The sequence below is a fragment of the Alosa pseudoharengus genome, unplaced genomic scaffold (genome assembly GCF_046254945.1).
Source record: "Alosa pseudoharengus isolate Yale_2024_CS ecotype anadromous, Long Island Sound unplaced genomic scaffold, YU_APseudo_1.1 YU_APseudo_1.1_scf_15, whole genome shotgun sequence".
NCBI classification, from domain to species: Eukaryota; Metazoa; Chordata; class Actinopteri; order Clupeiformes; family Clupeidae; genus Alosa; species Alosa pseudoharengus.
In genome coordinates, this window is record NW_027468620.1 from 30,164,600 (window position 1) to 30,222,337 (window position 57,738).

The 57,738-nt window shown below is 40.5% G+C and overlaps 1 protein-coding gene across 1 annotated transcript; it reads left to right on the plus strand.

Annotated features, from left to right (window-relative positions):
- Positions 1-33,794: 33,794 nt before the first annotated feature.
- On the plus strand, positions 33,795-35,471 carry LOC143123954 (interferon-induced protein with tetratricopeptide repeats 2-like). The gene is made up of 2 exons (XM_076285214.1): positions 33,795-33,849; positions 34,175-35,471. The coding sequence occupies exons 1-2, from the start codon at positions 33,845-33,847 to the stop codon at positions 35,469-35,471; spliced, it is 1,302 nt and encodes a 433-aa protein (XP_076141329.1). The 5' UTR covers positions 33,795-33,844.
- Positions 35,472-57,738: the final 22,267 nt, after the last annotated feature.

A 57,738-nucleotide genomic window follows, 5' to 3' on the forward strand; every position in this document is an offset into this window, starting at 1 on the left:
GGCACGAAACTTGGGCGTTGTAATTGATGACCGACTTAACTTCTCTGAGCATATAGCTTCTATTGCAAAATCATGTCGGTTTATGCTTTACAACATTAGGAAGATCAGACCTTATCTGACACAAGATTCCACACAACTTCTTGTTCAGACCATGGTCATCTCTAAGCTGGACTATTGTAATTCACTATTAGCTGGCTTACCCGCTTGTGTAACAAGATCATTACAGCTGATTCAGAATGCTGAAGCACGCCTGGTCTTCAATCAGCCAAAGAGGACACATGTAACACCTCTCCTAGTTACTCTCCATTGGCTCCCTATAGTAGCCAGAATTAAATTGAAATCTCTCACTTTGGCCTATATGACACTAACTAGATCTGCTCCTAGTTATTTTAATTCAATAATCAAGCCTTACATCCCCAACCGCCCACTGCGGTCTTCTGGTGAGCGCATGTTGTGTCGACCAGTCATGAAAACTGGGTCTAATTCCAGACTCTTTTCTTCAGTGGTTCCATGTTGGTGGAATGAATTGCCCAGTGCTCTCCGTTCCTGTGGTAGTTTTGGGTCGTTTAAGAGGGGTCTAAAGACATTCCTATTCAACATATACTTAGTTGTTTAAGCGCTTATGTGTTATGGTTTGTATAATGTTGTTTTATTTTAATTGGGCTGTTAATTAATTTGACATTATTGTTTATTATTGATATTCTCCTTAATGTAGTCTTAGCATGTCATTGTTTTTATAATTATTGATTGAATGGACATTATTGTTTATTATTGCCTTTCCCCTCTTTTTTCCATTGCTTTTTTATTAGGCTATTGATTGAATTGATATTATTGTGTACTATAACTATTTTCCTTACTATATTTGACCTACATTCTAATCTGTTCCCTGTTCAATTTTAAATATTATTATGTTGTTTTGTATTTATGTGTCGCTTTGGACAAATGCGTCTGCTAAATCCATAACCATAACATAAAGAGTATATTAATGCCTCATTTTTTGCAATTCCTATGGTATCTGATGGATAAACCAAAAAGTATGTGAATTATGCTAATTATGCTAATTAGCAAGCTTAAAACTCAAAATTGAGCTTGGTAAACAAAATATTTGAATTCAGCACCCTCAAATTGTGTGAAATAGCCCCTTTACCGACTTTTCCTCAAATTTGCCAACAGGACTTTTTCTGAACGTTTGTTAGCTATCTGCTCTCCCTCTATATAGGTTTAGTCAGATTTTAATTTTTTTTTATTTTTCGCATGCCCAAATTTCCGTCAATGATTCCCGGGACACTGAAAGACCGAGGTACACGAAACTTGGTGGGCATGTAACCCCACATGGATAGCATGGAACCATCGTTTTGATCTGTAGCCCCCCCGCTGGACTGGACACCCCGAAAGGAGGGTAGGGCAGACACAGTTTTCTGTGAATATCTCGAGAACCGTAGGGTTTAGGAGGACCATTTTTTTTTTGTATGTTGATCTCAAAGGGCCATGTCAACCCATTCCATAACCACTCATTTCATGTATAGCGCCACCTAGTTAAACACAAAAAAGTAAAAATGAGGTGTTGTAATCACAGGTATCTGTGACCTAACATAGTCAAAACTGCACGAAATTGGAAGTGTAGGATCATTATGACCAAGGGCGTAGGTTTGGTCTCAGCTTTGGTGGGGACACATCCACAACTCCTGTTGTCACGATACCAACATTATTGTTTCAATACCAATAGCAAGTGAAGAATCTCGATTTCGATACTATTGCGATTTTTTTTAAATTTTATTTGGTTTTGCAAGTGCAAGGATATGTGGATTAAATGAATCATGTTTGCTATGTCATTAGATAAAAAAAATGTTCAAAAAACTAACAAGTCAAAGAAAATCTTTCTGGGATGAGATCATAGAACAGATAGTGTTTTGCAATGTTCATTTCTATGAGTATGGAAATGCACCAGTTTATCTTTTATTTCTTTGCATTGTGCAGGCTACATTCACAAATACATTAGCCTACATAAACAGAATATAGGAACAGGAAAATGTCTCGGATCCATTGTTTATTCCGACTGCAGGATTGGTAGCCCAATTAGCCTAACAGTCAGTGATGGTGACTTACAGCCTATGTGACTGTCCGTGGGGCGCACCCTTATTCAACATGACTCCTAACTTTGGTTGAAAGATTACAAAAGCTAGGTTAGCTGTGACAATATCCTGGGTAATATCCTAACGGCTAATGCTATTTTACTCAGTAAAATCCGCATTTGAAAGCCTGGTCACCAGTTGCCAATTTGTATGGCTAATTATTTTGCCTAGACTGCAATGAAAAAGCTTCGTATTTTTGGGTGGCAGCTGATCTACAAACCACAAAAAGGGGGAAACATGTACATGCTGAAGGGCAAAGGGAATATCACAATGTTTTACTCTGACCTTTTTGAGATAGGCTACGTCTGTATGTATTGACAGACAGCCCTAACTTACCGTTGTCGTTGACACACCCGCTTGTTGACTGCCGGTGCAAACAAGCAGCCTACAGTAGCCTGTGCTTTGACACTCTCCGTGCGTGTAGGCCTACTGTAGCGTGCATGTCAGATAACCCTTCCTTCCCTCTCCCCCTGTTTTTCAGCAAATCATATGACGACGTTTCTTGTAGGCCTACTGTTGTGCTGGCTGTCGGAATGATCAGCAGCACAAATAAGTTCGCTAAAATATTGGTGGGGACAATTTTTTCATCTTAAAATATTGATTAGAACTAGTCCTTAGCGTCCCACCTTAAATCTACGCCCATGATTATGACATCCTCTGTATGCACGGCAAGTTTCGTGGAATTCCGTTCATGGGGGGCCACACAATAAATTAATTTATGTTACTATACACCAACTGGCCTGTAGGTGGCCGGAGACAGTTTTCTGTGAATATCTCGAGAACCGTAGGGCCTAGGAGGTCCACCTTTTTTATGTATGTTGGTCTTAAGGGGGCATGTCAACCCATCCCATTACCACTTATTTCATGTATAGCGCCACCTAGTTAAAAATTAAAAAGCAAAACATTCACAATATCTCTGGCTGACAAGGTCAAAACTGCACGAAATTAAAAGTGTAGGATCATTATGACACCCTCCGAATGCATGCCAAGTTTTGTGTACTTTCGTTCATGGGGGGCCTTACAATAAATAATGTATGTGTACATTTAGTGACGTACACTAACAAGGATTCCCGGGACACTGAAAGACCGGGGTACACAAAACTTGGTGGGCATGTAACCCCACATGGATAGCATGGAACCGTCGTTTTTCGTTTTGATCTGTTGCCCCCCCGCTGGACTGGACCCCCCGAAAGGAGGGTAGGGCAGACACAGTTCTCTGTGAATATCTTGAGAACTGTAGGGACTAGGATGACCATTTTTTTCTGTATGTTTGCCTCCAGGGGTCATGTTAACCCATTTCATGTGCACACATGTACACAAACAGATACACACACACACACACATACACTCACAGTAATCATACGTATGACACATACTCACACAGTAGACATATGTACGCTTGCATGCACAGGCACATACGCAGGCACACACACAAGCACGCACACACACACACACACACCCACACACATAACATAAACATGTACATGCACACATGCACACAATTCAAGAATTTCTCAGAATTATGAAAAGGCAAGATGGAGGTGGGGTTGTATAAAATTAATTGTACATGTGAAATCTATGAACTAATCATGTTTTGGTACTTGTTGTCTAGCAGATATCAGTGAGAATTGAGTGTGGATAATGCAATTTAGTGAGACAGAATCATATAGGCCTTTCAGCGTGATTTATTTTTGTGGAAAAAATTTGCTGGACTGGGCGGCGGTCATATTTTGTACCGCTCTGCGGTACATCTAGTTTTACTTTGAGCCATGCTCTTCCTTACTTGAATCACCTTTGAAAATAGAGGATTGAAGTAGCCTAGTGGGTGTTTGGGAATGAACGTCAGCTCAGATGCTTTTTGAGACTTATGGTCTTAATGCAGTGGTCTCAAACTCAAATGAGCTGGGGGCCACTTCTGCCAACATCATCTTATTGGAGTGCCACGTCAGTGTTAAAGAATATTACAAAAAAGAACAGCTATTTCTTAAAATGCAATGTTTACAGAAAGTGCAAGTCTTTTTTTATCTCTTTTTAGACCAGGGGTCTCAAACTCCCGGCCCGCGTCTGGCCCACGACCTATTGTCAAAATAATAATGTAATTCGGCCCTTGAGGGTATTTTTAGTTGCGACAAACAACAACACTGATTAAAATAGACGATAGATCCAAGTACGGTGACATCCCATTTGTGCTCTCATCCACTAGTTGCTAGATATCCAGAGCTTCGATTCAAGCCCAAATTCGCTGCACAAAGTTTTCAGGAAATACTTGTATCACACGCGAGAAACATGAAGACGTGCATTTGTTTGTAATGACGCGGAAGCGATGCAGGCCATAGTTTTGCACAAATTGAAGCAAAAATAGTCCTACATCAAATGTTGAAAAAACGTTCACGTGTGATGAAGTCTTGGGTAGGCTATGTTATTCACCTATTCTGATTCTGAAGGAGGATATCTGCCAAGTTGCTTGTGTTTTGTCGATTTGCATGTGTTTTGTCGATTTGCATGTGTTCAAATGACATGTCAAAACAATAGCTTCTCACTACAAATACATACATAATCAGAAGCACATTGATTACAAAGGCTTTTGTTGACATAAGAATTTTTCCACTGCTTTAGGTCTGCAAGGGCCAGCCTTGAAGTTCCTGTATGTGACAAACTTGATGTGCCTAAATATCTTCAACCTCAGGTATGCTATTAATGAGGAAATATTATTGTTATTTAGACAAGGTGAACTTCTTCCCACTGTGGAATGTAGATGGGGATGCTAAAAGGAAGGGTTTTCAAACATACAACACCTGCCCATCAATTGATGTCATTGTGGTTCATTGAGATATCTGTCATTTTTTCTGTTAAGGATTGGCATAGAGACAACAAGTCGGTGCTCTTTGCTCTGTGAACTTGCACAGGTAAACTTGATCGTCTTTAACTGCAGAAACTGTCCTTCCTTCATCACCATGGCACAAGTTCAGATTTCCCTTTATGGGTGTGGCCTTTGCAATGACAAAAACACCCTACATTATAAAGGTCTCAAATTCTATATACCTGGTACAGCTCGGAAGAGACACCAGATAGAGCCACTACGGACCAAAAACTCTTCTATCTTTGTCAACATGGCGTAAGTTATAAGATCTTTGTACAGTAATGTCTTGTCACAGGACTCAACTTTAATAATTTTAATGCAAATGAGAGCATTTTCAGGTGTTTTAAATGCACATGGTTTTGTTGCAATCTTCAAATATATTTTGATAACATATATCCCAGCAAACATGCAATTTTATGGTAACATTCCCTAAAGGTTACAACAAACAAACCTTTAAAAGATGTTCTGGGAACGGAAGGTATTGTGTTGTGTAGCCCTCAGAGAACGTTCCCAGAACGTCCCCTGACAGCTGTTTTTTGTGCAACTGTCAGGGAACCTTTATGGAACGTTCCCTGATGGTTATATTAAGGATACATTTTTTATTCTTAAACTGACGTTACCAGAATGTTCCCTAAAGGTATAGTTTTGTACAACTGTCAGGGATCCTTTTGGAAACATTCCCTGATGGTTATATTAAGGATACAATTTTTATCCTTCAAAAACGAGTTGATAAGCAGTAGATTGGACTAGTTAAGTTGGTTATTATTACTTAACATAAATAACATAGTTAACGTCGGGAGGAGCAGGATATAGAAGCAAGTATCCGCTTAGTTTATGATTGTTGTTGACTTAACAACCATCATTAACTAAATTTAACATTAACAACCATCATAAACTAAGCAGCTACTTGCTTCTATATCCTGCTGCTCCCAGACGTTACACAATGCAAATAAATAAAAGATAACTATGGTGCATTTCCATAGGCCTACTAATAGAAATTAACATTGCAAGACACTTATCTCTTCTATGATCCCAGAAAGATGTTCTTTGACTTGTTAGTTATTTATTTTATCTAATGACATAGAAAACATGATTAATTAATTGCACTATGGACAACTAGGCCTAGTAATTTAATACCGTGAGACTGAAAGCTAATTACGGTCACGTTCTTCTTAAAGTGACAGGCAGTCAATTAGACACAGCACAATGTGATGACAATAAAGACAAATGCAGTCTAATAATTTAAATGTCAATATGATGTATTCAAATAACTAAATGTGTTTAGCATTAGTATTTATGCAGATCATAAAATACTATAAATTATTAAAAATGTATATATAAAGTTTATATGAATTCCAAAATATGAAATAGAAACCCTATATAACCACCTTTACCTTTACACACGTTACACGTTAACCTTCTATGTATGTGTGTGTGTGTGTGTGGAGGGTCAATCAAAGTCTAGGATCACCACTGATGTGAATGATCACACAGCATTCAATTATATATGGTGTCAAGGTGGTGGGGTCCCCCAAATCAGATCAATTAAAAAAACCGCAAACGTATCAAAATCGACTTTCTTCACTTGGTATCAGTATCGAAACAGTAATTTTGGCCGTGCATCGTGACAACAGGAGCTGGGGATGCCACCAAAGCTGAGACCAAACCTATGCCCTTGAGTGGGCCAGAAGTGGTGGTCCGATATCTGGAAGTCGGATTGCACTACATGGGTTTTTGCTTACAACTTGGTCCCCCTCACTTTGAAAATATCTCCTGCGCCCCTGGTAAAATTACTTCAACTTACTAGGGGTGTGAATCTCTCATGTAAAAGACGATACGATTCGCATCTAGATACATGGGCACGATTCGATACAAGAAAAGATACATGTTTATAAAAAACGATTCAGTACGATTCGATGCGATGCGATTCGATGCAATTCGATGCAGTTCAAGAATGGAAAGCATTCTGAAAGATTTTTTATCATTTGCTCATGGCGCACATTAATTTTATATTATCAATTATCATGGTCATGGTTGTCAATTAGGCAAAAAAATGTGTGAATATGATTATCTAAACTGAGGTTTGTTTCATATACTGTATTGAAATGAAAAAAGATTAGTCTACATTTCAGTCAAACACAGCAGCTAAATACAACATAAAAATAAATTTTTATAGACTTTATAGATCTTTCACAGATTTTATAGAGTTATATCTGATTGTTTTCATGGAGCTGTAGCCTTGTTGAGGTAAGACAATACCGAAATAAAAGTGCTTAAGAAACTCTTGGCCTTTTCTCATATAGCCTAGCCTACCCTACAAGCATAAAATAGGCCTACAAATCAATGAACTCTCTGGGCTTATTTTGTTCCAACAGTAGACCTAATGCAGAAACCTATAATGCCACAAGTCTGAGTGAATATGAACAAAATCATTGGCTAATAATTTGTGCATCGTTTTAGCAGCAAGAGCCAAATTATTATTTAACATTAAGGAAATCCCTTCATCAAAGGTAAGGCTACTCTACAGACTATCGTTGCTGTTTAGGAATGCTATAAGTGTTTAATTTCGCGCTGGATTTCGAAAAACAAAAGCCGACCGAGTGCAAGTTGTCACATGCTTAAATTGCAGTAGATGTATGGGTAATGAGGTCATTTGACAACTTAAGGCAATGAATGTAACCAAAAACGAACTGCATTACCCACAATTCCGTACCACGTATAGTTTCAAAACCGGAAGTGGGATGAACGCGCTGCTTGGAACGTGAATGAGAGAGCAGAAAAGGTTGTTAACCGATTCATAACAAGTAAATCGATATAACGACCGGTTCATTTCAGTTTTTTTCCGATACGGGGCTTCACGTATTGATGTAGCCGTATCTTACACGTTAAAAACGGATACCGATACGTATCGGTTAATCTTTACACCCCTACAACTTACTGAAGTGAAAGTGCATTTAAAAAAATACATTAAAAGTTAAAAGAAAAACGAATTAATTTGTAGCCTAATTTCAGCGTTCTATTTATTCTTTTATGAGGTAGACTGTAAAAGTAAACTTGCATTTTTTCTGTCAGTCATATATTACATAGAATATCTATATTGAGTGCATAATTGTCAACATTTTGAAACAAATATATGTTGAAGAATAGTCTAGTTGGCCTGCTGAGACTTCACTAATTATTATGTAAAGAAAGGAACTTAGAAGGAAACTTCTTTCTCTCCCCTTAGTGACCCGAAGGAAAACATGGAGTGCCATTTCAACTGGCAGTTAGATTGTAGACGATCAACACTTGAGAACCTCCACCAAGATCTCCAGGATCGCCTTAAGACAGGATGCACCTGGATGTCCCAGTTGAAGAACCTCCTTGGGTACGTCCTTCAGACTCTGGGCTCCAAGGACGAAGCCTTGACATGTCTGGAAGAAGCAGAGAAGATGATCATAGAGCAGGGGGGTGAAGAGAAAGACGGTCTCCTGCTGGTCAACCAGGCAAACCTCGCCTGGGTGCATTACTTTAGGGGTGAGCTGACAAAGAGCCAAGCTTATCTGGAAGAAGTGACTCGACTTCAGGAGGCTTTACCTGCCCCATCTGGTTCCCAAATGCACCCAGAGTTAAGTGGGCAGAAAGGTTGGAGTCTGTTGAAGTTTGAGAGAAGCCACAAACAACAAGCAATAGAGTGCTTCAAAATGGCCTTGGAAGGAAATCCCCAGAAAAGACTCTTCCAGAAAGGTCTTGCTCTTGCCATGGAAAAAAGTTACACAAAATCAGAAGTCACCCCAGATTTTAGTAAGGAAATTATACAACAGCTCAGGATTGCTAAACAGATGGATGAAAATGACATATGTGTTTCAGCATTATATATGATTAATTCACTTTACAACATTCCCCTTAGTGGAAAAGAGAAGGCGCGGGAAGAGGCGAAAAAACTGGCAGAAGAGTTAATTGCGTCTGAGTGTCTTGATGGTCTCAACAATATCCTGTATCTGCTTACATATCACTTCAAAGAATATGACAAAGCCATAGATGTTGCAGAGAAAATGTTGGAATTATTTCCGGATTCAACCCGGGCAAAAAAGAACCTCGCTGTCGGCTTGAAGTGGAAGTTCTATTCATTATGGGAGGAAACAGAGGTGAAAACTACTTTGGCGAGAAGGGCAATTGCCCTTTATGAGGAGGTGAAAACTCCGCATTCCTTCAATATGAATATCACTCTAGCAGAACTGCACAAAAAAATTGGCAATATGGATTCTGCAGATCACATCTACCAAAGCCTTTTAGATCAAGAACACCTCAGTGATGAGGAGAAGCAATCCTTGTACTCACAATATGGTCACTGTCTTTACAAGTTCAAACGTGTCTCTGAGGCACTAGACATGTACAAAAAGGCAGTGCAGATCCAATTGGTCTCTCGCAACAGAGTTCAGTGCATTACAAACCTTTTACACTTTGTCAAATTTGGGAAGCTTAACAGAAGTGATGAAATCTGTGTCTTTCTGCTCGACCTGTTCTGTGATGACTGCAGGCATATTGGAGAATTATTTCTGAAGAAGTGATCAGCATAAGGTGTAGTGCAGTTTTCAAGAATAATTTCTAAATATATTTCAAAAGTACCTCTACAGAGTGTAAAATCGCTTTCTGATATTTAAAATGGGATTCCAAAATCAAACTAGAAATGAATTACATTGTGAAATGTGTTTTAAGTGGAAGTAAAGTTTGAAAACATATTCCTTCAGGCTGTTTTATCACTTCACATTTCCAAAGTGAACTTGCTTCCCATCCTATTGAGCTATTGTGTGAAAGTTCAATTTTCACTTAGGCTATCATAACATATGGATAATTATTTTTCATTTACTTTGAGGGTTTATTTTTGCTGTATATCCTTGTTTGTGAACTCTATTGAAATGTTAATGAATGGGGAAATCCTGGTATGCTGGAAATTTAGTTTATGAGATATTTGTACTTTTTACAGATGGGTTTGAATAAAATATATGTTTGTAAAATGGTTGAGTTTAAGGTGTGAGAAGTGATTCAAGATATCCAGATGTATTGCTTATCATGCTTACTTTACAATTAAAAATGTCCTTCAACAAAATCAGATGCAGTGACCTCCAAAGGGACCATTCCCTTTCCCTGCTTTAACTGTTGAATTGTTGGGGGGGGGGGACTAAAAAAAAGTGAAATAAAAAACATCAACCCGAGGTACAAAATAAATAAATAAAAATGAACTAATGCCACTATTCTGAGTATCTATTCGAAATAGCAGCTCCTCGGATTGGGAGTTGAGCATGCTGACAATTGAGCTAAAAGTCCAGGCTACTAGCTTTCATGCCAGCAGCAGTCATGAGGTGTCGGGGAGTGAGGTTTACCAACATTCCACACGCACAGCTACGCTAGCTGGCATCCATTGGGGACAGCCTATTTCTCCGACACATTGTTCCAACCTCTCAATAACCCGAAAAATTCCCTTTGGTTCTACAGCTCACTAGTCCTACGCCCCTTTGTTTCGAAAAAATAAACCCTCTGCTCCGACATCCCATTGTTCCGACCATATGCTTTTGTGGATCACCTCCCATAATCTAATAATAGCTTATTAACACATTTAAATGTTTAGCCTATCTTTGAAAATTTGAAATATAAATGTAGGCTTAGTCCAAAGTCCAACAGTGGCAAGTGTATTTAAAACATCATGGCTTCCCATAAAAATGAAGTAATGGTTAATTTATCAACCCAGGCAAACACAGTGGCAAACATTACAGATACAGTACACATTAGGCATTAAATAAGCAGAAAGACAGTTCTACCTTTAGACCCATTTTAATTTAACCTGTTTTACCTTATGTTTTAACCTAGATTTCTATACAGATTTTATATATGACATGTATTCCAATCACAATTTTAACCTGAATGAAATCAAGTATTCCAAACAATTTTACTGTAGATTAACATAACCATTACTGAGCAGGAAACCTATACAAAAATGTGACATGGCAATATATGTAAATTACATATAGACCCTTTCAACAATAAAAACAAAAACAATGCTTGAACGTTCTATTTGGGCCCCAATCTACTTCCTCTGCATTAAGATAACATATGGAATGTTAAAACGGAAGTCTTGTGGGGCCAACTATGATGCTGATAATGGAACTCTCTTGAAAGGGTAATGCATATGTCAATGTATGCCTCACACATAAAAGTCACATATATACACATACATGATGTCAAATATATTTCAAAATATATCAAAATAGGCCGTTTTTATATATGTCACATATATTTTCCCAGATATACAAATATATTACAAATATATGTCAGTTGCATATATGTTAATATATGACAAGTTATGTATTTGTACGCATACTAGGGATACCAATATATTGCAAGTATATGTCTATGGCCATATTATTTGCACTAATATTAGGTAAATATATTGCAAAATATATGTAATGTTCTGCTATGTCACATTTATAAAAATATGTCACACAATAGATGTATATTTCAGAAATATAACATTGTTGATGTTCCAAAGAAAACACACAAAATATTTGTTTAACCTTTTATTAAAGTTTGGTTTTTCCACACAAACAGTGAGTAAACTCTCCAGGTAGAAACTTTTTTCCCTGTATGGAAGTGGCACACATTTGGAATATGCAGAATGCACTCAGTGTTCTCAGGGCAGCAGTCCTCACAAATCACCACCTGCAAACAGGGAACAGAGAAGATATATGCTGCAAAACACACAGAACATGAAAAGACCATCACTGAAGCACTACTACCTTCACATGCATCTTTAATAAACACATGCCTTGGCACAAGTGAGCTTAAATAAGGACTATGAGATGAAGAACAAGTAGCCTAATGAGCCATACATCAGAATACTTTGACAAGATTTGTGAATACATTGAGCCAATCATGTGGTGTGATGTGATGTGAATACATTGAGCCAATCATATGATGTGTTGTGAAGACATCGTGCCAATCATGTGTTGTGAACTCGCCGCTGGAGCAAGATTGGTGTCGTGAAGCCTTGCGCACACGCATTTCTGCCGAATAGGATGCCCGATGAGTGTCCAAAAAGCGTTGCAATATGGCCGCCGAGTGGAGGGACTTGCCTAAAAGGACTTTGGTAGTAATAACTAGTCTTGATCCTAGCACTTACCACCTGACTAGAACAGCACTCACTGATGCACTTATTCTTATTGTACTAGACCTTTTTTTAAATTGTCCTAGAATTGTTGAGAGAATTGTTTTAAAAAGCTTAAACTGTTAACCATGTTGTTAGTCGCTCTATGCTTTGAATGAATGGTCTGAAACTTCTCAGGTTAATAGATATTATGATTATGATGATATCCAGACACCCAATGGGCCTGCCTGGCATAGCGCCACCACCTGGTCAAGCAGGAAATGTGCCAGAAATGGACAATGCCTTAAGTGATTGATCTGAAAGTTTACAAAAAATGTGGATATCATTATTGTGATGATATTCACATGTGTAATTTCCATGCCTGACATAGCGCCACCATCTGGCCAACCAAAAAAAAGTATCAGAAATGTTCTTTGCTTAAAATGAATGGTCTGAAATTTCTCAGGTTAATATATATTATGATTATGCATGTACTTGCTTGGCCAGGTGGGGGTGCAATGCAAGGCAGGCCCATTGGGTGTCATCATAATCATAATATATATTAACCTGAGAAATTCTCACAATAATGAATATCATCACAATAATGATATCCACATTTTTTGTAAACTTTCAGATCAATCACTTAAGGCATTGTCCATTTTCTGGCACATTTCCTGCTTGGCCAGGTGGTGGCGCTATGCCAGGCAGGCCCATTGGGTGTCTGGATATCATCATAATTATAATATCTATTAACCTGAGAAGTTTCAGACCATTCATTAAAAGCATAGAGCATTTCTGGCATATTTCCTGTTTGGCCAGATGGTGGCGCTATGCTAGGCATTATATGTGTGAATATCATCACAAGTTTCAGTATGTGAGAGACTTGACGTGCCTTAATATCTCCAACCTCAAGTATGCAGCTAATAAGGAAATAGAATTGTTATTTAATTAAACAAGGTGAACTTCTCCCCACTGTGGAATGCAGAAAAGGATGCTACAAGGAAGGGAATTCAAACACACTCAACACCTTACCATCTATTGATGTCATTGTGGTTGAGATATCTGACATTTTTCTGTTAAAGATTGGCATGGAGACATTGGGACATGGTTGCCTTTGTCAGTGTCCTTATGTGAACTTGCACAGGTCAACTAGCTCATCGTTACTTGCTTACCACTTCACACCAGTGCTTCAGACCAGAGCTGATGCTTCAGCAATAGCCGTCACTGAAAAGGTGTCTCAAGTGTGGTTGAACACAGCTGTTCTCACATTAGCTGATTGCGATAAACATAAACCATTGTTGCCTAATTACCAATTATTCATTACACCTGTGTGTAGTATCTACTTTTTTTGTGTTTTTCACATTTAGTATTTTGCAGTATTTTTAAAATACAAAAATACACACCAATAAAGTATTTTGATACAAAATACAGAGCCATTTCCTTCAACCCAATAAAATACAAATGACAAAATACTATTTTGCATTTGAAACACATAAATGTTTCAGAAATACTACCCATCCCTGGGGACAGGCAGATTACATCTTTATAGTTGGCCATATGATGACATACTTAGGTTAATACTGTATTTAACCAGTTAGGGCACCAAAATGGCCAGTAGCTGCACTGTGTAGCCTATCTTGACATGTCTTTAAGTTTTGGGTTACAATATACAGGTAGTGGGCTCTCTGTTGATTTTAATGAGTAGGCCTAAGCCTAAAGTTACAGCATTTCTATCACAATTGACCAGACTTTGACCTTTTGTCTTCTTTAAACAAAATTCTGGCTATGATTGTTCCTTGTATTGCATCATGAGCCATCACTGCACCTATTGCATTCTACTGTAGCCTTAAGCCTAGCTCAGTCATTATGTTGTACCACATCACCCTCCATTAGAAGTGCAATGAGCTGCATTGAGCATAATAAACTGCATTTAGAATTCCAAATCCATATTTCTAGATATTTTGGTAAAAGTAACTTAAAATTAATACAATAGTAGTGTAATGCCTTACAACTCAGAGACAGTAATATTACTTTGAAATGACAGTAATAAGTAATACATAATATATTACGATTTTAAAGTAACTTGCCCAACACTGATTAAACCACATGTCACTGCTTGACTAAATGAAAAATATAGGCTACTGAACATGCATGGAGATCGTCATAGTTGACAGAAATTACGATTTGTGCCAACATGTTGTAGAAACACAACCACAGCCTTTAGGCCTATTTGGTGCAAATCTTCTACATTGGTTATAGTCAGCGATTCACATTAACTGTAGGCTATCACCACAAGTGTAGGATATACTAAACGTTTTTGCCCAAGTTTGTGTGCCGTCATCACATTTTGCAAAATTAGGCTACCTTCGTTACTAACCTACCAGTTGATACTTTTTTACGTGCATCGACTCGCGATTGATTGTGCATCTAATGTAACACTCGGTGGAGAGACTTCCACTTTCCAAGTTCTACTTTCACTATCGTTGTGAGCTAAAAGGCTACTATATGGGAAATACTTTGAAGTTCCTTTTGAGTCCAAACATGAATAGGTTTTCTTTAACCTGTGCTACACTTTTCCACCAAGTTGTGCGAAAATTGTAGGTATACCGGAGTTTTTTTATGTTGACAGACAAACCGCACTAGCCTACATGGTGCAGTAAATGGAAGCTCTTCGTAGCGCGTGCAACTTACGTCTATAAAAACAATATATTTATGGAATAAAATTATAAATAACTTTAAAAAAAAAATCCAGGAGGTCACCGGCCCACATGTGGACTGGCCCACCGGGCATTTGCCCGGTTGTACAGATTACCAGTCCGAGCCTGCTAGACAGCCTTAAGTGCCACTTCACATGGAACCTCATTAGCAGCAAGCGGGAACGTGTTGAAAGTCTGTGGGAGCAATTGAGTGCTCGTAAAAGTGGTGACTGTCCTTGGGAAGGCCGCCTGTACAACCTGCTAGGTTACCTCACCTACCACATCCAAGACTCCGCAGAGGAGGCACTGATACACCTGCGGCAGGCTGAGGTGGTGCTCAAAGAGCGAGAACAGGAGGGCAGAGGACCCCATCTGCTGGTCAACCAGGCTAACCTGGCCTGGGTGCACTACCATTTAGGAGAGCTGCCGGAGTGCCAGGCTTATCTGGAGGAAGTGACCCGGCTCCAGGAGGATTTCCCTGCACCTCCCAGGTGTGAACTGCATCCAGAGGTATATGGGGAGAAAGGCTGGACTCAGGTGAAGTTTGAGCTTGATTTGAAGAAGCAAGCTGTAGCTAACTTTGAAATGGCTTTGAGAGGAGACCCAGATAGGAAAGAGTGGCACGCAGGCCTCGGAATGGCCAAGTATAAAGTTTATTTTGATTCAGGGAATGATGAGTTGAAAGAAGAAATCATAGAGCAATTGAAACGTGCAAAGACAATGGATCCAGATAATCTTCGCATGTCAACTCTCTACTTGGTTGCTTCGGCAGCGGTTGGCCGGAAGACAGAGGAGACTACAAATGAGGCAGAACATCTACTCCAACAGATAAAACCAGGTTGTGATGGCTTGGGAGACCTTTTCCATTTCTTCCGCAGGTATGAATCACCGGATAAAGCTTTACAATTAGCAGAAGAGGTAGTGAGAAAACACCCATCTGAAAGAGAAGCCAAAAAGCAGCTGGCACTTTGTTATAGAAATAAAATTTTTGATTCACAGAGAAATATAGATCAGGAGTTGATGACGAAAGCCATCGACATTTATGAAGAGGTCATCAGCCTTTACCCATACAGGGAGAACTTCCTTATGCATATTGCAGGATTATACACCCAATCTGGGAACATCAAGAAAGTAGATCAGATATATAAGGATCTTCTCAGTAAGAGGGAAGCCCTTGTACCTAAGTCTCTACAGCTGTTATACTCTAAATATGCGAAGCACCTTTATTTTGTAAAAAAATTGCCTGCGGAATCCAGTGATTACCACAAAAAGGTTGTAGAAATCCAAGTAGATTCTAGGGAGAGGCAGGACAGCATTAGAATTCTCCGGTCAATTTCTAGTCGTCACAGATCAAGATGGTGAAATCTGAGACTTTCTATCACAGCTTGGCCTGAACTGATTTTATGCTGTGTCTTGTGATATAGACAGCTGTAGTGATGTAATATTCAGATACAGATGAAAGTGATGGTTGCTTGATCTAACCATAACAGCCTCCCAGGATCTGAAGAATTCCAAGTCTTTCTCTCCAACCATCTGAACTGATCATGTACAGTTTGTCTACTTATACAGATAGCAATATTCAAATACATTTAACGTTTAGTGAATAAATGTATAATCAAGAAATTGTGCAAACTTGCAGACTACATACTTTTGTACACAGTCAGATAACAGATGATATGCACACAAAAAAAGAAGTCACACAAAGATAATTAAATTAATAAAAAAATTGGGGTATAAACTTTGACAGAGCATCCTGTAATGAATACTGTACAATGTATTCAGTGTTGTAGTCACTGTTTAAATGTGTCAAAAAATCTTTCAGTATCACAGCTCTCTGGTTGGTGCCAGCAGAAAGGCCCAGAGGCCTAATGTCTTCCCCACCCCACCTCTACTCATAGTGGAGAGTTCCTTCAGCACGTCTTTGGAACACAAAAACACAAAGAGGATAAAGTGCATGACAAGTGTGGCAAGTGGTGAGTTAGCTCTCTAATAGAAATGTCGACTACTCCATCTGAGGCCCTGCCCCTCAGAATATTCAATCAATTGGACTATAACTTCATACATGAAGCCCAACCAGGCAACACAGGTTCGTGGTCACAGAAACCAGAGGCGTGGTTCCAAAAAATAATTAACAAATATTAAAACATACAGGGAGTGGGTTCTCTCCAGACAGTCAGAACCTTAGTCACTAAGGCACTGACACAAATGGCCTACAAGGCCTGGACACACATGTACAATATACACAATCACACATGCACAAATACACACACACAGCAGACTGTGTTGAAAAAGATTAGTGGGCTAACAGCTGATGGAGGGTAGGAAGAGCCAGGAACAGGGCTGAAGCTTACCCAGGGCTGGAGAGTATATCAGAGTAGAGTCTAGAGACACACCACACGTGAACATGTCAATACCAGATACTCAAGATTCACCACAGCAGGAAAAGTGAAGGGACACCACCACCGAGATAGCCCGCCACCCAATTGGCCTGCAGCTCCTGTCCAGCAAGAGAGGGAGAGATCAACGAATGAGCACTCACACTCTGGAGACAACTTACAATAAAAAAACAAACGTTCATTCATTTTAGCAACCACAGCTCCTATGGACGCTTAACGCGCAGGGCGTTCGAGGCCACTTTCAGACAGAATAAAACTGGACGAGAGCGTCCGTTGTACAGTTCTCCCGTGTGGAATGTTTAAAATTGATTAACACAACTTGGGCACGGACAAAACAAAACAAAACAAAACAAAACAAAAACAGCAGCGTTCGGAACTTGAACCAAGATGCCTTGATGTTGCCGCTACTTGTGTTACCGCAAGCTCTGCAATCAGCTGAGGTCGGCTATGAGGCCCATGTTCAGCAGCCGACAGCAAATCCAGGAATGTCACTGGATGCATGCACAGTGAGCAGGAGGCCAAAAGAGCACAAGGGATCCCGCGGTGAAGGCAGGAGTCAGGTGGACAACCAACAGTATGCAGCTGTGACGTCAGCCTTCAAATTAAAAGTTACAATTTATGTAGCCACTTCCCTACGCTAATTGGCTCACCTCCGAATGCAAAGAGCCACTCGCAATAGACCTCTGAAGTTCGCCTACAAAAAAGATCCAAAACGGCCATCTTTGCCCATATAAGGAGATCCGGTTGTTAATTGAAGCTAACTACCTATGGCAAATTGCATTGCAAGTTAGCTCTGGGGTAGCAAAAATCTAAGTGTGCCGCCTTCACTTATCGGAGATCACAGTATCCACTCGAAGGCAGAGGACAAAAGTGTGTTCAGGAAAACGTCTGCATTTCAGACTTTTTCATCCCCACGAGACTTTAACAGGTGCGATTATTCAAAATCCCCATGTTATTTTCCCATAGGAAAAATCGCCAGATACCGGATGTCAAAGATGGCAGCTTTTTTGTAGGCGAACTTCAGAGGTCTATGGCACTACTGGGTTAAGCAAGGGGCGTGGACCTTGTCCTGTTACAGACAAGCTAGGAAAATTACCAGGAAAGCTCTGCTGTCAGCCATGGAGTGTTGTGTTTTGCATAGAAAATATTTCAGACTGCCTTAATATGATGTATGGACAGAATGATATGTTATTGATGACATGCAAATGAAGTCAAAACAAAATAAAATGATGTTGGAAAAAAATACATTGTTTTTTTAACACATGCATGACTTATTATGACCGCCGCGCAGCGAAGCGGTGGTCATATAGGTTTAGTCAGATTTTTTTTTTTTTTTTTCGCATGTCCAAATTTCCGTCAAGGATTCCCAGGACACTGTTAGACCGGGGTACACGAAACTTGGTGGGCATGTAACCCCACATGGATAGCATGGAACCTCCTGTTTTCGTTTTGATCTGTAGCCCCCCCGCTGGACTGGACCCCCGAAAAGAGGGTAGGGCAGACACAGTTTTCTGTGAATATCTCGAGAACCGTAGGGTTTAGGAGGACCATTGTTTTTTTGTATGTTGATCTCAAAGGGCCATGTCAACCCATTCCATAACCACTCATTTCATGTATAGCGCCACCTAGTTAAACACAAAAAAGTAAAAATGAGGTGTTGTAATCGCAGGTATCTGTGACCTAACATAGTCAAAACTGCACGAAATTGGAAGTGTAGGATCATTATGACACCCTCTGAATACACGCCAAGTTTCGTGGAATTCCGTTCATGGGGGGCCACACAATAAATTAATTTATGTTACTATACACCAACTGGCCTGTAGGTGGCCGGAGACAGTTTTCTGTGAATATCTCGAGAACCGTAGGGCCTAGGAGGTCCACCTTTTTTTTGTATGTTGGTCTTAAGGGGGCATGTCAACCTATCCCATTACCACTTATTTCATGTATAGCGCCACCTAGTTAAAAATTAAAAAGCAAAACATTAGGTGTTTTCATCACAATATCTCTGGCTGACATGGTCAAAACTGCACGAAATTGAAAGTGTAGGATCATTATTACACCCTCCGAATGCATGCCAAGTTTCATGTTTCAGTTTCGTGGACTTTCGTTCATGGGGGGCCTTACAATAAAATAATTTATGTGTACATTTAGTGACTGTACACCAACAAGGATTCCTGGGACACTGAAAGACCGGGGTACACGAAACTTGGTGGGCATGTAACCCCACATGGATAGCATGGAACCATCGCTTTTCGTTTTGATCTGTAGCCCCCCCGCTGGACTGGACCCCCCGAAAGGAGGGTAGGGCAGACACAGTTTTCTGTGAATATCTTGAGAACCGTAGGGCCTAGGATGACCAATTTTTTGCGTATGTTTGCCTCCAGGGGTCATGTAAACCCATTCCATATGCACACATGTGCATAAACTGATACACACGCACACACATACATTCACAGTAATCCTACGTATGACACATACTCACACAGTAGACATATATACGCATGCATGCACATGCACACACACATGCACATAAACAGGCAAACACACACATGCACGCACACATACCCACCCACACACACATAAACATAAACATGTACACGCACACATGCACACAATTCAAGAATTTCTCAGAATTATGAACAGGCAAGATGGGGGTGGGGTTGTATAAAATGTATATTACATGTGAAATCTATGAACTAATCATGTTTTGGTACTTGTTGTCTAGCAGATACCAGTGAGAATTGAGTGTGCATAATGCAATTCAGTGCGACAGTTAGAATCATATATGCCTTTCAGCGTGACTTATTTTTGTGGAAAACATGTGCTAGACTAGGCGGCGGTCATATTTTGTACCGCTCTGCGGTACATCTAGTTATCCAATAGAAGTTATCATTTTATAATTTGTTTTTAAGAGAAGTATAGTTAATATGTCATCATATCATATGTCCATCAGTCTATGCTGCAGATTAATATTTCATTACAAGGCAAATCTCAATGAGAACAATGAGAATGCCCTCCAAACAATCTCTGTGGAATGCCTGCAAGAGCAGTTCATGTTTGTCATGTTATATTATTATGACCGCCGCGCAGCGAAGCAGATTTTTCAGCGAAGCAGATTTTTTTTTTTTTTTTTTTTTTTTTTCGCATGTCCAAATTTCCGTCAAGGATTCCCGGGACACTGTAAGACCGGGGTACACGAAACTTGGTGGGCATGTAACCCCACATGGATAGCATGGAACCATCGTTTTTCGTTTTGATCTGTAGCCCCCCCGCTGGACTGGACCCCCAGAAAGGAGGATAGGGCAGACACAGTTTTCTGTGAATATCTCGAGAACCGTAGGGTTTAGAAGGACCATTTTTCTTTGTATGTTGATCTCAAAGGGCCATGTCAACCCATTCCATAACCACTCATTTCATGTATAGTGCCACCTAGTTAAACACAAAAAAGTAAAAATGAGGTGTTGTAATCGCAGGTATCTGTGACCTAACATAGTCAAAACTGCACGAAATTGGAAGTGTAGGATCATTATGACACCCTCTGAATGCACGCCAAGTTTCGTGGAATTCACACTTGGAGATAAACAACTCACATCTATGCCAAAATGAAACACTGCAATCAAAACTCAACAATCCTTTCTAAAAAGTATCACAATAAAACCATACACACATGCACCATTTGAATTACTCTTTCAAATCAACAGCAACACACTGATGTGTTCTATATAAAATGCTGCAGTCTTTGTGTTTCTATTTTTATTGTCTTTTTCTCAGACTCAGTCTTCTGAGAAACTCAAAAGCAGAATTTCTGCAGTAATCAAATGAAGTTAGGATGATTCTAAGGGCCCAGCACTGACATGGGGCCCCCAGAGCATTAATTACAGTTTTTCTCAATTGCTAAAACACTATTTCTGAAACCTTTCTCCGTTTTCTTAAAACATTAAACACAAAACCTCAGCTTCAAGCACTATTTACAAAACCTCTGACTCCTCTTGCAAAATCAAACTTTCATCTCAAAACAGTTTTACTTGAGCTCAAAATCAACATAAACAAAGTGATCAAAATTATATACCCAATCAAGCAGCCAGTAAAGAATACACCAGAAAATAGAAAACACATTGTTCAAAACATATAGTTCTCAGGGAGAAGTCCATTTTTACTATAATCTCAAAACAAATTTCATATTTTTCCATCATTGTCTTTTGATGAACAAAAACATCAAGTAGAATTTACTATATTGCTTTCGTCTTTGCATTTTGTTGTTCTTCCTCCTCCTTGTACCCCTATTTTTACAGTACCCTGCATCTCACAAACTTGTCCTTTGATTCTTGTTCTTTGTTGATATGAACTTGCAACCAGTCAAAATCTATTCAAAGTCAAAGTCAAAGTCAAAGTCTGCTTTATTGTCAATTTCTTCACGTCAAGACATACAAAGAGATCGAAATTGCGTTTCCTACTATCCCACGGTGGAGACAAGACATATTTTACCAATTAGGTCCACAGACAGACATAACATTCAAGTAAGCAAAATAAAAAGTAAAAATAAGAAGGCACATACAATGAAGAAATAAGAGCAGCAAAATTTGGTAGAAATTGTGCAATTGTGCATACAGTAGACAGTCAATATAATAGTGCAAAAGTCAGGCCAATAAATGGCTGAGGTAGTTTTGTTTGACCTAAGTATGCAAGTGGCATAGTGGTGCAAGTTATGCAAGAGCAGCAGAAGTGTGTTCAGAAGTGTTCAGAACAACAGGACAACAACAAGTTGCAAGTGTGCAAGTGTACAAGTGGAGTAGTGCAAGTGGAGTAGTGCAAGGCAGCCATTGTGGGTCTAAAAGTCCAGGATGTTATGTAGCTGAGGGTGGAGAGGGGGGAGAGAGTTCAGGATCCTAACAGCTTGGTGTATGAAGCTGTTGGTGAGTCTGGTGGTGCGGGAGCGCAGGCTTCTGTACCTCTTCCCAGAGGGCAGTAGATCAAACAAATTGTGAGCGGGGTGACTTGCATCACTCACAATTGTGGTCGCCTTGCGGGTGAGGTGGGAGGTGTAAATGTCCTTCAGGGAGGGGAGTGAAGCACCAATAATCCTTCCAGCTGTGTTCACTATGCGCTGCAGGGCTTTCCTGTTGTATTCAGTGCAGCTTCCGCTCCACACAGCGATACAGCTGGAGAGGATGCTCTCAATGGTGCCTCGGTAGAATGTGGTCATGATGGCTGGTGGAGCACTTGCTCGCCTGAGTTTCCGCAGGAAGTACAGGCGGCGCTGAGCTTTCTTCGCCAGTGATGCAGTGTTGGTGGTCCAGGAGAGGTCTTCACTGATGTGCACCCCCAGGAATTTGGTGCTGCTCACTCTCTCCACCACAGCACCGTCGATGGTCAGTGGCAGGTGTTGGGTGTGACCTCTCCGGAAGTCAACAACAATCTCCTTGGTCTTGCTGACGTTCAGCAGGAGGTTGTTGTCCCTGCACCACGTGGTCAGAAGGTCGACCTCCAACCTGTATTGAGTCTCGTCGCCCTTGGTGATGAGACCCACCAGAGTTGTGTCGTCAGCAAATTTCACAATGTGGTTGTTGCTGTAGGTTGCAGTGCAGTCATGCGTCAGCAGGGTGAAGAGCAGCGGACTGAGCACGCAGCCTTGGGGGGCCCCTGTGCTCAGTGTGATGCTGCTTGAGATATTGTTGCCAACACGTACTACTTGAGGCCTCTGACAGAGGAAGTCCAGTAGCCAGTTGCAGAGGTAGGTACTGAGTCCCAGTTTGTCAAGTTTGCAGATGAGTTGTTGTGGTATTATGGTGTTGAATGCAGAGCTGAAGTCTATAAACAGCAATCTCACATACGAGTCTCTTTTTTCCAGGTGGGTGAGGGCTGGGTGGAGGGCAGAGCAGATTGCATCCTCTGTGGACCGTTTGGCTCGGTATGCAAACTGGAAGGGGTCCAGGGTGGGGGGGAGAATGGATTTGATGTGTGTCATGGCAAGCCGCTCAAAGCACTTCATGATGATGGGTGTCAGTGCCACGGGGCGGTAGTCATTGAAGCAGGATGGAGCAGTTTTCTTCGGCACGGGTATGATGGTGGCAGCTTTGAAGCATGATGGGACGATGACTTGCTTCAGGGAAGTGTTAAAGATGTCTGTGAAGACATCCTTAAGCTCCTCAGCGCAGTCCTTCATCGCCCGGCCTGGGATGTTGTCTGGGCCTGCTGCCTTACGGGTGTTGATAGCAGCAAGTGTCCTCTTCACGGTGTCGGCAGAGAGGCACAGGGGCTGCTCGTGTGGAGGGGGAGGGGTCTTCTGTGGGCAAGTGCTGTTTTGTGCTTCAAAGCGGGCAAATAAGCGGTTCAGATTGTTGAGCAGAGGGATGTTGCTCTCACAGCTCTGTGGCGCGGGCTTGTAGTCCGTGATGGCCTGAATGCCCTGCCATAGGCTTTGTGCGTTCCTGCTGTCTTTGAAGTGGGTGGTTATCTTGCGAGTGTATTCCTTTTTTGCTTCCTTGATGCCACGGGACAGGTTGGCTCTCGCTGTTCTCATGCCAGCTTCATCCCCAGCTCTGTAGGCTTTGTCTCTGGCCCTCAGCAGCCTGAGGACATCCCCTGTCAGCCATGGCTTCCAGTTAGCCCGAGTGATGATGTCTTTTGTGTGGGTCACATCATCAATGCACTTTGTGATGTAAGAGGTTAGAGTGTCTGTATACTCCTCTATGTCTGTCTGGTTGTTGTAAGTGGCTGCCTGCTTAAACATTTCCCAGTCTGTTGTGTCAAAGCAGTCTTGAAGAGCATCAGTGGCTCCCTCAGGCCACACTTTTACCTGCTTGCGAACTGGTTTGTTTGCTTTCACTCTTTGTCTGTATGCGGGCATTAGCGTAACAGTGATATGGTCAGAAAGTCCAATGTGGGGGAGGGGGGTGGCTTTGTATGCTCCTTTGTGTGTAGTGTAGACCAGGTCCAGGATGTTGTCTCCTCTTGCTGGAAAATCAACATGCTGGTGTAGCTTTGGAAAAACAGTTTTAAGGTCTGCATGGTTAAAATCTCCAGCGAAGATGGTGAAACCGTCTGGGTGTGCCGTCTGTTGTTCACTTACAGCCTGGTACAGTTCACTAAGAGCCGTGTTCCTATCGCTGTTATTGTTGGTAGGCGGGATGTATACTGCGACTAGCAGAATCGCAGTAATTTCCCTTGGCAGGTAAAAAGGACGGCACTTTATTATCATAAACTCCGCCAGTGGTGAGCAGTGTTTGCATACTACTACTACTATTGAGCAGTCAGTACTGTAAACAAATGGAAAGCACAATGTTCAGGGCCATACAATTTGTTTACAGTATTGTACAGTATACAGCCTACAATGCACTGTACTACAGTGTCCAATAAAAATCCTCTTTCTTGCCATCCTACCCTTCCTCCTCGTCCCCCACCTTGCATATGCACTCGTCCTCATCCTCTCACATAGTTTCTTCTAGCCATTCTCATTCCCACCTTCAACAACCTGTTTGCTCTCTGAACTGGCTTGTATTGATTTTGTCACATCAAGTGAAATCAATTTTGAGTGGTTGTGTTTAATCAATGACATGTTATTTCTATTTCATTTTTGCCACTTGTTTACCAGTATGGATGCATGTGCATTAGAGTGCAGAATGTGTTTTGAGAATGAGAATGTGTTCAAAGTTTTGCTAACAATTGTAAGTGAGATCTGCAAAATGTGTTTTACCATGTGAAATGGTTTAAGATATTGACAACAGACTGAACAATTGGCTTAATGAGTTCAAGCAACTGAGAACTTTCTTCAGCCAATGGGTTTTAGTGTTTTAGCAACTGAGAAAAACTGTATTATATACTATATATTATTGGAGGGTGGCCAGAATTATTGTCTGTCATAGGGCCCAAATTTTCTAGCAGCGCCCCTGGCTAATCCTCAGACTGATTGGTGTTCAGTTTTCTCTGTAAGCGTTTTCAGGTATGTGTGTGGGCTTTACCAATCACCAGATGTGCTTGCATTTTGAATAGAAGTGTTTTCACAATGATAAAGACATTTCACTTTTGAACAAAGTGTCTAATGTAAGAAATCCTGTGTAGTGTTTTGCAATAAGTGTTGCAAAATTGCAAACAATGTGCAAAGCAGAAAATGTGTTTGATATGGTTAGTGTATAAAATACGCTACAATAAAAAAGTCACCTGAATGGTAGGTTCCAATCAATGGTTTCAATTTACTTGAATTATGAAATTATTCAATACATTTAATTATTCATGATCGCTTCCTTTAATAGGTGTGGCCTTTACAATGTCAAAAAATTTACATTTTGATGCATGCAAATTAAGTCAAAACAAAATAAAATGATGTTGGGGGAAAAAATACATTGTTCCATAAAACCTATCATTTTATAACATGTTTTAAGATAAATTAATATTTGGCTACTGTGTACTACTGTGTGTGTGTGTGGGGGGGGGGGGGGGGGGGGGGGGGGGATGTTTCCTTGGAATTGGTGTTGTTCCCTTCAGTGTATTCACAACACTATCAGTTCCTTACACATTCACATGAACTTACGCATGACCACACATAGACTAGGCAGTGAGAACTAAAATAAGAAATTTGACATGACATTATACATCATTGGCCATATTATGGGGGTAAAATCAGCATTCTTTGTTTTGCTTAATGCTCAAAACAGGCAAGGCTACATGAATTTTACATGAGTGACATAGCTGCAGTTTCCTGAACGGTAGGTATCTAATCCATGGTTTCAATTTACTTGAATTATTCAATTATTCAATATATTTAATTATTCATGACCGGTTCCTTTAATGGGTGTGGCCCGTACATTGTCAAAAAAGAAACACTTTTTATAAAGGCTATTGATTTGGTTTGACACACACTATCTCTTTCTCTGAAGGGACACCAAGTAATGCCACCACGGACAAGAACTCCCTAACTTTTGTCACCATGGCGTAAGTTCCTTCTTTGTAGTTTCCTTCTTTTTATTTGTTTGCTTTTTTCAGTTGCTCTGGTTCAAAGTGGCAAAGCTTTTGCACAGCTCTTTTTGTGTGTCAGAGATGACCATAGGTCATAGATCACTGGTTTTAGAAAAGATTTTCAGTTGTTTTGGCACATTTCTCAGATCAGTATTGAACATTCTCAAAACTGTTTGTTCAAACTCCATCTTATCACTTGTGCTTATCATTAAAGCAGTATCTTGCCATCTTGATCAAAAAGCAATGCTTCTATGCGACTGATTTTGTATAAATGTCTGCACTATACCCATCCCCTTCTGAATAGTCCTATCCCATAAAATAAAAACATATTTAACCGCTTGTGTCATTGCATGCAAATGTGTTGAATTACAGTACTTGTCATAGCCTGTCTAGCATATGTGACAGGAACATGAGGATGTATAGAAAGATGTATCACACAGTGATGCACAGCTCTGACCAAGGGATGTTTTACTGTATACTTGTAATTTTTCATTTGCACAGTGCTGTAAAAGCCTTTGTTTTCTTTGTTGTCACAACGTCTGTCAACAGTAACAACTTTGAAACATATCCACTCTCCTGCAATCAAGCCCCCTTCCACACACAGTAATGTGTAACTGAAAATAGTGCTGCCCTGTGCACTGCTCATTCGAATTGTTCATTAGAATTGTTCATTAGAAAATCCTTTGGCTGAGAGTGATGTAAGATAAGCTTTAAAAATATGAGAAGTAAAACTAAACTAGATGTACCGCAGAGCAGTACAAAATATGACCGCCGCCCAGTCCAGCACATTTTTTCCACAAAAAGAAATCACGCTGAAAGGCCTATATGATTCTAACTGTCTCACTAAATTGCATTATCCACACTCAATTCTCACTGGTATCTGCTAGACAACAAGTACCAAAACATGATTAGTTCATAGATTTTACATGTAAAATTCATTTTATACAACCCCACCTCCATCTTGCCTGTTCATAATTCTGAGAAATTCTTGATTGTTTGTGTTACAGTATGTTTATGTTATGTGTGTGGGTGTGTGTGTGTGTGTGTGTGTGGGTGTGTGTGTGTGCGTGCTTGTGTGTGTGACTGCGTATGTGCCTGTGCATGCATGCGTACATATGTTTACTGTGTGAGTATGTGTCATACGTATGATTACTGTGAATGTATGTGTGTGTGTGTGTGTATCTGTTTGTGCACATGTGTGCACATGAAATGGGTTAACATGACCCCTGGAGGCAAACATACGGAAAAAAATGGTCATCCTAGGCCCTACAGTTCTCAAGATATTCACAGAGAACTGTGTCTGCCCTACCCTCCTTTCGGGGGGTCCAGTCCAGCGGGGGGGGCTACAGATCAAAATGAAAATTGACGGTTCCATGCTATCCATGTGGGTAGCATGGATAGCACCAAGTTTTGTGTACCCCGGTCTTTCAGTATCCCGGGAATCCTTGTTGGTGTACGTCACTAAATGTACACATAAATTATTTTATTGTAAGGCCCCCCATGAACCAAAGTACACAAAACTTGGCATGCATTCGGAGGGTGTAATAATGATCCTACACCTTTAATTTCGTGCAGTTTTGACCTTGTCTGCCAGAGATATTGTGATGAAAACACCTAATTTTTTGCTTTTTAATTTTTAACTAGGTGGCGCTATACATGAAATAAGTGGTAATGGGATGGGTTGACATGCCCCCTTAAGACCAACATACATAAAAAAGGTGGACCTCCTAGGCCCTACGGTTCTCGAGATATTCACAGAAAACTGTCTCCAGCCACATACAGGCCAGTTGGTGTATAGTAACATAAATTAATTTATTGTGTGGCCCCCCATGAACGGAATTCCACAAAATTTGGCGTGCATACAGAGGGTGTCATAATGATCCTACACTTCCAATTTCGTGCAGTTTTGACTATGTTAGGTCACAGATACCTTCAATTACAACACCTCATTTTTACTTTTTTCTGTTTAACTAGGTGACGCTATACATGAAATGAGTGGTTATGGAATGGGTTGACATGGCCCCTTGAGATCAACATACAAAAAAAAATGGTCCTCCTAAACCCTACAGTTTTCGAGATATTCACAGAAAACTGTGTCTGCCCTACCCTCCTTTCGGGGGGTCCAGTCCAGCGGGGGGGCTACAGATCAAAACGAAAAATGATGGTTCCATGCTATCCATGTGGGGTTACATGCCCACCAAGTTTCGTGTACCCCGGTCTTTCAGTGTCCCGGGACTCATTGACGGAAATTTGGGCATGCGAAAAAGAAAAAAGAAAAAAAAAAAATTCTGACTAAACCTATATGACCGCCGCTTCGCTGCGCGGCGGTCATAATAATATCCCAGAATGGTGTGGGGCATTGATGAAAAAGCCTAATTCAAATTGATAACAAAATGTGAAATCATAGAACATGTCTTGTGGCTCAACTTGTTGATCTTGAATTCACTTCTTGTAAACCAGTGGTTCATATTACCCCCACGGCTCACACACAAGTTTTTAAGGAGGAGCAAGAGGAGGATTAGGAGGGGGAAGAGGAAAGAAGAGAAAAAATAGCCCTTTTACAGGCAAAAAAATCAGTCTACATGTGGGGATATTGTCATGTCAGGCCTAGATAAGGCATTCCAGAATATATTTTCCCCGGTGCCTTGGACTAGGGCATTGCATGTGATGTAGACAAAATTTTGAGAGAGATGACCCGACGTGGACTGATTTGTTTTGTCTCAGTGAAATTGCTATTTTGTGTTTTGACTTGTTTTTTACACTTTGCCACAATTCGTTAATACATCTGACTTTTAAGAGATTAATTACTTTTGACACTGATTATTATACCTAATTAAAAAAGCAAAGCCCCCCACAACAACATGAAAAATGGAGAATACAAATCCATTTAAGGTCACATGACACCAGTGTAGATATATATGGGTGGGGGAGGGCCAACTACCCTACTGGTCTACCTCACACACCTCCACTGCTGCTTTAAGGCAAGAATAATCTGCAGTCTTTCACAAAGAAATAACTTCCTGTGCCTTCCCTTGGTCAATATACTTCATTAGTTCCAGATGATGTTGTTTAATGTTGTTTCTTTGCTAGGTTTTGCATGCCTTTTAGGTAGAACATTTGCCAGTAATCATAATGCATAATCTCAGTCACTCAGAAATGAACTTCTTCCTCTTTCATCAGTGACTTTGATCTGCAAGGTCATTTGGAAAACACGGAGTGCCATTTCAACTGGCAGTTAGACAGCAGCCGATCAACACTTGCTAAACTCTACCAAGATCTCGAGGATCGCCTTCAGCATGGATGCACCTGGAAGTTACACTTGCACAACCTCCTTGGGTACGTCCTTCATGCTCAGGGCTCCAGTGATGAAGCCTTGACCCACCTGAAGGAAGCAGAGAAGATTATCAAAGAACAGGGGGATGAAGAGAAAGACTGCCTCCTGCTGGTCAACCAGGCAAACCTCGCCTGGGTACATTACTCTAGGGGTGATCTAGCAGAGAGCCAAGTGTTTATACAAGAAGTTGCCCGACTTCAGGAGTCTTTTCCTGCCCCAGCTGGTTGTGATCTCCATCCAGAAGTATGTGGGGAGAAAGGCTGGACTCAGATTAAGTTTGATTCAAATTTTAAGGAGCAAGCTGTAGCTAACTTTGAAATGGCTCTGAGAGGAGACCCAGACAGGAAAGAGTGGCATGTAGGCCTCGCAATAGCCAAGTATAAAGTTTATTTCTACAAAGGTAATGAAAGCTTGAGAGGAGAAACCATAGAGACAATCAAACATGCCAAGACAAGGGATCCAGATAACCTATATATATCATCTCTCTACTTCATTGTCTTGGCAAATGTTGGTAAACAAAAAGAGGAAACTCTGAGAGAGGTGCATGCCCTAACTGACCATCTGAACCCAGGTCTTGATGGCCTTGGGAAAATTATTTATTTCCTGCGTGTACATGATTCACTGGATTCAGCCTTACAAGTTGCAGAGGAGATAGTTAGGAGATATCCCTCTAAAAGCAAAGCCAAAAAGCAGTTAGCAACTTGTTATAAATGGAAGATCTTTGAATCAAGGGGGAACCTAGATCAGGAGTTGATGAGAAAAGGCATCGAAATTTACGAAGAGGTCATCAGCCTTTACCCATACTACCTCAAGGAGAAAACTGTTCTTGCAGATATATATGCCGAATCAGGGAACCTGCAGAAAGCAGATCAAATATATATGGAACTTCTCAGTAAGACAGGAGATCTGGGTTCCGAGACTCTGCAGCTGTTATACCATAGCTATGCAAATACCTTTATTGGAAAGCATCCATTTATTACCATAAAAAGGCTGCAGAAATCCCTGTAGAATCTCAGGAGAGAGAGAACAGCATCCGAATTCTCCGGACAATTGCTAGTCGTCCCACCAATCCAAATTGTGGTGAAATCCATGACTTTCTTTCAAATCTTGAACTGAACTGATTTTGTGGTGCTTGTATTATCATATAGATGTTGTAGTGATGTAATATTCAGATACATCCTGAATTTAAGGATCAAGACGCGATGCAAACCTCATAATACATACACATATCAATACAAATTTCTATCAATACCGATTTATTTTCACACTCAAATAATGAATATCCCATAAGCAAATACAATTCTGAATTGAATTCACAATTCAGTCTGTATTTGGAATGTCCTGTGTGTTACAAGGTTCACTGTGATGCTGATCTTGTGTGTATTTGAATGTCCTGTGTGTGTTGCAATGCTCACTGTGATGTTGATCCTGTGTTGTTGTCCATATAGTCTTGTGAAATGCCTTTTACATCTGATAATGAAATGATTCCCAGTGGGCCGCCACATGGGTGGTCCAGTGGATCATCAAAACCAAATGTGTGGTGTGCTGCATGAGTCACCACTGGGAAAGTTGAGGAGAAAAAACCCATAAGAAGTGCATCTGTTTTCAACAATGCAAGTGTCAACGTTGTGGAAACAAAACATTTCACCTGACGCAATACCTTAACACACCTGTTATGGATGGAACTGTGTGGTACTAATGAAAACCAAATAAACTCAGAACAAAGTGAAATTATCTTTGAACCAGAACATTCTTTTACATGCATGACCGAGTATCTCAAACATCAAATATTGTTGGTATGATTATTTTTACCATAGCTTACACTTGGCTATCACTGTTTATACATTTAAAGTTACATTAACTGATTAACAGGCGAAACAACATCTGTTACAAAACAACATCTGTGAAATACTGTACAGCTGTAATTATCGTAACCTTTGCCTCTAATTGACCCCTCTGTAATGCTTACAAGGGCAATTAATATTTGTCATTTCATGTGATAGATAAACAGATAGTTGTCATAATAGGGAAGACACCAGATATAACCACCACAGACAGAAACTGCTGCCCTCATCACTGTGTGCTTGGGCCTGAGTGCTGGAGAGAAGTAGCCTGGCGAGCCAGACCCACATTTACATGTAGGGTCTGGACACTCACCATTCGCAGTGCTCAGTCCGAGGGGCGGGATAATCAGTTGTCTTTCAAATTCCCTCTGCACGCAATAGGACAGCGGCAGCGCTATGAGTCCCATGCGTTTCCCACCAGCGGAGCTGGTTGGCTAGTTCAAACGTTTGCCAACTTAATAAAAGCTTAACTCGTGTCACACTGTTCGCCAACAGGAACATCCATCTTATTTGTTTTCAAGTAGCAGGGAATTCAAGCCAAACCGTTGCAAGTCTGCCATCAATCATTATGTTAAGCCCACCTACCGACTCTATACACGATTTCATTGGCCCGACGAAATCTGGAGATCTGGAGCTCACAAGCCAACGGAGAGTTGCTAGACTAGCCCTAGGGGCGCGTCTAGATTTCTAGGCTAGGAGAGAAGCAGAGGTTATGGAAGAGCAGGAAAAAGAGCAAAAGCGCCACCTGCTGGTGATCCAGGCAAAACTAACCTGGCTTAATTCTTGGCTTCAAGAGTTATTAAGGGGATTCGACTTCATGTAGCCGCCTACAGCCATCTTAAGCTGACTGCATAACGTGATTATTTCTGACTATGACGTATGCACAATGCCGGGTTGAAAACGTATCAGAATCTCAGAAATAATCACGTTATGCAGTCAGCTTAAGACGGCTGCAGACGGCTACATGAAGTCCAATCCCCCTATTATCTGCACCCACATAGCCCCACCTGGTTACCTGCTTCAACCTGACATTTTCATCGGAAACATTTATTAATCTATCAAATATATTGATAGAGCACTGTGAAACAGTGATAGTAAAATATGAACACTCAGCTACTTTATTTGAAAACAAAAACAATCATGATGACATTATCATTACACCATGTATCACTCCACTTTGAAGAATGATATAAGCACTTTTGAGTGATGATGCAGGAGACAGTGTTAAGTTTTTGAAACTATGGGTCATGTTTAGCAAAGTCTTATCAAGATCAAGCCTTACCAAGCCCAGTTTTAGCCACTAACACCACGGTGGAGACATATTAAGATAAGTCATTTAAACACAGTAGACAATTAACAGTTTTTTTTCCGAGAGGAAAATCCCCTGACCCCGTCTCCTCCTAACAGATGGGCCTGTCTGCACTATAGCTCAAAAGTGCTGACATACATAGCAAACAAGCAAGAAGAGTAAAGTGTACAGTGCAATCAGAGGGCACTGATGGTAATTAGCCATAAACCTACTTAATAGTAGTCATTATCCCATGCCTAATCATGTTATGACATCACTGTTGTGGTCTCTCTCTATTTCCAGGGAAATTTTTGTTTCTGTTTCTTCAGCTCTTCTAGTTCCGTTTCTGTAGAAACAGAAAGACATACCAGAGATGTAGCACATGACTTGTTTTATCAGCCAGACAAGGCCAGTTAAAAGTCACAAAACAGCCGGTGTTAATAATATTGTCTTGTAAATAATATTGTAATGTTGTATTATCATTTCTAGGCATATATAGGAAATCATATACAGTAATATAATCATTCATCACCTGATTCTTGAGGTTAATTGATTTTGTTATTTTGGTTTACTGCAGTGGTTCTCAAAGTGTGGGCCGGGCCCTACTAGTGGGGAATAGAGACATGACAGGTGTGTCGCGAGGAACAGGAGGACATTCGTTTTTTCGTCCCTATCTTTAATGATGCCTTTACTTTTTAAGGAAGATCATAAATTCAAAACAAAATAGCCACACACAAACATAACATTCATAAACAGACCAACATACAAATTAAAATAACATCTGATCCAGCTAACCGAGACGGGAAAAATAACCAAAATGCGAAAAAAATATTTTAACATGACCATTTTGTCGGGTTGATAGGATCAGGTGGGGCTTGAAAATCCCCCACCTCCAATAGCCTGGGAAGAACCCACCCATAGTAATGTCTTTCTTCACAAGTGACTAAATCTTTGTCATAAATGTGAAACAAACAGTATTGGTTGTGTAATACTATTCTGGCATATGTATGTTTCAGTTTTACTGAATCGCAACTTAACATCCTGCTCATTTATTGTCTATCACTATGTTAACAAAGTGCCAGCTTTTATTACTTCATAGATAAGGCGAGGGAATGTCTAGGCCTATATATTGGAGGTTGATGGCTCTGAGCTCTTGAGAGAAGCTGCTTGGAGTTCACAGCATATCATCTTCCAGTTCACTACCACACTTTTGCAAGCCATCATGGAGTAAGTATATGAAATGAAACTATATGATTATTACATGTTGTTTACTCATGTGTCCTCTCCTGCTGGAATAAGCTCTGCGATACGGCTGATAGAGTAACATCAGTAAGAGAGAAGTACTTTGGTTTTCAGCACATATACATGTGTGTTTTGTATAAATGTATGAAATGCTTACCTGTCTCTCTGCCTGTTGCTTTATCGCTCTCTCTCGCTCTCTCTCTCTAACTATCTATCTACTTCCCTTATTCTCTCTCTGTCCCCTGCCCCTCTCTCTCTCTCTCTATCTATCACTCTCACCCACTTTCTTTATCCCTCTCTCTCTCTCTAGTTCATTTCAGACTGATCTGAGGAGACGGCTGGAGAGCCTTGAGTGCCACTTCACCTGGAACCTCAGTCGCAACGTTAGCATTCTACACCGGCAGCAGGAGCATTTGGAGGACCGCAGTCAACATGGCTGTGATTGGGAGGGTCACCTGTACAACCTGCTGGGTTGCGTCATCTACCACATCACAGACTCCGCAGAGGAGGCACTGATACACCTGCGACAGGCTGAGGTGGCGCTCAAAGAGCGAGAACAGGAGGGGAGAGGACCCCATCTGCTGGTCAACCAGGCTAACCTGGCCTGGGTGCACTTCCATTTGAGGGAGCTGCCAGAGTGCCAGGCTTATCTGGAGGAAGTGGCCCGGCTCCAGGAGGATTTCCCTGCACCTCCCGGGTGTGAACTGCATCCAGAGGTTTATGGGGAGAAAGGCTGGACTCAGGTGAAGTTTGAGTATGATTTGAAGAAGCAAGCTGTAGCTAACTTTGAAATGGCTCTGAGAGGAGACCCAGATAGGAAAGAGTGGCATGTAGGCCTTGCAATTGCCAAGTATAAACTTTATGAAGGTAATGACGAGTTGACAGAAGAAATCATTGAGCAAATTAAAATTGCAAAGACAAAAGATCCAGATAACCTACATATGTTAGCTATCTACTGGAATGCTTTGGCAAAAGTTGGCAGAAAGACAGAGGAGACTGTGATAGAGGTTCATGACCTAGCTCAGCAGCTGAAACCAGATCTTGACGGCCTTGGAGACATTCTTCACTTCTTGCGTTTGCACGATTCTCTGGATTCAGCCTTACAAGTTGGTGAGGAGATAGTGAGGAAACATCCCTTTGAAAGAGAAGCCAAAAAACAGCTGGCTCTTTGTTATAAATGGAAGATTTTTGAAATGCAAGGTATCTCAGATCTAAGTGAGCTGATGAAAAGAGGCATCAATATATATGAAGAGGTCATCAGGCTTTACCCACATTATCTTAGAGGGAAAATGGATCTTGCAGGAATATATGCCAAATCAGGGAATGTGGGGAAAGCAGATCAAATCTACATGGATCTTCTCAATAACACAGAAGATCTGGAGCCTGGAGCTCGACAGTTGTTATACAATAGGTATGGATGCCATCTTAACTGGTTAAAAAGATCCTCCTCTGAATCCATTGATTACCACAAAAAGGCTGCAAAAATCCCTAAACAATCTCGGGAAAGAGAGAAGAGTGTTAAAATTCTCAGGACGATTGTTAATCGTGGCACCCATCGAAGATGTAGTGAAATCCGAGACTTTCTGTCATACATTGAACTGATCTGATTGCTGTTGATCTTTTCGTATAGATAGTTGTAATTATGTAATATTTAGATACTTCCTGAAATGAGTGAATAAAGGATGCAAACCTGACTGAAAATACTGTCATTCTTTAAACACCAAGGTAATGGAAAATATGCACAAAAATCAGACAGTCACACAGGAAAATAATTGGATTCAGAATTTAGTGTGTAAACTGTGGCAGGGCATCCTGGACCTGCTGTAATAATCACTGTAACATTGATCTGGTGTTGGACTCATACTGCTCACTGTAATATCAATCCAGTCAGTGCTGCTGTCTGTATGCCTTGTTGTGTCTGTAAATCTACGGGCTGTACTGTAAGAGTGAGCTGATGATATCTGGTGTTGGAGTCTGTATACTGCTCACTGTAATATCAATCCAGTCAGTGCTGCTGTCTGTATGCCTTGTTGTGTCTGTACTGTAAATCTACTGGCCGTACTGTAAGAGTGAGCTGATGATATCTGACAGGGCACTCTGCTCCTCTCCACCCAGCAGTGGTGTATTGGCCATCAGGAATACAGGGACAAATCCCAGTGGCCGGCTACATCTATGGGCCAGTGGGCCATCAAACCCAAATGTGTAGCCTGCTTTGTTTCCACAAGCCCTGTCTCTCTCACAGTGCTGGCTCTCTGGCCGGTGATATATTTTATAAAAATATTTATTTAATGCATGGAAAACTTTTCACCACACTGCTTTATTATAACTGTGAAATTCCAGCATTATTTTGCTTACTACAATAACAATATTTATTCTTGTGTTATTTATGAAAGACAAATAAAGTCAAAAGAAAAGAAAATCATGTCTGAACAAGAACATTATTTTACCACATGCAAACATGGCATTCAAATTGTTATTAATATTAATATTATTAGGTAAACCTTATATTAAGGTATGCATATTCTCCATTAACCCATTCCTGTCACACAAGGAAACCAGGAACATGAACTTGTGGATGCAGACGCTCAAGACTTCTTTAATTCAAAATCAAAAGGCAAAGACATGGTGATAACAAATGTAACACTTGGTACAATTTCACACAGCATCTTCTTCCACTGCCTGTTGGGGTTCTGTTCGCCCTGTGGGGACTTATTTTCCGATAATTACCGGCGGACAATACATTATCCCTTACATAACATTTATTGACAGACCAAAGTGGAAATGGTGCTTAGAACCAACTCCTAAACTAGTTACCAAGCCCAATGGTGCTGAGAACCAACTCCTAAACTAGTTATCAAGCCCAATTTCAACCACCGACATCAGAAAACATTTCAACCAATTTCAACCACCGACATCAGAAAACATATTAAAGGTGCAGTCAGCGATTGTACTCGATTGCAAGCCCATAACATTTATTGTTATGATTGATTCAGCAATCATTTCCTCACAACCTCCAGCTGCCCATTCCATGAGTAGGCCTAAAAAAAATTGAAAACTGGAAACTGGAACACCCACCCAGTTTCTACAGCTCTTCGAGTTCAGTTTCTGTAGAAACAGAAAGACATGCCAGAGATGTGTCACACGACTTGTTTTACCTGCCAGATAAGACCAGTCAAAGGTCACAAAACAGCTGGTTTTATTAAGCACTTGTGTTTCCCATATTATCATTTGTAAGCCTGTGTCAATAGAAAATATTGTATAATATCATACACCACCATTCAGGACAGTCATAACAAAGTAGCAAACCACAAAGAGCATCAGCCAGAAACACCAGAGACCTCTGCAAATTGGGATTCAATTTAAAAAAAGGAAAGAATCAAGACTGAATCCACCAAACAATTGTGGCAAGATCCCAAAAATGGCAGAAACAACCCGTCAAATACCATAACAAACAAGATTCTAATGAAGTCACTCTTAATACTGAATTGATGTTGTCATTTTGGTTCACTACACATTGTATGTTGTGATCTGATAATTAAAAATATTTGTGCTAAAGTAATTTTACATAAATTGTTGGCTGTATTGATTTAAAAACCTAATAATGTGGTGGGTCCATTAGACCCGGGAACATTAGCTGAGTGACAAAAATATAAAGACCTTACAAGGGTTAAAGTGTCATAGTGGGGAATAGGAGGGAAATCATGACATGCTGGAAATGTACTAATATTTGTGCTGTTTTCAAATGGGTTTGAATAAAAGCTATTCCATCTTTGTTGCATGTGTAATGAGTTTGAATGAGGCACCTATGCCTTTAAAACAAGCTTACCACACATGTGCTGCACCTGATGCGATGTCAAGCAAATAGTGAGGTGGCCTGCCTCTGTGCTGCTAACAAGGGCAATTAATACTTGTTATTTCATATGATAGGTAGACAGATAGTTGTTATAATAGGGAAGACACCAGGGAGACCCACCACAGACAAAAACTGCTGTCCCCGTCACCAGGGTTCTAAATTAACACCCGCCAACCCGCCAAATTAAAATTCATTTTGGCGGGTAATAATAAAAACTTACTAGCCAGTTTGGCCGGTGATGCATGAGGCATTAAATGCATGATGCACAAGGCTCTGTTTTCGGTCATATATCCCCGGCAGTACTTCCTACATTTCCCATGACCACTGTGCCGTATGCTACGTCGGCTGCACGCAGTTTGCAGTGAAACCAGCGCGAGAGACCATGGAAACGAACGGAGCGTCTACCAGAAAACACAAGGAGTTAGAAGAACGAGCGGAGCCAGAGCAGGGAGCATAGACTGAACGAGTAGGGAGTTAACCAGGAAAGTAAAGTAAAAAGTACCTAACACATGTACATAACACAAATGCATAATACATTACGAAATATTAACGCAATTAACGCATTGTGTTTACCTATTTCCTTTGTGGGGGGCTGATGTCATGTAACGGAGGCCGCAAAACCTGAAGCAGCAAGATCGTTTATTTTATTGTCTATGGAGTTAGCTGAAGATGGAACGTGAGGAGCTTGTAGGCGAACATTTTCAGTTTTAAAAAGGTAGCCTGATCAGTTATCACCACCACCACACGCATCACGCACTGTGCATAGGGCACCAAGAGACAGAGGAGGGACCAACATTTAGCCAATAAATAGTAGCTGTACTGCAAACTGTTTTTCACTCTTGTTAGAGAAAGTATACAATGTCAACATGCACCAACAGCATGTTACATAAATATGATACTTTTCGGGTCCTCTCTATAAAGATCCAACTTGAACATATAGGCCCTATGCTACTCCATTTAATTGAGAACACGTCTGAATGTGCAGGAGAGGGAGAGAAAACGAGTGGCAGGTTCTAGCTGGCTTGTCATTGTTGATGATAATTGATATATCCTTTTTATTAAGTTAAGATTAAACTAAGATTAAACTTGGTACAGACTGATGGGGGCGAGAATAGGAATGAAGCAGGGGATGAGGATATCGATAGAGAAATAGATAGATAGATCCCAAACATGAAATGAAGTGAAGTGCACTTCTGTGTATATTTTGTGGTATGTATTCATGCCAACAATGTTAATACAATGACCAAATGCATTCAGTGACACTCATCTCATAAACTCATAATTCTCTTATTTTCACCGAAAAAAAAAAAAATGGCTAATAGAAATTCTAATTGGCTAGTAACTTTAGAAAGTTACCAGCCACATTGGCTGGTGATCAAAAAAGTTAATTTAGAACCCTGCCCGTCACTGTGTGCTTGAGGGCCTGAGTGGTCGAGAGAAGCAGAGTTTATCAAAGAACAGGAGAAAGAGCAAAAGCGCCATCTACCTATTGATAGACCACAGTGCAACCTGTGATAGCCAAATATGAACACTCGGCTACTTCATTTGAAAACAAAACAATCATGATGACATAATCATTACACCAAACTGTATCTCCCTCTTTGAAGATATAAGCACTTCTGAGTGATGATGCAGGAGACAGTGTTGAGTCTTTCCCACTCTGGATCAAATTTAGCAAAGTGTTATGAAGATCAAACTACTGCTGAGAACCAACTTCTAAAGTAGTTAGTAAGGTGTACAGTTCAGTCAGAGGGCACTGATGGCAACTCATAAATCTACCTAATGCAACTATATACCCAGCTCTTCTAGTTCCATTTCTGTAGAAACAGAAAGCCATGCCAGAGATGTAGCACATGACTTGTTTTACCAGCCAGACGAGGCCGGTTAAAGGTCACAAAACAGCTGGTGTTAACGTCACTTAGAAATGTAGTATACAGATGCCCATTATCAGCAAACATTCATCCAATGTTCCAAAGGCAAATTCTGTTTACTAATCTGATATCTACGACGGAGTATTAGGGCCACACATGAAGGAAGAAATATTTTTGCCATGACGAGATTAAACTCGCCATGTCGACATTAAACTCGACATTTCAATCTCAATATATCGACTTTAAAGTCGCCATGTCGACATTAAACTCGACATTTCGAGAATAAAGTTGAAATATCATGTCGACTTTAATCTCGACGTGTCGACATTAAACTCAACATTTTGAGAATAAAGTTAGTTTGGAGAGAGAACGACCGCTCGGGACGATTGAAAGGGAGGACGAATGAAACATTCCAGTTTTCTTCGACTGCAACAATTATTAGACATAGGCCTATATCATGTGAACAAAACATAAAACATTAACCTCCGTTGCTCAGCCAAATACTTTCCTGTAGGTCCTTATCACGGAGTTACAGGCGATAAATGCGATGGTCAAAAGTAGCCTAAACGTCATTAGCGGTTTATTTATTTATTGTAGGCCTGTTATTAAAGAGTGTTTTTCATCTAAAGGTTTAACTTCATGCTTATGCACTAGACTAGGCATACTAGGCGCTCTCCCCAATCCTAGAATTTCACATTGCTTGTTTGTAATGGATGCAAAACAGCCTATTGCTGAATGTCTAGGGACGAATGAAGCTGTCCTCCTCCCGACCACCCCATGTACTAGTAGCCTACATGCGCACATATGCACACATAGTGCATAAATAAAGTATAGGCCTACATGCACACATATTCCCTCACGGGATCAAAATAGTATATATGCTTAGGCTATACCTGTGTTTATAGCCTCCTATGTTTATTGCAGGTGAGACATGGAAAAGCAGTTTTAGAGAAATTAGTTAACCTATGGAGAGGGACGGCCTGGTTCATGAAGGGCAGTTATTTGAATGTGCAGTGGCCTTACCCACGTAAAACAGAGTGAAATAGCATTTTGTATAGAAACATATCATTGGATACATGTATTATTCTAGCTATATAGCCTAAACGGCATAGTGCATGGTATTTCCAACCGCGAGATACAGCACTTCACGATGAGTAGTTAACAGACAAGACGCAATCTATCTGAATATCTGCAATCTATCTGAAATAACACCTATTTGATTTGAAGCCCATTATTCATGTAACATATTGTGTGTTAGTGTAGGCTAGCTTAAACTGTGTATGCTATGTTTAAACCGTATTCCGAGTTTAATGTCAGCATGTCAACTTTAAAGTCGACACGTCGAGATTAAAGTAGATATTATATTTCAACTTTATTCTCGAAATGTCGAGTTTAATGTCGACATGGCGACTTTAAAGTCAACATGTCGAGTTTAATCTCGCCATGGCAAAAATATTTTTTTACTTCATGTGTGGCCTTAATACTCCGTCGTAGATATCACTTTAAAAGGCTAACTGAGAAAACATTATTGAAAAAAAACAATGCAACTGATCTGTTTATAATTCACTAAATGGAATGTGACCAAATGATCTAGCATACATGCTTCAGCAGTACACACCTTCCAGACCTCTCTGGTCTCAGGAGAAATACTTGTTAGTAAAACCTACTGTAGAACTAAACATGGTGAAGCAGCGTTTAGTTGCTATGCAGTTCAGCTCTGGAACCAACTTTCAGATGAGATCGAAGTTGCCCGAACTGTAGCCAGTTTCAAATCTAGACTTAAGACTAAACTTTTCTCAGATGCTTTCTGCTAACTGATCAAATATCACTTATTTTTTACACTCTGAATTTGGGAAAGTCTTTCAGCTAAAATTTTAATCGGTTCTGACTATTATCTGACTATTATTCATGGATTATGTGTATGTGTATCATGTCATCCTGTATGTGATTTTGTACTACTCATCCCATGTTGTTTTTTATGTTTTAATGATTACTTTTTAAACACTTTTAAATTATTGCCCTTTTATGCTTTTATGTATACTATTACCTTGAGTGTTTTATGTTTTCTTATTAATATTATTATTTTAAAGAAAGGCTAGGCAATCAAGGACATGGGTAGATGGAGGAGAAATAAAAAATAATAAATAAAAAGTTCTATGGAGATGTGCAAAAGTTGGAGAAAGTCAGATGTGTGTGTGTGTGTGTGTGTGTGTGTGTGTGTTTTGACATGTGATGAAATAAGAAAATAAATAAAAGGTCTGTAGCATAGGGAGAGGGATGTAAAAGTGCTAAAAGTCTTGTAGGTGTGTGTGTGTGGGGGGGTGGGGGGGGTCATGAGTGCTGAGTAGTGAATGAGTGCAAAGTCAGTATAGTGTGAGTTCAGAGTTGGGAAATGTTTGAGAGTGCTGAGGAGTGAATGTGTGCAAAGTCAGTATAGTGTGAGTTCAGAGTTCGGATGGCCTGGGGATAAAAACTTCCCCAGAGTCTCTCAGTTCTGGCTTTGTGACTACAAAGGCGTCTTCTTGATTTCAGCGGTAGGAATAATCCATTGTTAGGATGAGAAGAGTCCTTCGGACTTTTTTGTGCTCTTAGGAGTACTCTTCTGGAATAGATATCTTGTAGAGCAGGGAGTTGAATTCTTATAGTACGTTCAGCTGAGCGCACTACTCTCTGCAGAGTACTACAATCTCTAACTGTGGAGTTCCCATACCAGGTGATGATGCTACCAGTTAGAACACTCTCAACCGCTGAAGTGTAGAAGGCCTTCATGATGGATGTAGAAACTTTGAATTTCCTTAGCTGACGAAGGAAGTAGAGTCGTTGTCTGGACTTCTTCAGAACATATTGAGTGTTAACAGTCCATGTTAAGTCTTCAGTAATGTGGACACCAAGGTATTTAAAACTTGTGACTCTCTACAGGTTGCCCGCTGATCATTAGTGGGGTGTAACTGTAGTTCTGCTGCTGCCTTCTGTAATCCACTACCATTTCCTTGGTTTTATTGATATTCAGTGTCAAGCTGTTAGATTGACACTACTGTGCCACCTCATCAACCTGATCCAAGTAGAGCTGTTCATTGTTGTTACTAATCAGGCCCAAGATCACTGTGTCATCTGCAAACTTAATGATGGAGGTATGACTACTGTTGGCTTTGCAGTCATGTGTGTAGATGTTGTACAGCAGTGGACTCAAAACACAGCCTTGGGTATGGTTAATGAGTCAGATGTCAGACCCCCCACTCTAACCACTTGTGAAAGGTTGGTGAGGAAGTCAAATATCCAGTGACACAGGGTGGTGTTCAGTCCTAAGGCCTTCATCTTTGTGACCAAGGTGAGAGGTACTATTGTGTTGAATGCTGAACTAAAGTCAATGAACAGCATTCTCACATAATTCCCATTCCCCTCCTCCAGGTGAGTTAAGGTGGTGTGCATGAGGTTTGAGATGGCATCCTCTGTAGACCTGTTGGCTCTGTAAGCAAATTGGAGGGGGTCGAAGGATGCAGGGAGGGATGAGCAGATAATGTTTTTCACAAGCTTCTCAAAACACTTCATCACTGAATGACCTCTTTGTATGAAATGCACTATATAAATAAAGTTGACTTGACTTGACTTGATCTCAGCTGGTATTCTGTCTATAATGGAGTGGAATGGAAATGTCTAAGTGACCCCAAACTTTTGAACGGTATTGTATGTTATATTATCATTTGTAGGCTTATATAATACCATATAATATCATAATCATACATCACCATTCCGGACAGTCGTAACAAAGTAACAGACCACCACAGACCATGAACCAGAAATGCTATAGACCCATGCAATTGGGATTAAAGGAAAAAAAAACTGAAAGAATCAAGACAGACTGAATCCACCAAAGAATTGTGTCCAGATCCCCAAAATGCAGAGACAACCGGTCAAGTACCTTAACAAACAATACAAGTATACCCAATGCTATCTACTGTAAGGAAGTCACACGAAAATACTGAATTGATTGTGTATTTTGATTTACTGCATGTTGTATGTTGTGATCTTGAAATATTTGCGTTGTATTTATTTAAAAGAAAAAGAAAAAAAACATAGTAAAGTCTTTTTTCACAAGTACCTAAATCTTTTTCATACGTGTGAAAAAAACATCATGTAATACTATTCTGGCATATAGCCTACTTTGATATACTTTTTCAGTTTCACTGAAACTCAACTTAATATCCTGCTCATTTATTGCCTTTCACTACCTAATAGAAGTGGCATCTTTTATTACTTCATAGATAAGGCAAGGGACTGTCTAGGCCTATATATTGGAGGTTGAAGGCTCTGAGCTCTTGAGAGAAGCTACTTGGAGAACACAACATATCATCTTCCAATTCACTACCACACTATTGCAAGCCATCATGGAGTAAGTATATGAAATTAAACTATATCATTACATGTTGTTTTCTCATCTGTCCACTCCTGCTGGAATAAGCTCTGTGATACGGCTGATACAGTAACATCAGTAAAAGAGAAGTACTCTGGTTTTTAGCACATGCACATGTCTTCTTTGTAAAAATGTATTAAATGCTAATCTCTCTCTCTGCTTGTCATTCTGTCTCTCTATCTATCTGTCTACCTCTCTTATTATCTCTCTGTCCCCTGCCCTTGTTGCTCTCTGTCTCTCTCTATCACTCTCTACCTCTCCCATTCTCTCTCTGTCCCTCTCTCTTTCTTCCTGTCCAGCTCATTTCAGACTGATCTGAGGAGACGGCTGGAGAGTCTTGAGTGCCACTTCACCTGGAACCTGAGTCGCAACGTTAGCATTCTTCACCGGCAGCAGGAGCGTTTGGAGGACCGCAGTCGACATGGCTGTGCTTGGGAGGGTCACCTGTACAACCTGCTGGGTTGCGTCATCTACCACATCAAAGACTCTGCAGAGGAGGCACTGGCACACCTGCGACAGGCTGAGGTGGCACTTAAAGAGCGAGAACAGGAGGGCAGAGGACCTCGTCTGCTCGTCAACCAGGCTAACCTTTGGGGGAGCTGCCGGAGTGCCAGTCTTATCTGGAGGAAGTGGCCCGGCTCCAGGAGGATTTCCCTGCACCTCCCGGGTGTGAACTGCATCCAGAGGTATACAGGGATGGATTACTGCACGGGCCTACCGGGCCCAGGCCCAGGGGCCCAAGGGGTCAGGGGGCCCTGAAGCCCAAGCCTTTGCATGGAATCATTGCCTCAATATCAACAAATCAGGATGTAGGCTATAAATCTGATTGAATTTAGTATTGGCCATCCCCAAAATGCACCAGAATACAGGAAATCACATCAAACAAATTAAAATATTTCAGGGGGAGGACCCCCAAACCCCCCTCCCACATATACGACAATAAGTGGGGGCCCAAAAGTTCATAATCCGCCCATGGAGGTATATGGGGAGAAAGGCTGGACTCAGATGAAGTTTGAGTATGATTTGCAGAAGCAAGCTGTAGCTAACTTTGAAATGGCTCTGAGAGGAGACCCAGATAGGAAGGAGTGGCACGTAGGCCTCGCAATGGCTAAGTATAAAGTTTATTTTCATGAAGGGAATAAAGAGTGGAGAGGAGAAATCATTGAGCAAATTAATATTGCAAAGACTAAAGATCCATATAACCTACGTATGTTTGCTATCTACTGGAATGCATTGGCGGATGTTGGCAGAAAGACAGAGGAGACTGTGAGAGAGGTTCATGACCTAGCTCAGCAGCTGAAACCAGATCTTGACGGCCTTGGAGACATTTCTTACGTTTGCACGATTCTCTGGATTCAGCCTTACATGTTGGTGAGGAGATAGTGAGGAAACATCCCTTTGAAAGAGAAGCCAAAAAGCAGCTGGCTCTTTGTTATAAATGGAAGATTTTTGAAATGCAAAACAGCTCCGATCTAAGTGAGCTGATGAAAAGAGGCATCGATATATATGAAGAGGTCACCAGGCTTTACCCATATTATCTTAGAGGGAAAATGGATCTTGCAGGAATATATGCCAATTCTGGGTTGCTCATTAGGGAAACGTTCCCCTGTATTCTTTGGTTAGCAAACCAAAGTTTCGGATTCATTGTGCCTATATCTCGCTACGCTTTACAAAATAAGGGCACAAACCCTGAACTGCCCTCTATGAGTTAGCTGCCACATCTTGGTGGGGTTTTTTTCCCACTAGCAACCAGGGGGATTTTAGCTCAATTGTCAACACGCTCGACTTCCGCTCCGAGGTGCAGCTGTTCGCAGGTTCGAATCCGGCTGTGTGCAGGGCCAAGCCGTGCAATTCAACCCAACGCACGAAGACCAGACTCGGCACCAGTGTTGGGAGTAATGCGTTACAAAGTAACGCGTTACTGTAATTCCACTACTTTTAGTGGTAACGAGCATGTAACGAAGTATTTTTGTAAATCCAGTAACGCAATTACAAATATAGCCGCAAGCGGCAATGGCGGGCCCGAGCACCTGCGGGCCGCAACCCGTGACATTTCAGAATCCAACAAAGCACCAACATGGTGCATTTGTAAAATGTACATATTTAATGTGTGTGCTATTCGTTTTTGCATGTTATTTTCATAATTATAATATCTATTAACCTGAGAAGTTTCAGACCATTCATTCAAAGCATAGAGCATTTCTGGCATATTTCCTGTTTGGCCAGATGGTGGCGTTATGCTAGGCATGTGAATTATATGTGTGAATATCATCACAATAATGATATCCAATATTTTATAAAGTTTCAGATCAATCACTTAAGGAATTGTCCATTTCTGGCAGATTTCCTGCTTGGCCAGGTGGTGGCGCTATGCCAGGCAGGCCCATTGGGTGTCTGGATATCATCATAATCATAATATCTATTAACCTGAGAAGATTCAGACCATTCATTCAATGCACTGTGACTATATGACACATTTCCTGTTTATGTGGTGAGATATTAAAATCATATAAAATATATTACAACATATCAAAAATCCCTTCACAATTTAACATCAGCGACATCTTGGCATAATGTGTGTCAAATTTCACATGAATCTGACAAACCGTCTAGGAGGAGTATGTTAAAATTGATCATGTGACATCAGTGTAATTGCCATTCTTTCTGTTGCCAGTTGGTGGCGCTATGCCAAACATGCATTATGGGTATGTGAATATTATCATTAACATGGTCTTCAATGACCTGTGAAATTTAAAACATTTCAAGCCATGCATGGTGAATTATGACACATTTATTGTTTGTGTGGAATGGTATTAAAATTAACAATTTCGCCATTTCGTCAAATTACAACATATCAAAAAAAGGCTTCACAATTTAGAATCAGGAACATCTCGGCGTCATGTATACCAACTTTGACATGAATCGGATCAACCGTCTAGGAGGAGTACTTTAAAATTTGTCATGTCCACAACGCACAAAATCTCAATTACCTCACTTCCTGTGGGCGTGGCTAATGGCATGTTAATACAAAAGTTGTTTGTTTTTGGGAGTTACATACACCCACCAACTTTGGTGTGTGTATCTAAAACTATATGCCAACTACAAGTCACAGTGACATAAGGGGGCGCTATGGAGTTCCGGGGCAACGCCCGGTGCCAAGCTTTTATCCCTGTCTATTTACTGTATCACTAGATGTGTGTGCCAAATTTCAAGACTTTTCGATTATGTTAACCACCTCAAAATATTTGCCAACCACGGGATCAGTCACCTGAGGGGGCGCTAGCGAGTCCCTGGGCCACGCCCGGGGTCAATCTCTTATTCCTAACTGCGATGCGTGACACCTGACGTGTGTGTCAAATTTCAAGAGTTTTCGACCATGTTAACCACCTCAAAAACAGGAAAGCAAAAAAGTAGAATAACAATAATAATATAGAAAAATAATAATAATAATAATAATAATAATAATAATCCTTACAAAAACAATAGGGCCTTGCGCCCTTCGGTGCTCGGGCCCTAATTACTGAAATTTCAAAGAGTTCGTTACTTGCGTTACTCTGTTGATCTTGAATAAACGACTGCAGACAAGATGCACATTTGCTGCTTTGTCTCCCGACCTTAGCTGTGTTTCCAGCAATTGTGTTTCATGCAGATGCATTCTTTACAGTTAATAGGAGCCTCCTCACATTCCTCCTTATTTCGGATTTATGCTAAAACACACAAGAGTGCATTACGCTACAATTTAAATGGGCATCTTAAAAGCCTTTTCCCTTTCGTTTCCATCTCGTAAGCTCCACTACAGTAAAAGCGCATTGTTGTTTATCTCCGCTCTTTTTCGCCTATTGCGCAAAAGCCTCGTTATATCAATTTCTCATTCTTACAACATAGCCACGCCACAACACCAATAGGCTACGGTAGCCTATATATAGCCTTGGCACAAGCAAGCACACGTTTAACTCACTCGAGAGGAAAATGCAGATTTCACTTACCAGATAAAGAAACCTCCAAATAGCCTACCGTACGTAACAGCGACTTGAGTTATTTGCACAGTAGGCTATGTTTACATCGGAATTGACGTCCATGGTGTTATGGATCCATTTGTCTGCGACGGAACATACAACTTCTCTCTGGAACACCTTATCAGATGAAGAGTAACCTTCTGCATAGTGCGCGACAATCCCAAACTCTCGGATGCATTAGAACTTATTTCGGTAGGTCAGCACTTGTGCAGCGCAGGCTTTTCCCAAACTGGTGGTGCTTAAAATGCTATATAATAACTGTGTTCAAAGCAGGATGAGGATAACCTAAGGTTATGTGTGTGTGAGCAGACAATAACTGCTTTGAAAAAAGGCCATTTAACATTGTTTCACATTACATCCCATTGAATAAATTTCATGTAGCCTACAGAAGGATTGCAATAATAATGATAAATATAGCCGCAAGCGGCAATGGCGGGCCCGAGCACCTGCGGGCCGCAACCCGTGACATTTCAGAATCCAACAAAGCACCAACATGGTGCATTTGTAAAATGTACATATTTGATGTGTGTGCTATTCGTTTTTGCATGTTATTTTCATAATTATAATATCTATTAACCTGAGAAGTTTCAGACCATTCATTCAAAGCATAGAGCATTTCTGGCATATTTCCTGTTTGGCCAGATGGTGGCGTTATGCTAGGCATGTGAATTATATGTGTGAATATCATCACAATAATGATATCCAATATTTTATAAAGTTTCAGATCAATCACTTAAGGAATTGTCCATTTCTGGCAGATTTCCTGCTTGGCCAGGTGGTGGCGCTATGCCAGGCAGGCCCATTGGGTGTCTGGATATCATCATAATCATAATATCTATTAACCTGAGAAGATTCAGACCATTCATTCAATGCACTGTGACTATATGACACATTTCCTGTTTATGTGGTGAGATATTAAAATCATATAAAATATATTACAACATATCAAAAATCCCTTCACAATTTAACATCAGCGACATCTTGGCATAATGTGTGTCAAATTTCACATGAATCTGACAAACCGTCTAGGAGGAGTATGTTAAAATTGATCATGTGACATCAGTGTAATTGCCATTCTTTCTGTTGCCAGTTGGTGGCGCTATGCCAAACATGCATTATGGGTATGTGAATATTATCATTAACATGGTCTTCAATGACCTGTGAAATTTAAAACATTTCAAGCCATGCATGGTGAATTATGACACATTTATTGTTTGTGTGGAATGGTATTAAAATTAACAATTTCGCCATTTCGTCAAATTACAACATATCAAAAAAAGGCTTCACAATTTAGAATCAGGAACATCTCGGCGTCATGTATACCAACTTTGACATGAATCGGATCAACCGTCTAGGAGGAGTACTTTAAAATTTGTCATGTCCACAACGCACAAAATCTCAATTACCTCACTTCCTGTGGGCGTGGCTAATGGCATGTTAATACAAAAGTTGTTTGTTTTTGGGAGTTACATACACCCACCAACTTTGGTGTGTGTATCTAAAACTATATGCCAACTACAAGTCACAGTGACATAAGGGGGCGCTATGGAGTTCCGGGGCAACGCCCGGTGCCAAGCTTTTATCCCTGTCTATTTACTGTATCACTAGATGTGTGTGCCAAATTTCAAGACTTTTCGATTATGTTAACCACCTCAAAATATTTGCCAACCACGGGATCAGTCACCTGAGGGGGCGCTAGCGAGTCCCTGGGCCACGCCCGGGGTCAATCTCTTATTCCTAACTGCGATGCGTGACACCTGACGTGTGTGTCAAATTTCAAGAGTTTTCGACCATGTTAACCACCTCAAAAACAGGAAAGCAAAAAAGTAGAATAACAATAATAATATAGAAAAATAATAATAATAATAATAAATATAGCCGCAAGCGGCAATGGCGGGCCCGAGCACCTGCGGGCCGCAACCCGTGACATTTCAGAATCCAACAAAGCACCGACGTGGTGCATTTGTAAAATGTACATATTTGATGCGTGGGCTATTTGTTTTTGCATGTTATTTTCTGGCACATTTACTTGCTTGGCCAGGTGGGGGCGCAATGCAAGGCAGGCCCATTGTGTGTCATCATAATCATAATATAAATTAACCTGAGAAATTTCAGATTTTTCATTTTAAGCAAAGAACATTTGTGATACACTTTTTGGCCAGATGGTGGCGCTATATTAGGCATTTGAATTACACATGTGAATATCATCACAATAATGATATCCAATATTTTGCAAAGTTTCAGATAAACCAATATTGGCATTACCAATTTCTGGCACATTTTCCTGCTTAGCCAGGTGGTGGCGCTATGCCAGGCAGGCCCATAGGGTCTCTGGATATCATCATAATTATAATATCTATTAACCTGAGAAGTTTCAGACCATTCATTCAAAGCATAGAGCATTTCTGGCATATTTCCTGTTTGGCCAGATGGTGGCGCTATGCTAGGCATGTGAATTATATGTGTGAATATCATCACAATAATGATATCCAATATTTTATAAAGTTTCAGATCAATCACTTAAGGCATTGTCCATTTCTGGCACATTTCCTACTTGGCCAGGTGGTGGCGCTATGCCAGGCAGGCCCAGTGGGTGTCTGAATATCATCATAATCATAATATCTATTAACCTGAGAAGTTTCAGACCATTCATTCAATGCACTGTGACTTTATGACACATTTCCTGTTTATGTGGTGAGATATTAAAATCATATCAAATATATAAGTTATCAAAAATCCCTTCACAATTTAACATCAGCGACATCTTGGCATAATATTCGCCAAATTTCAAATGAATCTAACAAACCGTCTAGGAGGAGTATGTTCAAATTGATCATGTGAAATCAGTATAATTGTCATTCTTTCTGTTGCCAGGTGGTGGCGCTATGCCAAACATGCTTTATGGGCATGTGAATATTATCATTAACATGGTCTTTAATGACCTGTGAAATTTAAAACATTTCAAGCCATGCATGGTGAATTATGACACATTTATTGTTCATGTGGAAGGGTATTAAAATTAATAATTTCGCCATTTCGTCAAATTACAACATATCAAAAAAAGGCTTCACAATTTATAATCAGGAACATCTCGGCGTCATGTATACCAACTTTAACATGAATCGGATCAACCGTCTAGGAGGAGTATGTTAAAATTGATCATGTCCACAACGCACAAAATCTCAATTACCTCACTTCCTGTGGGCGTGGCTAATGACATGGTAATACAAAAGTTGTTTGGTTTTGGGAGTTACATACACCCACAAAATTTGGTGTGTGTATCTAAAACTATATGCCAACCACAAGTCACAGTGACATAAGGGGGCGCTATGGAGTTCCTGGCCAACGCCCGGTGCCAAGCTTTTATCCATGTCTATTCACTGTATCACTTGATGTGTGTGCCAATTTTCATGCGTTTTCACCCATGGGAAGCACCTCTTTTGGGATCACAATTCAGCACATATTTCATCACATTAGTCTGCACAAAATCCCAAATATCTCACTTCCTGTTGGGCGTGGCTAATGCATTGTACATAGGAAAGTTGTTCATCTTGGAGAGATACAGACACCTACCAAATTTGGTGTGTGTAGCTGAAATTATATGCCAACCACGGGATCAGTCACCTAAGGAGGCGTAAGGGGGCGCTAGCGAGTCCCTGGGCCATGCCCGGGGCCAAGCTTTTGTACCTAGCTGCTTTGTGTGACACCTGATGTGTGTCTCAAATTTCAAGACTTTTCGTTTATGTTAACCACCTCAAAATATATGCCAACCACGAGATCAGTCACCTAAGGGGGCGCTAGCGAGACCCTGGGCCACGCCCGGAGTCAAACTCTTGTACATAACTGCGATGTGAGACACTTGACGTGTGTGCCACATTTCAAGAGTTTTCGACAATGTTAACCACTTGAAAAACAGGAAAGCAAAAAAGTAGAATAATGAATAATAATAATAATAATAATCCTTACAAAAACAATAGGGCCTTGCGCCCTTCGGTGCTCGGGCCCTAATAATAATAATAATCCTTACAAAAACAATAGGGCCTTGCGCCCTTCGGTGCTCGGGCCCTAATAATAACGTATTACTATATTGCAGAATTCAGTGTCAGTGCACCACCATGCATACTAGTAGAAGGCAAGCAGTAGGCAGTGTACTGTACATATCTATCAAACCACCTAGATGGTGAGGGTGGCGCAAAACAAGGTCAGGGAGGCCATGTATTGTAGAATGTTGTGGTCGGAAAAAGTTTGAGAACTCATGCACAAGGCTATTGATTTGAAGGGCCGTTGAAACTACAATAAATAGGTCCAAAAATTAAGTTTATTGTGTGTGTGACTGTTCAGTACTGTTCATAATGACATTTTAAAAGCAGACTTAAAAGTAACTCAAAAGTTACTTTCTCTAGTAACTAATTACTTTTGATATACAGTAATTGGTAACGTAATTGAATTACTTTTGAAAGAAGTAACTAGTAACTGTAACTAATTACTAATTTTCAGTAACTTGCCCAACACTGCTCGGCACACAGCCGGATTCGAACCTGCAAACAGCACTTCGGAGCGGAATTCGAGCGTGTTGACAATTGAGCTAAAATCCACCGGGTTGCTCGCGAAAAAAAAACCCCAACAAGATTTGGCAGCTAACTCATAGACAGCAGTTCAGGGTTTGTGCCCTAACTTTGGTTTGCTAACCAAAGAATAGAGCTGCACAGTCCCGCCCACAGCCGATGCCGGATGTAAAAAGTCAATGCAATTTCTCCATTGACAATTGCGGTGTAAGCCATAAAAACTTAACTGCACGTGGTAGACTTAAAACCAGCTACGGTTGTACTAAGCGATTGTATATGCTCCTATAGACACCAAGAGTTCGTGGGGCACTAACCTTGTTTTGAGATAAATGCCTTTTATTCGCGATCTCTTGGATAAGTACTTCATTACCCACAATCCTGAACAATCCCACAATACCACAGTGATGCCTCTGATTGGTGGAAAGGCCGTTATGGTCATAGTTTGAAACTTTCTCAGCGGAAAAATATTGATAAAGATGGAGGAGTTTTTTTACTGCCTATGGCGAAAATCTTAATGTGATTAAAAACTTTCTTGACGAATATTGGTACTTGTATCAACAAGGATTGGGGTTTATACATCACACGAACTTAGTCAGGGCCAATACACTATCAAATAGACCACTGTAAATGTTAGTTTAAACACTCAAACTTTTCAGGTAGGCTAGCACTAGCCGACAGGCTAACCTTTAGCATTTCCGACATTGTATGTCATTACATAATGCAGCTAACATTAGCCTACATGCTGCAACACAGGTATGAATATTATGTTTTAGTGAGTGTCCAAAGGGGTGAAAGCCACTTTAAATCGGGTCACATTATTGACTGTTGTGTGTCCGAGAGTCAGTTTGTTGGTTTTGTAAGGGTCAGCAGCATGAGGGACAAGACCTACAAAGTTGTGGTGAGTTAGCTAAGCAGGGAGGTTGTAATGTTAATGCTGCTAGCAGTGCTAGTTAACATTAGCTAGGCTACTGTAGCCTTCATACTGTATGATTCATATGAATCATTAACCTAGGAATACTTCGTGCATTTAATGGACATTTTGTGTAATAATTCACGGCAAATTAATAAACTGAATATGGTGGTCCAAGAGCAGACCATGCATCAGCCCGACTGAGCAGTGATGACAGCATAGGATATGAGTCAGGTAACGTCATGAAGCACTGCCGTTAACGTTAACCGCTTTCACACACACGATATAAAATACACGATGATACATATAAAATTCAATATCAAAACACTATTATTTACACGATTACTCCTGAAATAACTGCTATTAACTGCACATTCACTATATAAAAAAAATCACTGTTTGGAGGAAAGGGTTCGCTGCTGTCGCCGGTTGGAAATGAAATATTTCGCGCTGGTTCGTGCTGCTTATATATTTTTCAGTGAGGCCCGGTGGTTTATGGGATGAGTAGTTCCTTCGCTCGGAAATGAAAATATGTACACAGTCTTGTACCTTTGACTTTTTTTGGATTTTCTCTTCATTTTTTCACTCGAAATGATATGTTGTATGCTTATGAGTTATGCCGTAGCTGGTTAGCTTAAGACATGCTGTAAAACTCTTTAGATACGGATTTTTCCAAACGTCAATGGGACAAATGAATGGGAAGCTTACATCCGGCACCTAACCGCGTTTTGTCTGTGGGCGGGACTGTGCAGCTCTATACTGCTGAGCTTGTGAAAGATACAATTTAGTTTGACCAGACCTAACTGTAGTAAACAAAGTCTAAACGTCTCTCTTTAGCACCCCCGCTGGGTTGCTGGCTAGTTTGCACCTCAGAAACGTGTCTGGTGGAATGTTTGGCTGGGTTTGCCAAAACGTTCCCAGGGGAACGTTTCCCTAATGAGACCAGGTTGCAATTCTGGGAATGTGGGGAAAGCAGATCAAATCTACATGGATCTTCTCAATAACACAGAAGATCTGGAGCCTGGATCTCGACAGTTGTTATACTGTAGGTATGGATGCCATCTTCAGTGGTTAAAAAGATCCTCCTCTGAATCCATTGATTACCACAAAAAGGCTGCAAAAATCCCTAAACAATCTCGGGAAAGAGAGAAGAGTGTTAAAATTCTCAGGACGATTGTTAATCGTGGCACCCATCGAAGATGTAGTGAAATCCGAGACTTTCTGTCATACATTGAACTGATCTGATTGCTGTTGATCTTTTCGTATAGATAGTTGTAATTATGTAATATTTAGATACTTCCTGAAATGAGTGAATAAAGGATGCAAACCTGACTGAAAATACTGTCATTCTTTAAACACCAAGGTAATGGAAAATATGCACAAAAATCAGACAGTCACACAGGAAAATAATTGGATTCAGAATTTAGTGTGTAAACTGTGGCAGGGCATCCTGGACCTGCTGTAATAATCACTGTAACATTGATCTGGTGTTGGACTCATACTGCTCACTGTAATATCAATCCAGTCAGTGCTGCTGTCTGTATGCCTTGTTGTGTCTGTAAATCTACGGGCTGTACTGTAAGAGTGAGCTGATGATATCTGGTGTTGGACTCATACTGCTCACTGTAATATCAATCCAGTCAGTGCTGCTGTCTGTATGCATTGTTGTGTCTGTACTGTAAATCTACTGGCCGTACTGTAAGAGTGAGCTGATGATATCTGACAGGGCACTCTGCTCCTCTCCACCCAGCAGTGGTGTATTGGCCATCAGGAATACAGGGACAAATCCCAGTGGCCGGCTACATCTACGGGCCAGTGGGCCATCAAACCCAAATGTGTAGCCTGCTTTGTTTCCACAAGCCCTGTCTCTCTCAGAGTGCTGGCTCTCTGGCTGGTGATATATTTTATAAAAATAGTTTCTTTCCATCACACTACTTTAAGATAACTGTCAAATTCCAGCATTATTTTGCTTACTACATTATAATAACTATTCTTGTGTTATTGATGAAAGACAAAAATAAAGTCAAAAGAAAAGAAAATCATGTCTGAACAAGAACATTCTTTTACCACATGCAAACATGGCATTCATATTGTTATTAATATTAATATTATTAGGTAAACCTTATATGAAGGTATGCATATTCACCATTAACTCACTCATGTCACAGAGGGAAACCAGGAACATAAACTTGTGGATGCAGACGCTCAAGACTTCTTTAATTCAAAATCAAAAGGCAAAGACATGGTGATAACAAATATAACACTTGGTACAATCTCACACAGCATCTTCCTCTGAACAAAAAATATCACACAAGCCAGGGCTTACTTACTAGCTACTACAAATCTGAACTTAACATTGTTAACTAGAATACATTCTTTATGAAACTAGCTCAAAGCCCATTGGCTAGAGTTAGGATCTGTTAAGGATCTCTTATTCCACCACTCCCATTTTAGAATTTTTTTTTCGCTTTGTGTTCAAACTTCCGGCCTGCTAGTTGCGTCTGTAGAAACTAGGTGTACCACAAAGCGGTACAAAATATGAACGCCGCTCAGTCCTGTACACAGACATGGGCAGTATTTTAATTATATGTATTTTAAATATGTATTTAATTACTTTAGCATATTTTGTAATTTGTATTTTGCAGGATTGGAGCAAATTTAATGTAGTTTCAAATACTTAAATACTTCTGTATTTTTCGTCATTTTTGTCTAATAAGCCAACATTTCATCACTCAGTTAAACATACCTTTAACCATGACAATAAGCTATGCTTTTCATAGTCTGGGAGCCAAAGGCCAGAATAGATAGATAGATACTTTATTGATCCCCAAGGGGAAATTCAAGGTCTCAGTAGCATAGAGACATCACACACAACATGCACTTACAGCAGAAAAAGTAATATACATATATGAAAACTCCACCATACAATAGAATCTTGGTGGACCTAGTTTTGTCAGTTAAAGTTTTTTTTTCTTTGCTGTTTCTTGTTGCCTATAGCTACTCCATAAGAATAGGGTGGGGGCCCAATGATATCCCTTGGGCAATGCCCTATATTTTCCAGGGACTACAGGTGCAAATTAGCAATTGCTGCTACAACCTGGCCCAAGATATATTTTCCTGGATCCCAGGATAAATTTTATTTTGTGCATTGTCCCTGCTTCAAATAAATAGATTTCCATTCTATTCCATTCCATATATTCAGCTCAAAGGAAAGTCAAATAAGTGAGCCAAAATGGTCAACATGAACTGTCCGTCCTTCGGATGAGACGTTAAACCGAGCTCCTGACTCACTGTGGTCATTAAAGATCCCATGGCACTTATCGTAAAGAGTAGGGGGTTCCCCGGTGTCCTGGCTAAATTCCCAACCTGGCTCACTCAATGGCCCCCTAATCATCCCCTACTGTAATTGGCTCATTCACTCCCTCACTCTCCACCTCAAGCTGGTGTGTGGTGAGCGTTCTGGCGCATAATGGCTGCCGTGCATCACCCAGGTGGGTGCTACACATTGGTGGTGGTTAGTAGTGAGGTCCCCCCATCCATGTGTTGTAAAGCGACCTTGGGTACCATGAAAGGCGCTATATACTGTAAGTCCAAGGTATTATTATTATTATTATTAAACCCAAATTATTTGTTTGTGCTGACAATTTTATGTCACCCTGTAGACAACTTAAAAGCATTATGTCTGTCTTTTCTGTTTCATCATCTCCTTAGAACATTGAAAGTTGAAAAAAACCTCAGGAGCTTGAATTGTCAGGTCAGGTGTGTCAAGTGTTACAAGACTAAAATGTGAAAACGATACAGATAAGATACAGAGGGAGAACATTAGGACATGGACCCGATATGATGACCTTTGACCCCATGACCATGAGTACCTAATAGCTGATGTTCATTCTCACTACAATACAGTATTAAAACCACTTAATAGATTTGACACAATGATTTATGCAAGGGATAACATCCGCCAAGGTATGCAGAAATAATGGAGGAGACGGACGCAAAGACCTCCCTGATGCGAAGAGTTTTCTCCACCAAGTTTATTAATTCTGTATGTCGGGACACCTTACAGGATGTCCCTCAGATATCACTGCACTAAACAAACTCCTGTGACAATCATACATCCCCTTTATTCTTTGTGTTTTACTGTATGTTGTCTGCACTATCCACCTTTTTGCTTGTATGGTGTTGAGGAGGGAAGGAAACTAGGGGGAGGGGTATGGGGTGTGTTATGTTATATGTTATATGTTATAT